Source organism: Haliotis rufescens, unplaced genomic scaffold (genome assembly GCF_023055435.1).
Source record: "Haliotis rufescens isolate VD_foot unplaced genomic scaffold, xgHalRufe1.0.p SCAF_6, whole genome shotgun sequence".
In the NCBI taxonomy this organism is placed as follows: domain Eukaryota; kingdom Metazoa; phylum Mollusca; class Gastropoda; order Lepetellida; family Haliotidae; genus Haliotis; species Haliotis rufescens.
Window position 1 is genome coordinate 44829503 of NW_025964334.1, and position 72089 is coordinate 44901591.

At 40.2% G+C, this 72089-nt stretch overlaps 1 long non-coding RNA gene across 1 annotated transcript; it reads right to left on the reverse strand.

The window, feature by feature from the left end:
* Window positions 1-15256: 15256 nt before the first annotated feature.
* LOC124142986 lies at window positions 15257-34247 on the reverse strand. Its single transcript, XR_006862233.2, has 3 exons — window positions 34113-34247; window positions 33034-33528; window positions 15257-16052 (listed from the first exon to the last, which is right to left on the reverse strand). It is a non-coding gene; the product is annotated as an uncharacterized LOC124142986 (long non-coding RNA).
* Between the last annotated feature and the right edge of the window lie 37842 nt (window positions 34248-72089).

Genomic DNA, 72089 nt, shown 5'->3' on the forward strand with positions numbered 1-72089 from the left:
TGTCAGGATGGCAGTATGGGGCCTAGCATTGTCATGCTGAAACACTAGGCGGGTTCCACCATGCTGTCGTAAGAGAGGAAGAAGAACTGGCTGTAGAACAGTATCCACGTAACGTCGTGCCGTCAAGTTACCTTGCACAATAACAAGCTGTGATTTAAGCACAGCATTTATGGCTCCCCAAACTATTACTCCTCCACCACCAAACCGATCTCGTTCAATAACACAAGGTCGCAGATAACGTTCACCTTGACGTCGGTACACACGGAGCTGTCCATCTGGGAAAGAGACGTTAAAGCGAGACTCATCAGAGAAAACAACATTCCTCCAACCCACGTTGCCCAGAAAACCACCTGCTGCAGCCCATCTCTGTCGTTGTGATTATGCGTTAAGATCTGACCTTGGTACGGTCGACGTGACCGTATCCCTGCTGCAGCAAGACGTCGACGCACAGTTCGACTGCTGATGGATGTTCCTCTGCTTCCGATAGTGTTGTTAGCAGTCAGTACAGCTGTCTGAAATCGACGTCGGAGGTGTTGCATGACAATATAGCGATCCTGACGTCCTGTTGTCACCCGTTGAACGCCTGGGCGTGGCCGATCCTCCACCCTGCCTGTGACTTGGTAGCGCCTTCTGAGACGACTGACAGTTGATGGATGGACATTAAAGTGTTGTGCAACGTCAGTCTGTGGAGTGCCAGCTCGCAGCATTCCAATGGCCTGGTGTCGCTGATCTTGGGTTAACTGTGGCATGGTGCATATGGACACCAGTTTCAAATCATGATGTGATTTTATAGGGGAGCAATTTGTACTGTTTGCATGCAATTCAAAATTCATGTCGTGCACGTGCATTTCGGACTGCAAGCTGAAGATGTGTTTTGGCGTTTTGTTCAGGATGGTGTGCACACAACCAATCATGTCTGTACACACGACGACAGAAGACAATTATCACGCTAAGTAACATTTTTCAATTACTAATCACTTTGTTTTCTCCTCTGTTACTATTCTATGATAAAAAATGCTGATTGCGTTTTCATTGCCTCTCAGTATAGTTTAAACGTTTTCTGTTAAGATAAACTGTGATATATACTGAACCGCAAAAGAAACGTCACCAAAAGTAACATTGCATGAAAAGTTTGTATTAAAATATCATTTTATTTTTTGTCAAAGTTTCTAAACTTTAACATTACCTTGTACGGAAAAATGAAATTTGATGATAAAAAAACAAAGCAGATGACAATAAAACCGATCGCCCAATTGCATCACGGCAACGGCCATGGCAACCCGATGCACGTGAGTTCCTTGCAAATTGAAATGCACATGCGTTCCCCCATTTCTTGCCCTATAAAAATCCACCCAGATCGGATAACATTCATTCGTTATTGAATTGCTACCACATGCCAAGATTGACAAGAAATCAGCGACACCAAGCCTTTGGACGATTGTAAGCTTGACAAACTGCCCGGCAAGTAGCCAATGCATTTCAAGTCCACGTAAGGAACATAAACAGGCTCCAGCAACGGTGCCAGACCACCAACACTACAGATGACCGACCACGTAGTGAAGACCAAGGGTCACCACCCGACGTCAGGATCGGCAGATTGTCCGACAGCATCTTCAAGGTCGCTTTGTTACTGCTGCGGAAACTGAGAGAGAGAGAGAGAGAGAGAGAGAGAGAGAGAGAGAGAGAGAGAGAAAGAGAGAGAGAGTCTGGCGACGCCGTGGGGAACGTTTTTCGGATGCTTGTGTTATTGAGAGAGACTCGTGGGGTGGTCCGAGCATTATGCTGTGGAGTGGAATTGGTCTTGCACAGAGGGTCGGCCCTGTGGTCTTCCAGAACATCGGTCCAGGGACAGGCAATGGTGTCACAGCAACTTGGTACATTGACCAAGTCTTGAGACCACACGCCATAACTCATTTGGCACGTCGCCGCAACCACGAGTTTCTGCATGATAACGCCCGTGCCCACACTGCGAGAGCAACAAGAGACGTCCTCCGGCAGAATGGCATCAGAACTATGCAGTGGCCTGCCCTCAGTCCCGATTTAAATCCCATTGAGCACTAGTGGGACGAGATTCAAAGACGGCTGAATGACGTCCGACCAAGGCCGACAACTGCAGCTGAACTGCGTCAGGCGTTCCTCAGAGTGTGGGCTCAAGTGCCTATGGCCTTCATCAACCGCCTCATCCATTCCATGTATCGACGTTGCACGGCAGTAATTAATACACATGGCGACCACACGAGATACTGACTTGTGATGCCATTTTCTCAGAGACTAGTGTTGTGTTTCACTTTAAGAACATTTGACACTTTAATTTCAACCTTGATGATCAGTTTTGCCAAGTTTCATCTGTTTAATATTTCTCAAAGTATGTTTGCAGTGTTTGGACAAATAAGGTTTTGTCATATATCTATCCATAGTGACGTTTCTTTTGCGGCTCAGTATAGTATCAGTCTTGGAAATATCCGTCCTCCCATGTTCAGTCACAAATTGGTAATGCTACTTTCTCCTGTGATTCGTCACCAACAGGATCCCAACAGGATCCCAACAGGATCCCATAGGAACATGGCCTGGATGATGCAGCATAACGGCATACTCTAAAATGGTCATCTAGTGCATAGCAGTATATTCTACAATGTTCACTTTGTTGATGCATCGTGTTCACTTTGTTGATACATCATAGCAGTATATACTACAATGTCCACTTAGTTGATACACCATTGCAGTATATTCATCAATGTCCACTTAGTTGATACACCATTGCAGTATATTCATCAATGTTCACTTTGTTGATACATCATAGCAGTATATTCTACAATGTCCACTTAGTTGATACACCATTGCAGTATATTAATCAATGTTCACTTTGTTAATACATCATAGCAGTATATTCTACAATGTCCACTTAGTTGATACACCATTGCAGTATATTAATCAATGTTCACTTTGTTGATACATCATAGCAGTATATTCTACAATGTCCACTTAGTTGATACATCATTGCAGTATATTCATCAATGTTCACTTTGTTGATACATCATAGCAGTATATTCTACAATGTCCACTAAGTTGATACACCCCTGCAGTATATTCATCAATGTTCACTTTGTTTATACATCATAGCAGTATATTCTACAATGTCCACTTAGTTGATACACCATTGCAGTATATTCATCAATGTTCACATTGCTGATACATCATTGCAGTATATTCTACAATGTCCACTTAGTTGATACACCATTGCAGTATATTCATCAATGTTCACTTTGTTGATACATCATAGCAGTATATTCTACAAGGTCCACTTAGTTGATACACCATTGCAGTATAGTCATCAATGTTCACTTTTGTTGATACATCATAGCAGTATATCCATGAATACCCTCACAAAGTTGATACATCATAGCAGTATATTCTACAATGTCCACTTAGTTGATACAACATTGCAGTATATAATACAATGTCCATTTAGTTGATACACCATAGCAGTATATAATACAATGTCCACTTAGTTAATACAACACTGCAGTATATTCATCAGTGTTCACTTTGTTGGTACATCATAGCAGTATATAATACAATGTCCATTTATTTGATACATCAAAGCAGTATATAATACAATGTCCATTTAGTTGATACATCATAGCAGTATATAATACAATGTCCATTTAGTTGATACACAATAGCAGTATATTTTACAATGTCCACTTAGTTGATACACCATAGCAGTATATAATACAATGTCCATTTAGTTGATACACCATAGCAGTATATAATACAATGTCCATTTAGTTGATACACCATAGCAGTATATTTTACAATGTCCACTTGGTTGATACACCATAGCAGTATATAATACAATGTCCATTTAGTTGATACACCATAGCAGTATATAATTACAATGTCTATTTAGTTGATACACCATAGAAGTATATAATACAATGTCTATTTAGTTAATACACCATAGTAGTATATACCACAATGTCCATTTAGTTGATACACCATAGCAGTATATAATACAATGTCCATTTAGTTGATACACCCTAGCAGTATATACCACAATGTCCACAGAGTTGATGAGCCAGTTCAGTTCATATACTACTATGTCCAGCTAATTCACCATTGTGTAAAGTACACAACATCGTTTACCATTCAGAACAGTTGGACATGACTGTGGAAATGGAGAAAATGTTCACGATTAAGTGAGTGATTGGCTATTTCCGATTGATATGCACATATTCATGTATGCCTAGAGCGCCATCCTTGTCTGTCATTAGGATGTCACTTCAAGGAGAATGTCCTTGTCATATCGACAGTCAGTGACGGAGAATTGAGACATACTGAATTCAAACCTTCTTTACAGAAAGAACAAAGTTTTAATATTAACAATAACTCTCTGGATTTCTAAATCTCTTATTTAATTCATTCAATTTTTGATAAAGCTGAAATCAATTGTAATTTCCACAATGACAGGAAGAAAGTTAAACTGAGCAGGTAATGATGAGCGGATATCGGCGGGCATGGCGAGAATACTGAGTGATCAGTTAGTGATGTGTCCCGCCTCACTGACCCCATATAACGGCCTGATTGATGGCTAGCTGGGAGATATACCGCACTACAGATGGGGCGTGGGAGGGCTTCCCCCAAGGGCTTCACCTACAATTGTGTGGTTTCATCATAAAGGAAAACGAGGTTTTATTAATTATTGTATCAAACTGATTTTGTATTATTGGAGTAAGAAGGTCCAAATGAATAAATATTGAACTTTTCAACGAATATCGATAGTTTTTCAGCAGCACATTTTGACTTATTGATGCAGTTGCTTCCAACATGCGACCATTTTGACAAACACACAATTAGTTCCTTTAACTAAAACAGATGGCGTTCAATCCATATTTAGCTCACCTGTCGTCCTTCCCTCGTGAACTTTTACGTCTTCGAAATCTCTTTTATTTGAAATTGTAAGTGGTGCTCAACCTTTGCATGGATGATCTCAGAGATAGTGTCTCAATAGTGTCTCACAAAGTTCTAATTATTAAGTATGTGATTTGCAGAATAATATCTGTACATTCGGCGTATTCAGCTTTTGACCCTGGCATATCCCTGTGTATCAAGAATCACTGCATTTTCGAAATCTGGGTTACAGTCCGACGTTTATATGTATATCATCTCAACAAACGCATGTAGCAAAACTCCAAGGCAAAACTCCATTGACACCATGGCAGATGTACTCCAATGTCCATTTCGCCCATTATTCAGTCGTAGTCTTGCATGTATCGTTATGGAATTTGACATGTAATAACAATATCGTATGTGGTGACGTATTTTGATTTTTTGCACCCTGATTTTGAATTATTCATGATAAAATATCCATGTTGTTTTGTTGCATGGAAACTTCTGCATTTATATTTGCATATTCTTGTTTACCCTTTTGATATAAGGGACCGCTTCCGTAGGTAACTGTGGAGTACTAAGCAATGTGTGTTTCCAGTGATGTGTGGCTGTGTAGTACATAGCAGGAAGGCGCCTTCGTGGATAGAGCGTCTGCCCGAAGAACGGAAGTTTAGTTGTTGATCCTTGGCCGCGTCTTACCAAAGACGTTAAAAAATAATACTTGTTGTTACCCTGCCTGGCGCTCGGCATTTAGGGCTAAAATAACCACTGGTTTGCTCGGGGTCAGTATACTGTGTCTGAGAGGGATATGCAATCTCAGTGGGCGAGCACTTACAAAACCGGCATAAGTCTGGAACTAGAACAAGCAGTCACATACACAAGTACTTGGGCATCACTATATAAGTGCAGTAATTTTGGACGCGGCGCTAAACCCCATCTCACAACTAATGTACTTAATGCTGCAACAAATGTTTCAACAAATTTTCAGTGAGCTACAAGGCAAAGTGACTCCGAGTGTCCGAGTATTCATTAGCCCCTGAATTTCTGTTGTATGTTTGTATGTCTGGAATGTTGCTGAGCATGTTGTGTGTAGGTGAGTGTGTACAAGAATGGGAAATACAACTTCGTATGTGGATTCAATGAAACTGAAGAGTTTTGAATCACAAAGAGATTGCATCTGGTCTACACATGTACGTTGTCTTTCACTCTCCTGCAACATTCGTCCACGTCAACTGGCCACCGTTCAGGCAGCTACACTCGGTGGTACTGCGTGATTAAACCAGCGTCTTTGCAAATAATCATGAGATCCAACACTGAAGTTAGCTAACGATCTCTGAAATTTGGTGAAGGTACGTAGAAAGTGAAAGTAGACAGCAAAACGATACGATAAGTGCCATAGAGTTGCACACAGACTCACGGTGTCGTCATTGATGGCGTTTAATCCTCTTAAGCCGTATGGAAATAGACGTCTATTACGGGACGTGTTAAATTTAAATGGAGAGGTGTTAAGGAGAACTTTTGGCTGCTCTGAAGTTCGGCGATCAAAGCATGAGAGAGAGATCAAGGCACGCGCATAGACAATGCAAACCCGGCGTTACAAGGGCTCTACAAGGGGAATGAGTTGTAACGATGTGTGTATGTGTGTAAAGGGGGGGGTCAATTCAATGAATACGTGGTGTTACAAGGACTCTGCTGGGGTGCGGGGAGGACGTTGTGGACATGTGTGTGTGTGTGTGTTGGGGTGGGGGGGGGGAGGGGGGGGGGGGGATGGGATTCAGTGCAAACCTGGCATTACATGGACTCTGCATGGGGCCGGGGGAGGGGGTTGTACGGGTAGGTTGGTATTCAATGCACACCTGGCGTTACGTGGACTCTGCATGGAGACGGGGGATGGGTTTTTTAAGGGGGGAGTCAATGCAAACCTGGCGTTACGTGGACTCTGCATGGAGGCGGGGGAGGGGGTTTTAAGGGGGGCGTCAATGCACACCTGGCGTTACATGGACTCTGCAAGGAGGCGGGGGAGGATGTTTTAAGGGGGGCGTCAATGCAAACCTGGCGTTACATGGACTCTGCAAGGAGGCGGGGGAGGATGTTTTAAGGGGGGCGTCAATGCAAACCTGGCGTTACATGGACTCTGCATGGAGGCGGGGGAGGATGTTTTAAGGGGGGCGTCAATGCAAACCTGGCGTTACATGGACTCTGCAAGGAGGCGGGGGAGGATGTTTTAAGGGGGGCGTCAATGCAAACCTGGCGTTACATGGACTCTGCATGGAGGCGGGGGAGGATGTTTTAAGGGGGGCGTCAATGCAAACCTGCCGTTACGTGGACTCTGCATGGAGGCGGGGGAGGGGGTTTTAAGGGGGGCGTCAATGCAAACCTGGCGTTACATGGACTCTGCAAGGAGGCGGGGGAGGATGTTTTAAGGGGGGCGTCAATGCAAACCTGGCGTTACATGGACTCTGCATGGAGGCGAGGAAGGGGGGTTTTTCACGGGGGAGTCAATGCAAACCTGGCGTTACGTGGACTCTGCATGGAGGCGGGGGAGGGGGTTTTAAGGGGGGCGTCAATGCAAACCTGGCGTTACATGGACTCTGCAAGGAGGCGGGGGAGGATGTTTTAAGGGGGGCGTCAATGCAAACCTGGCGTTACATGGACTCTGCATGGAGGCGAGGAAGGGGGGTTTTTCACGGGGGAGTCAATGCAAACCTGGCGTTACATTGACTCTGCATGGAGGCGGGGGAGGATGTTTTATGGGGGGAGTCAATGCAAATTCGGCGTTACAAGGACTCTGCAAGGGAACGAGAATGATGTTGTATCGGGTAGCGGGTGGTACTGTACCGGGTAGGTGGTGAGAAGTGATGTTCAAACATCTATTGGGGAGAAGTGATTTTCATACATCTATTTGGGAGAAGTGATGTTCATACATCTATTGGGGAGAAGTGATGTTCAGACATCTCTTGGGGAGAAGTGATGTTCATACACCTATTGGGGAGAAGTGATGTTCAGACATCTCTTGGGGAGAAGTGATGTTCATACATCTTTTGGGGAGAGTTGATTTTCATACATCTATTGGTGAGAAGTGATGTTAATACATCTATTGGGGAGAGGTGATGTTCATACATCTATTAGGGAGAAGTGTTGTTCATGCATCTAATAGGGGGAAATAATGTTCATACACCTATCGGGGAGAACTGATGTTCATACATCTATTCATCTATTGGGGAGATGTGATGTTCATACATCTATTTGGGAGAAGTGTTGTTCATACATCTTTTGGGGAGAGGTGATGTTCATACATCTATTGGGGAGAAGCGATGTTCATACATCTATTAGGGAGAAGTGTTGTTCATACATCTGTTGGGGAGAAGTGATGTTCATACATCTATTAGGGAGAAGTGTTGTTCATACATCTGTTGGGGAGAAGTGATGTTCATACACCTATTGGGGAGAAGTGATGTTCATGCATCTGTTGGGGAGAAGTGATGTTCATGCATCTGTTGGGGAGAGGTGATGTTCAGACATCTATTGGGGAGAAGTGATGTTCATACATCTATTTGGGAGAAGTGATGTTCATACATCTATTTGGAAGAGATGATGTTCATAGATCTATTCGGGAGAGGTGATGTTCATACATCTATTGGGGAGAAGTGATGTTCATAACCTTTCGGGGAGAGGTATTGTTCATACACCTATTGGGGAGAAGTGATGTTCATACATCTATTGAGGAGAAGTGATGTTCATACATCTATTGGGGATAAGTGATGTTCATACATCTATTGGGGAGAAGTGATGTTCATACATCTATTTGGGAGAGGTGATGTTCAGAAATCTCTTGAGGAGAAGTGATGTTCATACATCTATTAGGGAGAAGTGTTGTTCATACATCTTTTGGGGAGAGGTGATGTTCATACATCTATTGGGGAGAAGTGATGTTCATACATCTATTATGGAGAAATGTTGTTCATACATCTGTTGGGGAGAAGTGATGTTCATACATCTATTGGGGAGAAGTGTTGTTCATACATCTGTTGGGGAGAAGTGATGTTCATACACCTATTGGGGAGAAGTGATGTTCATGCATCTGTTGGGGAGAAGTGATGTTCATGCATCTGTTGGGGAGAAGTGATGTTCATAAATCTATTTGGGAGAGGTGATGTTCAGACATCTCTTGGGGAGAAGTGATGTTCATACATCTGTTGGGGAGAAGTGATGTTCATACACCTATTGGGGAGAAGTGATGTTCATGCATCTGTTGGGGAGAAGTGATGTTCATGCATCTGTTGGGGAGAAGTGATGTTCAAACATCTATTTGGGAGAAGTGATGTTCATACATCTATTTGGAAGAGATGATGTTCATAGATCTATTGGGGAGAGGTGATGTTCATACATCTATTGGGGAGAAGTGATGTTCATAACCTTTCGGGGAGAGGTATTGTTCATACACCTATTGGGGAGAAGTGATGTTCATACATCTATTGAGGAGAAGTGATGTTCATACATCTATTGGGGAGAAGTGATGTTCATACATCTATTGGTGAGAGGTGATGTTCAGAAATCTCTTGAGGAGAAGTGATGTTCATACATCTGTTGGGGAGAAGTGATGTTCATACATGTATTTTGGAGAGGTGATGTTCAAAGATCTATTCGGGAGAGGTGATGTTCATACATCTATTGGGGAGAAGTGATGTTCATAACCTTTCGGGGAGAGGTATTGTTCATACACCTATTGGGGAGAAGTGATGTTCATACATCTATTGAGGAGAAGTGATGTTCATACATCTATTTGGGATAAGTAATGTTCACACATCTATTGGGGAGAAGTGATGTTCATAAATCTATTTGGGAGAGGTGATGTTCAGAAATCTCTTGAGGAGAAGTGATGTTCATACATCTATTAGGGAGAAGTGTTGTTCATACATCATTTGGGGATAGGTGATGTTCATACATCTATTGGGGAGAAGTGATGTTCATACATCTATTGGGGAGAAGTGTTGTTCATACATCTGTTGGGGAGAAGTGATGTTCATACACCTATTGGGGAGAAGTGATGTTCATGCATCTGTTGGGGAGAAGTGATGTTCATGCATCTGTTGGGGAGAAGTGATGTTCATACATCTATTTGGGAGAGGTGATGTTCAGACATCTTTTGGGGAGAAGTGATGTTCATACATATATTGGGGAGAAGTGATGTTCATACATCTATTTGGAAGAGATGATGTTCATAGATCTATTGGGGAGAGGTGATGTTCATACATCTATTGGGGAGAAGTGATGTTCATAACCTTTCGGGGAGAGGTATTGTTCATACACCTATTGGGGAGAAGTGATGTTCATACATCTATTGAGGAGAAGTGATGTTCATACATCTATTGGGGAGAAGTGATGTTCATACATCTATTGGGGAGAGGTGATATTCATACATCTATTGGGGAGAGGTGATGTTCAGACATCTCTTGGGGAGAAGTGATGTTCATACATCTATTGGGGAAAGGTGATGTTCATAACCTTTCGGGGAGAGGTATTGTTCATACACCTATTGGGGAGAAGTGATGTTCATACATCTATTTGGGAGAGGTGATGTTCATACATCTATTGCGGATAAGTGATGTTCATACATCTATTGGGGAGAAGTGATGTTCATACATCTATTTGGAAGAGATGATGTTCATAGATCTATTGGGGAGAGGTGATGTTCATACATCTATTGGGGAGAAGTGATGTTCATAACCTTTCGGGGAGAGGTATTGTTCATACACCTATTGGGGAGAAGTGATGTTCATACATCTATTTGGGAGAGGTGATGTTCATACATCTATTGCGGATAAGTGATGTTCATACATCTATTGGGGAGAAGTGATGTTCATACATCTATTTGGAAGAGATGATGTTCATAGATCTATTGGGGAGAGGTGATGTTCATACATCTATTGGGGAGAAGTGATGTTCATAACCTTTCGGGGAGAGGTATTGTTCATACACCTATTGGGGAGAAGTGATGTTCATACATCTATTGAGGAGAAGTGATGTTCATACATCTATTGGGGAGAAGTGATGTTCATACATCTATTGGGGAGAGGTGATATTCATACATCTATTGGGGAGAGGTGATGTTCAGACATCTCTTGGGGAGAAGTGATTTTCATACATCTATTGGGGAAAGGTGATGTTCAAAGATCTATTCGGGAGAGGTGATGTTCATACATCTATTGGGGAGAAGTGATGTTCATAACCTTTTGGGGAGAGGTATTGTTCATACACCTATTGGGGAGAAGTGATGTTCATACATCTATTTGGGAGAAGTGATGTTCATACATCTATTGGGGAGAGGTGATGTTCAGAAATCTCTTGAGGAGAAGTGATGTTCATACATCTATTGGGGAGAAGTTATGTTCATACATGTATTTTGGAGAGGTGATGTTTAAAGATCTATTCGGGAGAGGTGATGTTTATACATCTATTGGGGAGAAGTGATGTTCATAACCTTTCGGGGAGAGGTATTGTTCATACACCTATTGGGGAGAAGTGATGTTCATACATCTATTGAGGAGAAGTGATGTTCATACATCTATTGGGGATAAGTGATGTTCATACATCTAGTGGGGAGAGGTGATGTTTAGAAATATCTTGGGGAGAAGTGATGTTCATACATCTAGTGGGGAGAGGTGACGTCATACATCTATTTGGGAGAGGTGATGTTCAAAGATCTATTCGGGAGAGGTGATGTTCATACATCTATTTGGGAGAAGTTATTTTCATACACGTGTTTGCGAGAAGCGATGTTCATACACCTATTGGGGAGAAGTGATGTTCATACATCTGTTGGGGAGAGGTTATGTTCAGACATCTTTTGTGGAGAAGTGATGTTAATACATCTATTGGGGAGAGGTGATGTTCATACATCTATTGGGGAGAGGTGATGTTCATACATCTATTCGGGAGAGGTGATGTTCATACATCTATTGGGGAGAAGTGATGTTCATAACCTTTCGGGGAGAGGTATTGTTCAAACACCTATTGGGGAGAGGTGATGTTCAGACATCTTTTGGAGAGGAGTGATGTTCATACATCTATTTGGGAGAAGTGATGTTCATACATCTATTCGGGAGAGGTGATATTCATACATCTATTGGGGAGAGGTGATGTTCAGACATCTCTTGGGGAGAAGTGATTTTCATACATCTATTGGGGAAAGGTGATGTTCAGACATCTCTTGGGGAGAAGTGATGTTCAGACATCTTCGGGGGAAAAGTTACGTTTATACGTCCATAGGGAGAAGTGATGTTTCATTTTTATATGGAAAAGTGTTGTTAATAGATGATTGTGAAAATCAATGAAATATGTTTTGATATTCGTGGAGTTGTTGATAATGTTAAAGAAGCCCAAAGGTCTGATGGCGTCCAATAGAAACATGGTTTGAACGGAACGTGTCTCATGTTTCAACTGATAGACAAAATACGTTCATTTCAGAACGCAATTAAATGTGATATCAACTTCTTGCTTGTTGCAAATCTTAACCCTTTCATTTAATTTAGCCTCGCTTAAGAGTCCCACTACTCTCATTTTTTCACATCTCCGAGAGTATGAATAGACAAGCGGGAGGCGCTAAATTGATCTGGCTACATGAAACACCGGTTGACACTGCTACGCTTGATTTTATTTCCTCTGCTTTATTCTATTAGCAACATAGACGGGGTAGTGTCCACGAGCGTAAACACACCACTAATATGTTTATTATGACTTTATAGTTGTTACCAGTGGAGGAGGCCCATGTGGTGTGGGTGCGTGTGTCTCATACGGTGTGTGTTGGTGGTTATTTCTTCACAAACATCTATGGACACGTTTCTGAACATCAGTATTACAGATCAATCGCTTCCATAGGGATCACCAAACGTAATAGTGAATTGCTACATACAATACGTGAACGTAGTAGTTGTTAGCAGCCAGCGCACTTCGTGAATATATCAGTTGTTAGCTGTCAGAGTTGAATGTATTGTTAGCAGCCAGCGCACTTCGTGAATATATCAGTTGTTAGCTGTCAGAGTTGAATGTATTGTTAGCAGCCAGCGCACTTCGTGAATATATCAGTTGTTAGCTGTCAGAGTTGAATGTATTGTTAGCAGCCAGCGCACTTCGTGAATATATCAGTTGTTAGCTGTCAGAGTTGAATGTATTGTTAGCAGCCAGCGCACTTCGTGAATATATCAGTTGTTAGCTGTCAGAGTTGAATGTATTGTTAGCAGCCAGCGCACTTCGTGAATATATCAGTTGTTACCTGTCAGAGTTGAATGTATTGATAGCTGTCAGCGCACTTCGTGAATATATCAGTTGTTAGCTGTCAGTGTTGAATGTATTGTTAGCAGCCAGCGCACTTCGTGAATATATCAGTTGTTACCTTTCAGAGTTGAATGTATTGATAGCTGTCAGTGCACTTCGTGAATATATCAGTTGTTAGCTGTCAGTGTTGAATGTATTGATAGCTGTCAGCGCACTTCGTGAATGTAGCAGTTGTTAGCAGCTATCTGCGCACTTCGTACATTAGCAATTGTTCGTAAATATATCAGTTGTTAGCTGTCAGTGTTGAATGTATTGTTAGCTGAACATATCAGTTGTGAGCTATTTGCGTACTACGTGAATATAAATGTCCGTGAATATATCAGTTATGAGCTGTCCGAGTTGAATGTATGCTAGCTATCAGCGCACTTCGTGAATGTAGCAGCTGTATAGTAATAGTTGATGTTGGCTGTTACATTCACGAAGTCCGATGAGACGATTCCCTCACCGTGCGGTCCGTGTCTCTGCTATTTCCTTTGAACGATGTTGATATTAACGTGTTGCTCCGTATTGTCACTACGTATTGTCACATATTGTTTTCACACTGATATTTACTGGTATTGTCATGAAAGTTCGCCATCATCATCAAGTCAGTCACCATCAACACTTGTCGGCCTCGTGCAGCTGATGTTCGTGAAGTCTATGAATGAATGTAGGCATGCCACACTACAAATGGCCCGTGCATATGTCTGGCATCCTTCCTAAACAATAACCACTTTTAATCGATGGTGAATTTTGATGGACGTGCCCATCACCACATGCTTTATTGCATCTTCAGTGTACTCATTACTCAGATTTCATTATTATAATGCAGCCACGAAAGAAGCTATTTCACTTTTCTTCTTGGGGAGATGTAATGAACGTTGCATCCACCAAGATGCGTGGGTGTTCTGTTTATCATTGTATCCAACACAACGTGACCATCACGACAGCGCCGCGACCAGCACCGCTCCCACTCTTCAACGTTAGTTGGACTTACGACAGTTCCCTCAGTGAAATGAAACCCTGCTACATTTAGTTGCCCGAACTGAAGTTCTCACAACCTAATATGTTATCCTTGTGAACAGGCGTTATTATTTGCCATCGTCTTGTGCTTTACTTGACAGTGAGTACTGGCGCGTTCCTTATAACAGTTATTATTATATATTACTGGTAACAGACATATCAAGATGAGCCGGGAGCATTAAGATTCAGATTAAAGCAGCCACGTCTTTGAAAGGAGATGCACTTGAACGATACCTGAGACGAGGAGCTGTTAAATATAACTGACAGCTTGTCAACGGTTTCCCTTTGACTCCTAAATCAGTTTGGATAGGCTTGAGTGTCAGATAAAGAACAGTTAAAGTGAACAAAAAATGTGAGGGCAATATGACATTATTTAGAAAGGGCTTTTAGACGATGAAACAGCACATAGTAAATCAATGCCTCCAACAAACGCTAGCTGGAGCGCGGTCAGAACCGCCATGACGTTCACCAAAGCGACGCCCTAAACGCTAAGCCTATTGGAAATGTGAAAGGATGTGTCGCGTCTTATAATTAAGTTAGGGGAATTCTGTGATTAGACATCGATGACTGTTGAAGATCTGCTTGATTAAATGCACAGTTTAGCCAGTGTCTCGATACAATGTGGTCGAGACACTCGATTAAGCAGCTTATTGAGGCGAGGCCACTGTGCATAGGCGTCTGAAGCTGGAGGGGGATATAGACCGTCACCCCGGGATTTGCATCACACACGTACGTTAATGGCCACGACATCTTACGTTGCAAGAGAATAAAAACATTGTTCCCGACTCACACAAATTCTTGCGAGATGGATTAAAAAGAACAACATCCATTTATGTATTAATTTCGATTACGTTTTACTGATAATGTTCTGACATTTCATCAGATTAGAATCTGCAAAGATTGAATTTGGTGGCCGTGAGTCGGAACGATTACCGATTTTTCAGAACGTAATCCCATGCAGATGTTTACATCAACACTTGTCTTTGTCCGTCGTGAACTTGTAAGACAAACCAACTAGGAACAAGCTTCCTATGAATAAAATGATTTTATTTGGATTGATATCTATGAGTATGACAGGAAGTTTAGTCTAGTTTTATGAAAGATTGAGTATTGAGAAACCTTACACCAAAGACTTCACATGATGTGGCGCAGCGACACTTTGTCCTGCTCACATTATGTCAAGCAAACGGTTACACCTTGACGGGTGCAGATACGTATTCCAATGACTTCAGGCTTCGTTAGAGGAACTATTCTTAGAAAGATTTATCTGATGAATCCAGAAGAATTGAATCACAAACAATTGATTCTGCCCTGAAGATTGCCACTCGAAGTCTTAACATCTGTCAACTCTGCGACTCTCAACATGAGCAACTCATGACACTCCGTATCAGCACCTGCACGGATCTGCTGTATCACTAACACGGGGCTATCACCTTCATGCGTGGCACACAATTTCAAAGACTGGAATAAATGTACTACTAAATAAACACAGCATTGAAGAACGAATCCGCTCAATGTGACGGTGAAGCTGTCAGTCACAGTTATTTCAGTTGCTGCATGTTCGCAGTCTGGCATACCCTTCTCTGATACGTTCCTAACAGTTGTCAGCTTTCAGTAAAGTCCCTTAATACAAATCTTCTTTGTCTTGAACTAGCATGCATCAATATTCCGATAACATGAGAAAACGAGTTAATGAATATAAGATCAGATCTGCAAAAACACTGGTCGTCGCGATGTCTTGGTTCTCCAGATAGGGACAAACACGGACTGTGTGGTACGACGACGTTTCATTCATGTTCAGCGCGTTGGCGAAATGCACGGCAAACCTGAAAATAGTAAAGAAGAACGACTTTAGTAATAAGATTTTACAGGCTCTTCTATAGCTAGGCAACTGACCAGGTGTAATAAAGCTGATTGGTTGGTTGATTGCATCGCCGCCGGCCCAGGTCTCCTCGTCATTTTGTCATTTTAACCTCTTACGGGATATTCAGCCAAATGTGATAACCCAGTAAGGGTTAAACATAATGGATATTAAACGATATTAAACGAGCTTCCCATTTTATATCACGTTTATGTCCCAAGTGTATGGAATGCCATATGACACTCGCGCGTTCTCGCGTTTCAGCATTCTCACGATCTCGACCTTTCGAAACAAGCTAAATATGCGAGAATGCATACCAGATTATCCATAGGAACTAAACAGAGACAGCTGAATTATTTGAAAAATCAAAGCTGATGGCAATTTTTTTCTATACAAAATCGCCTTCGTTTCCTTTGTGTGGTATATATATTACAGTCCTAAGCAATTTTCAAAATGCCTAAATATTGCAGCCTTTTTACAAATTTCCGTCATCTTACAAATTGAATGAAAAATCTGTCCAATTATCTGTCAGATTGACTAAAACATAATGAGAAGTTCAAAGGGCTTAAAGCCCCACGCTGACTATAAAAAGCCCGCAAGGTGGCGGTGTTTCAGTTTCGAACAGTGACTGACAATGTAAACACAACCGAGTGTCGGGAGAAGCTTTTTGAAAACCGTACGCAAACAAGATCACCATTGACCGTCAAACTTCGTATCAACTTGAATGACAAACCCTGGATACAACAAATGGCTCCATATCTATATATAAGTAAATAAATTTTCTGTTGTTTTAGCATAAAAAATAGAAACGGTCGTGTTTAGCGTCTGCATCAATCACAGTGGCCGTAGCTTATTTACGGTTGCGCTATAAATAGCATAGCACATAGCACATGTGTACATGTGACACAATGCATTTAAGGTCAAAGTGTATTGTTTTAGTATATTTTTACGGCAGAACAGCAGCAGAACAACAGTTTCGGTTAATGTAACACTAACGATATATAAATACGTAATTGACGACAAGATTCTTTCAGTTCAATCCGAAAATTACAGATATTTGTTTAGTTTTGGTCATTTGCATTCAAAAGTTAGATTCTAAAGTACTGTCGGAATACGGCTTTTTGCCTGTTAAAAAAGGATAAAAAAATTCATAGACTGTTGTTATTGAAAGATCGAGTAACTACCGATCGACCTACCAGTTGTTTGAAGTTTTTCAGTCACTAGAAGTCCTATCGACAAGTTTACATGAGACAAATACGAACGAAAACAGGAAGTTTACATTATTTCTAAGTCCAACGATGGCAGCCTGAAACGGACTATAGAAATATGCGCACGTGACTCCGTTATAATGATAATCATGTAGTCTTCATAAAACATCTAATCCACACACAAAAATCATTTTGAGAAAATTCTAGATGGGCAGCTTCTAAAACGACAAGATGACGCTGCCTATATTTTGTTAACATTGCTCCCATGATGCATGTTACATTACACTTGCATAGCCATACCCATGGTATACGATATGGAGTCTGTACAGGGAAATGTATACAAGTTCTTAACACTTCAGAGAGGGAAAACATTTATTAATTTAGATAGGGTGAGTTACCGAACTGCCCAAGCTATGGGGATTTCAGTTCATACCATCAAGTCTACGGTGTGATAAATAAAACAAAACAGGTATAGGGTGGTCTCAAAAACAAAACTGGGACGTAAAAGGATATTAGACAGCTTTGGTACAGGGTGATTAGGCGTGTAGTGTACACTTTTATTAGCAGAAGGTAACCCTGACTTGCAGAATTTGGGAGGGAATATAGATACAATTAATGTTTACTGCACTAACTATTGCCCTCTAAGAGATGGGATTTCGATACACTGCTCGTGGCGATGACCGAGCACTTTTCAGGGGAAAAATTTCATCCAGTCTATGAGGTCACACTTTCTCCGAACCATTCATAACTATCACAGTCAGGGCGTCCAGATAATTTACCTTGATGAATCATTCCACTGACTACAGTGGCTATCGGCAGATGGACCAAAATCTCCCATTGACCATCAGGTAAAGGTAATCGTGTCATTATTTGCACGCTGCAACCCATGATATGGGGCTTATTGATGGATGTGTGCTAGTTTTCGAGGCGAAAAAGAAAACTTTTGATTTTCATAAGGAGATTATAGGACGTGATGTGTTCATAGACTGGTTGGAACTTCAGTTATTGCCCATTTTAAACAACGTCAGTGTTATTGTCATGGACAGTTAATATAACGTCCGGGAATCAGATACTGTCGCCTAAACCATGAGTTGTCTGAAGGCGACCATTCAGTAATATGTGACATTGTCGACTTCAGACCATATGAAACGAAAGTTCAACTCATGGAGAAAATTCGGCTGAATAAGAACCCTGTAAAGTACAGGACATATGTGCTGGCGGCACCAAACGGTTACGTTGTCTTACGTACGGCAGTCAGACATTGTGTGCTCAACCCTGTTGTTCCCATCTGGCTCAGTATTAAGGGTTCGTGGCAAGACATAACACAACATTCAAAAGTACATATGCATATACGTCATCAGCGGAGATAAATGCTCCTTCAAGATATCATCTGTAGAACAACAAATACTTCTAGATTCCAAAACTGTAACCTTCCAATAATCATCCCGTTTCATAGCTCTTAACTATTCCATCATGTTTCCAAGCAAATATTATGCAGTACAGATCCTTAATTGCTACCCCATCAACACACATGTCAATTAAGTACAACAACAGCAATATTTTGAGACCACCCCCAACTCGGTGACATTTGCACCTGTGAGAATGCACGGGACGGTGTGAGGTCATCACCTCGGGACAGGTTTCAGGTATATTACCTGAGTTAAAGGCCATTTCGTACATGACAACACACGAATATTTTCTAAGTTGATCATCATTTTAACTGTAAAAGTATATTTTAAGGGTAATTACAGTATCAGTTTAGGATAATTTGCTATATTTTGATATAAGTTCTTTTTACAGTCCTATGACTCGTATTTATTAGGGGCGGTGGGGTAGCCTGGTGGTTGAAGCGTTTGCTCGTCACGCCGAAGACCCGGGTTCGATTCCCCACATGGGTACAATGTGTGAAGCCCATTTTCCGGTGTCCCCCGCCGTGATATTGCTGGAATACTGCTAAAAGCGGCGTAAAACCATACTCACTCATTGACTCACGTATTTATTAAATGAAGCCAGAAAAGCAGTTTTCTAGCATTTCCGACAGTACTTTTGATCTACACCACACAATAGTCAGATTATATCTATAAAATTTAAATTATTACACATAATTTTCAACTAGTGTTCAGGAAGGGGCCTAATTTGAAGCATCAGTAGTTGCGCCAATATTTCTTAGCTTGACTACAAAATATGAATATGTCACGTGCATCAACATAACATTGCACAGAAGCAACTGATAAATATGTAACGAAACATACTTGATGTTTTGACCTACATTGGGCGTATCTAGATAATATTGTACTTACGATAAACGAAAACTCCAATACACACATATTGCAAGACAACTGAGTTTGATCATTAGATCCACACTTGTCCCATGTATTTTTATTTTTTTTATACACATCGCGCACAAGTTTTAAAATATAATCTGGGATCCCTTTCCCGTAATGTCCACACCAATCGTTCATCTGCTGCAACGTTTAATATCCGTTCCTTCAAGTCAAGTATCTACTTTCGTGATTCTACCTCAGTCCAGAAGTTTTGGCAACTCTGTTTTCGAAACGACGAATTTCAGCAACATGGTGGCCGCACCATTCCCCAACTGCGATTGCCTGTGCTGTGTCACGCATGGTTAACAAAAGAAGTGTGAACATACATATCCGGCTTCATTTGCTTCCACAATGAATTATCACTAATCCCAAGAATCGGCACAGAATTTGTCAAAGTTTCTGTTGCACTTGCAAGGGCGGCAAGAGAGGCGCTATCTTGTCGATTCGAGTTGACGATCGGAATTATGTCCACGGTAAAGTCACCAATGTCATAATTGAAATGACCAAAGGCTCCCTGATCATCTCGAACAACTCTCCGTCAAATGAAGCGTTACATGAAAATGTTTTTGCCCACATTGAAGAAAAGCGAACTCGCAAAGTTCTTGACAGTTGTAAGCAGCAATCAACTTGGATGCGCTCATGGGGCGTGGTTGCGTGGTCAGAAAGGTGGAAAACAAAATGTTTTAGAAAGTCATAAAAGAAATCCGCAGTGCAATCCAAAGTACCATATACAGGATGTTTTTTAATAATAGCATTCACGAAAACATTTCTTTTCTAAAAATGCAATTTTGTTTTAATTCATCCCAAGGTCGTAACACTGATCATGTGGTGGGTATTTGGAAGGAATCTTGTGATGACGCTGTTAATGAGGCTATGTGTATTACATTGTTGAAATCAACTGACCAGGAAGATTTTTCGAGGGATGGATGGAGACAAAAATACATCTGAGAGAAACATTGTTGCTTTGAGCTTCGAGACCAAACATGTGTTCTTGCCGAAGTAGTTTACAAGAGAGGATGATGTGTGGCCAGCGACCTGAATAAGCTTGATGAAAATAATGTTGAAATCCATGTTCACGCACATGACAGAATTAATGTGAACAAATATTTATCACCGTTTCGAAGTATGTGAGGCTCTCCGTATTTTATCTCCATTCCGACGTGAAATAAAATAAAAATGAATTGTGTGTCTCATTGAGTGAGTGAGTGAGTGTGGTTTTACGCCGCTTTTAGCAATATTCCAGCAATATCACGGCGGGGGACACCGGAAATGGGCTTCACACATTGTACCCATGTCGGGAATCGAACCCGGGTATTCGGCGTGACGAGCGAACGCTTTAACCACTAGGCTACGCGACCGCCCCTATTGTGTGTCTCAAATTTACCTGCCGCTGTGGAAAAATGAGCACCGATCTAGTAAAAAGAAATACTACTAGATCTACCATTGCACTATCATAAAGAACCAGGTCAACATTATCTTTCTCCAGTTGTTTATTAAAAATTCGTTTCCGAAGCAAAGCGTCTCGATCTACATCATAAGTTAATTCATAAACTAGATTCTAGTACCAATTGTCATAAAATAACTTACACAATTATTGAAAGACATTGTTAATAAGTAATATATTTTATTTCGTCCGCCCGCTCTCTTGTTAGTTGAGGCTTGAGGAGAGAAACACGTACAAAAAATATGGATGGCCTTATGTATATGACACTTGGCATGCCAATCAAAAGGGAATCTGGGTCACAGCATGGGACCCGCCAAGTTTCACGGATCGAGTGACTTCGAATTCGGCATGAGGAGCTTTCGGACAAGTGTGACTTCGCCAAAACACGTACATTGCTACTGGGCAATGAATACATGTGACGGAAACGACAAAAAACTACTTTCATTACTTGAAAATATTTGTTAGCATTTCCAGGATTTTTTACACGATCGTTGTCATTCAGATGCCAGATGAAAGCAAGACGAACACAACGGGAAAAAAACACTGCAGATATACCGTACACTACAGGATAACGATTGGTGCCGTGATATATATTATGTTTTTTTTGTTCAATTACACTGCTCTTATTCATCACGACACGCGTATTTCGTTCTCGTCCAGAGAAGAGGGAAGAACTATAATTTGTCTTGGACTGTGTTGAATAAATCGTGGACATTCCACAGTATCATTTTATGAAGATGTGAAGACGACATGGCAGGTAGGTTTTGAAACACAAGACCTACGCGTTTGTTGAAAAGTCTTGGGATCGTTTGATGGCTATTTACTACCATTAAACTTACTTACTTGTTGTCAAACGGCCCACGTGGGTGGGTGTTTACAGGACGTCGCCCCTTTACGCATTAACCAATGAAATTTGTGTGTTATCATGTCATATCACTTGTATAGCTACAAATGTCCACCTGTCTGACAAGACTTTCAACAAGATAAACCATATGTAATTTCGTTATCAACATCAGTAAGTTACCTGAAGTTGTTGTGACTTTGTGAAATTAGTTGTGACTTTCAAAGGGAGTGTCAGTTAATTTTGCTATCCGAGATCCTTCCTAGTTAAATCTCGTCACGCTTTTCTCATCTGTTCTAACCAAAGTACAGTAGATCAGTGTTCGTCTGTAGTGATGATACATTCATGGAGTATATAAGGTCTCTTTTCCCAAGTAAATCAGACAGCAGCCGAGTTTCAACATAAACACTCTACGCTTATACCATTAACCTTCCTATACTCATTGTCCATAAAAATCGTATTTGCGCGAGTGCAAATGAAGATTCCGGGGTAGAATAGGTCTTCAGCAACCCGAAAAGGCGACTAACGGGATCGGGTGGTCAGGCTCGCTGACTTAGTTTTTGCTTGTCATCGATCCCAATTGCGTGGATCAATGCTCATGATATCAACAACTGGATTGTCTGGTCCAGACTCGATTATTTACAGACCGCCGTCATATAGCTGGAATATTGCTGAGTGCAGCGTTAAACAACAAACCAACCAACCAATCAACTTTACGTGCACAAGTCTATTATTTGACGGCATTGTTGACGTCCTTCGAACAGTATTGACGGAATTACGTCACAATAGAAACCACGTCATAGCTGAAGATGGTTGACGTCATTCGACCATTGCGGTGCTCGTGATCAGTACATTTTTCTTAAGGGAAGCTCAGAAATATTAACAAATAATGGGTAATACAGACATTATTAAACTCGCATATGTGTCTTAGTGATTTTACGAAACTCGTGTACGAATTCATGCATTATCCTAAAACTCTCCCGGGAAATTCAAGAATTCGGACACTCGTTTCGTAAAATCAGAATGACTGCTAGGATAATATTCTGCCTATATAAAATGTGTATGTAATTGATGCCACGTTTGTGTATATATGCCAATGCATCACGTATACAATTTTGTTTCAATAAATAACCCAACATAATAAGATATCCATTTTGATTACGTTTGTAAACGAACTTATGAATGAGAATAAATTGAAAGTAGTACCAGGTCAACGTTTGCTATCAGACAATCAAATTCCATGCAAGTGTTGTAGCACACGTGTTTCATAAACATTTTGTTGTGATACTTGTTGGGCAATAACGATATATACAATCAGACACTGATGCAGTGACATCTAATATTCCCCGTCAAAGCATGTCATACGAAGAACGTGTGAACAATGGGAGGCGAGGGCTGGTGTGAAGTACAGAGAATGTTTGTTGTATGCTCGTTTGATACGGTCGTGTACGGTTCCGTTTGGTTAGCTAGGTTTGTATTGTGGTTTCTTCTGGTTTAGATTTGAACTATGTTTCGAAGAATATAACTATGCAGAAGCCAACATCGTAAATATATATTATTCAACCGTACCTTTTAAGAAAGTAATACACCAATTCAGTTAATGAATTGCAAAATAAACCTGTTTATTTCATACGTACCGTGAAGAAGACACTGTATACCATGCACCATACATATGGTTATGAAGACAAATAATTACAAAGCTCTTAGGGACTGGTCATTCATTATACGGATGGGGGATTATGGACAGTACTCAGACCAATGTCACCAACGCCTCCGTCCCCCAATATGTACGACCCTTAAACTGATTTGGGTGTAACAGATATATATGACCCTTACACTGACTTGGATATAACAGATATATATGACCCTTACACAGACTTGGATATAACAGATATATATGACCCTTACACTGACTTGGATATAACAGATATATATGACCCTTACACTGACTGGGATATAACAGATATATTCGACCCTTACACTGACAGGGATATAACAGGATCATATACATCTGTTGTACCCCCAGTCAATGTAAGGGTCATATATTTCTGTTGAACCCCCTGACTGACTGACTGACTAGGGGTACAACAGATATATATGTCCTAAGAGGCGGTCCAGTGGATTGTGTAGTCAGGCTCGGTAACTTGTTTTATTTCCTGATTCCGAATGCGTAAAACGTTGCTTATGATATCCGTCACTGGTTTGTCTGGTCCAGGCTCGATCATTTAAGCCCGCCGATATATAGCGTACAACGTTAAACAACAAACACACAAACTGTGTATATCAGTTAACATGTAGTTTGTATATCAGTTAGCATGTAGTTTGTATATCAGTTATCGTGTAGTTTGTATATCAGTTATCATGTAGTTTGTATATCAGTTATCATGTAGTTTGTATATCAGTTATCATGTAGTTTGTATATCAGTTATCGTGTAGTTTGTATATCAGTTAGCATGTAGTTTGTATATCAGTTAGCATGTAGTTTGTATATCAGTTATCGTGTAGTTTGTATATCAGTTATCATGCTTGTAGTTTGTATATCAGTTATCATGCATGTAGTTTGTATATCAGTTATAGTGTAGTTTGTATATCAATTATCATGTAGTTTGTATATCAGTTATCATGTAATTTGTATATCAATTATCATGCATGTAGTTTGTATATCAGTTATCGTGTAGTTTGTATATCAGTTATCATGTAGTTTGTATATCAGTTATCATGTAGTTTGTAAATCAGTTATCAAGTAGTTTGTATATCAGTTATAATGTAGTTTGTATATCAGTTATCGTGTAGTTTGTATATCAGTTAGCATGTAGTTTGTATATCAGTTAGCATGTAGTTTGTATATCAGTTATCGTGTAGTTTGTATATCAGTTATCATGCATGTAGTTTGTATATCAGTTATCGTGTAGTTTGTATATCAATTATCATGTAGTTTGTATATCAGTTATCATGTAGTTTGTATATCAATTATCATGCATGTAGTTTGTATATCAGTTATCGTGTAGTTTGTATATCAGTTATCATGTAGTTTGTATATCAGTTATCATGTAGTTTGTAAATCAGTTATCAAGTAGTTTGTATATCAGTTATAATGTAGTTTGTATATCAGTTATCATGTAGTTTGTATATCAGTTATCATGCATGTAGTTTGTATATCAGTTATCGAGTAGTTTGTATATCAGTTATCATGTAGTTTGTATATCAGTTATCATGTAGTTTGTATATCAGTTATCATGCATGTAGTTTGTATATCAGTTATCATGCATGTAGTTTGTATATCAGTTATCATGCATGTAGTTTGTATATCAGTTATCATGCATGTAGTTTGTATATCAGTTATCGTGTAGTTTGTATATCAGTTATCATGTAGTTTGTATATCAGTTATCATGTAGTTTGTATATCAGTTATCATGCATGTAGTTTGTATATCAGTTATCATGCATGTAGTTTGTATATCAGTTATAGTGTAGTTTGTATATCAATTATCATGTAGTTTGTATATCAGTTATCATGTAATTTGTATATCAATTATCATGCATGTAGTTTGTATATCAGTTATCATGTAGTTTGTATATCAGTTATCATGCATGTAGTTTGTATATCAGTTATCATGCATGTAGTTTGTATATCAGTTATCATGCATGTAGTTTGTATATCAGTTATCATGCATGTAGTTTGTATATCAGTTATCGTGTAGTTTGTATATCAGTTATCGTGTAACTTGTATATCAGTTATCATGTAGTTTGTATATAAGTTATCATGTAGTTGCTATATCAGTTATCATGTAGTTTGTATATCAGTTATCATGCATGTAGTTTGTATATCAGTTATCGAGTAGTTTGTATATCAGTTATCGTGTAGTTTGTATATCAGTTATCATGTAGTTTGTATATCAGTTATCATGTAGTTGCTATATCAGTTATGATGTAGTTTGTATATCAGTTATCATGCATGTAGTTTGTATATCAGTTATCGAGTAGTTTGTATATCAGTTATCATGTAGTTTGTATATCAGTTATCATGTTATTTGTATATCAGTTATCATGTAGTTTGTATATCAGTTATCATGCATGTAGTTTGTATATCAGTTATCATGCATGTAGTTTGTATATCAGTTATCATGCATGTAGTTTGTATATCAGTTATCATGTAGTTTGTATATCAGTTATCATGTAGTTGCTATATCAGTTATGATGTAGTTTGTATATCAGTTATCATGCATGTAGTTTGTATATCAGTTATCGAGTAGTTTGTATATCAGTTATCATGTAGTTTGTATATCAGTTATCGTGTAGTTTGTATATCAGTTATCATGCATGTAGTTTGTATATCAGTTATCGTGTAGTTTGTATATCAATTATCATGTAGTTTGTATATCAGTTATCATGTAGTTTGTATATCAATTATCATGCATGTAGTTTGTATATCAGTTATCGTGTAGTTTGTATATCAGTTATCATGTAGTTTGTATATCAGTTATCATGTAGTTTGTAAATCAGTTATCAAGTAGTTTGTATATCAGTTATAATGTAGTTTGTATATCAGTTATCATGTAGTTTGTATATCAGTTATCATGCATGTAGTTTGTATATCAGTTATCGAGTAGTTTGTATATCAGTTATCGTGTAGTTTGTATATCAATTATCATGTAGTTTGTATATCAGTTATCATGTAGTTTGTATATCAATTATCATGCATGTAGTTTGTATATCAGTTATCGTGTAGTTTGTATATCAGTTATCATGTAGTTTGTATATCAGTTATCATGTAGTTTGTAAATCAGTTATCAAGTAGTTTGTATATCAGTTATAATGTAGTTTGTATATCAGTTATCATGTAGTTTGTATATCAGTTATCATGCATGTAGTTTGTATATCAGTTATCGAGTAGTTTGTATATCAGTTATCATGTAGTTTGTATATCAGTTATCATGTAGTTTGTATATCAGTTATCATGCATGTAGTTTGTATATCAGTTATCATGCATGTAGTTTGTATATCAGTTATCATGCATGTAGTTTGTATATCAGTTATCATGCATGTAGTTTGTATATCAGTTATCGTGTAGTTTGTATATCAGTTATCATGTAGTTTGTATATCAGTTATCATGTAGTTTGTATATCAGTTATCATGCATGTAGTTTGTATATCAGTTATCATGCATGTAGTTTGTATATCAGTTATAGTGTAGTTTGTATATCAATTATCATGTAGTTTGTATATCAGTTATCATGTAATTTGTATATCAATTATCATGCATGTAGTTTGTATATCAGTTATCATGTAGTTTGTATATCAGTTATCATGCATGTAGTTTGTATATCAGTTATCATGCATGTAGTTTGTATATCAGTTATCATGCATGTAGTTTGTATATCAGTTATCATGCATGTAGTTTGTATATCAGTTATCGTGTAGTTTGTATATCAGTTATCGTGTAACTTGTATATCAGTTATCATGTAGTTTGTATATAAGTTATCATGTAGTTGCTATATCAGTTATCATGTAGTTTGTATATCAGTTATCATGCATGTAGTTTGTATATCAGTTATCGAGTAGTTTGTATATCAGTTATCGTGTAGTTTGTATATCAGTTATCATGTAGTTTGTATATCAGTTATCATGTAGTTGCTATATCAGTTATGATGTAGTTTGTATATCAGTTATCATGCATGTAGTTTGTATATCAGTTATCGAGTAGTTTGTATATCAGTTATCATGTAGTTTGTATATCAGTTATCATGTTATTTGTATATCAGTTATCATGTAGTTTGTATATCAGTTATCATGCATGTAGTTTGTATATCAGTTATCATGCATGTAGTTTGTATATCAGTTATCATGCATGTAGTTTGTATATCAGTTATCATGTAGTTTGTATATCAGTTATCATGTAGTTGCTATATCAGTTATGATGTAGTTTGTATATCAGTTATCATGCATGTAGTTTGTATATCAGTTATCGAGTAGTTTGTATATCAGTTATCATGTAGTTTGTATATCAGTTATCATGTTGTTTGTATATCAGTTATCATGTAGTTTGTATATCAGTTATCATGCATGTAGTTTGTATATCAGTTATCATGCATGTAGTTTGTATATCAGTTATCATGCATGTAGTTTGTATATCAGTTATCGTGTAGTTTGTTTATCAGTTATCATGCATGTCGTTTGTATATCAGTTATCGTTTAGTTTGCATATCAGTTATCGAGTAGTTTGTATATCAGTTATTATCTTTTCTCATCTCGAGGGAGAGAATGCACATAATAACAAATCATTAATTGAATGAAGGAACCACCTGGGAAAACGATGCCATCTTGTATTCAGTGGAGTTGAGCAAACTACCGAAAGCCGAGGACGAGCAACAAATACCAACCCACTGGATCCAGCTGTCTGATCGATGAACAAAAGCAAAGCTGTAACTATCTGCAATAACATCCAATCGGTTTTGCAAACAGATCATGCTTAATATTTCATTGTCATATTTGGACGTAAGGCACTTATTGGAACGGAGGTCTTTCGAGGATACTTGACAAGTACTTGGCAAGAAAAAACAGTGGTTAATAGCACGAGAGAGTGAGTTGGGTTAAACGCTTTGAACAGTATTCCAGTTAATCAGGGCGCGACAATGTCTTGTATGATGACAAAGCACGGTCACTTTCAAACAGAGCCCCACTTTAGTCGACACCTGATACAACTGGTTTTAACTGCACTGTTAGTGCCATGTTACATGTGAGGCAAGGTAACATACATACTCGCGCTTCTCAAAACTATTAATGTGGCAAACGCAATCTTCGAGATAAAGGTACAATATTCTACAGCTAAGTCAAAGTTGCGACCGAGTCAAAGGTTCGTGATATGGCTACGCATTTTTTTCTCGATTTCGAGATAAGCGGGGAAATTATTTTTAAATGAGGCAGTCGGGACCGGAGATTAGGTTCCCGATATCGGTACATTCGTTATCACGGGATACGAGATAACGAGGTTCGAGTGTATGGGCAAAGTGTAAGAGGAAAAGAAGAGGGGAGGATCGGACTCTGGTCTTCTTATAAAAAATTAGGTACGATATTCTTTTATCTGTTTCGGGGTAACAGTTATTGAGTATGGTTTTTCGCCGCTTTTAGCAATATTCCAGCAATATCACGACGGGGGGACAGCAGAAATGGGTTTCACACACTGAACCCATGGTGAGAAAAGAACCCTTGGCTTCAGCGTGACGAACCAACGCTTCAACAAATAGGCTACTCCACCGCCCCGTCTCGCCGTTACAGAACGTTGGAGCTAATGTGTATGATGAATTAATCACCGCATCAAAGTATACTCTTTAAAAAAGTCAGGGTTACTCGGAAATAACTTCCAAAATTATAAGAGATGTTAGTTTCAAGTACTAGTTCTCTGATAACAAATGAATGAATTGGGAACACATTACAACTGGTAGTAAAGTATGACTGTAGATGTTACGACCGCCAAAGATCTTGAAGATCGATAGGGGTAAGATGGGAAATTTCAAAGTTGACGTTTTTGGACCACGTAGGGTATAATACCACAACGATTTGTCCAACATTCATTCACTCGACGAGACATGCTGCGCATGAGTCTCCCAATGGCGATTTTCAGCGCCTTGCCAAAGTTCAGCCAACGTGGTCAGCGGCCTATGACGTTGACACACACGTCTCCCTATCGATTGACGATTCGTGCACGGTGAACACGTGCGTTGTCTTCCTGAAAGACAAAACGTCGACCGACTCGCCTTGCATGCGTAAAGGCTGTCAGTATGTTGTCCCGATAGTAATGTTCGGTGACCCTTCCTTGCACAATATGGAGTGGGGTTCATGGTAATGCCACAAAATAACCGATTCACCGCCAAGTTTCAGGCTGACATTGACTTGACGTTCATTTCGACGTCTCAAGACACGACCACTACTACCAAGGAAGTGCTAAGTAAACCGGGAATCATCTGAATGCATGACACGTGACCAGCGACGATTACACCAGTTTCGAGGTTATGTACACCATTGATGTCTGTTGTCGATATGACGATTTGCAAAGGGCGGCACAACACGTGGCCGCACGTCGAGCATGGAGATGAGCTGTATGTAGACAATCGTCTGACCCGAAACTCGTACTCCAGTAGCCTGATGAAGGTTTGAAGTAATTTGAAAACCATTTGACCTCGTTTTTGAAGGAAGGACACCTGAAAGTGGTCGACCAACATGTTGGGTTTGTTGGTATCTGTTCCACAGACAAACTGACAGATGACAGACTGTTAAACATTGAACGTATTGGCCACCGCATGTTGACTTCAGCCAGTTTCCAGAATGCTACGGCCGGAGACGCTCCGAGCGTTGCGGACCAGCATCGCTAGTTCATACACAAACAATGAATGGAATCAAGTAAAACCACAACTGTATGATAAGGAGAATCAGTAAGACAGAGGACAATGATCCACGGAGAGGAATCGACCTTCCTTGAACATGCCAAAGTCAGGAATGACAACCTACGCACGTGTGTGACGCTACTGCGGACAGCACGTGCACACTACAGGATGTGTTTTGGTGTATACGTTTAACGGACACAAACGTTCTTGTATAGGATGATTGCCGTCAACACTGTTCTAATACTTGGTATTAACATTTATATTTCATGATCCCCCACCTTTCTTAAAGAATATATAGATATAAATCTGTACAGTAGAATTTGTCACGAAACGCTTTTCGTAAACGATTATAGTTACGTTACATTTTTGACACACCAACAATAGCGGGTGACTGTTCATTGTATCAGCTCAAACTACTATATCCTGGGGACAGCTAGAGCAGCCGACAGAACCGCGTATATGTATCTGGAAATAGCCTGCGACATTTGACTCCCAATGGAAGGCTGCTATTCCTTAGGTCAATTACAGATTAGGCATGGATGCATTCAACATCACTAAATGATGAACCGAATTCATATGACAATTGTAGAGGTTTGGAAAGTACAGTTGTCAAACAGTCTGCACACTTGTTACATACTGTATCTATAACGGTTATTTCATATCTCTTGCTAAAAGGCAGTTGTAGAGTATATGTAGAGTATGTGTAGAGTATGTGTAGAGTACGTGTAGAGTACGTGTAGAGTATATGTAGAGTACGTGTAGAGTACGTGTAGAGTACGTGTAGAGTATATGTAGAGTATGTGTAGAGTACGTGTAGAGTATCTGTAGAGTACGTGTAGAGTATCTGTAGAGTACGTGTAGAGTATCTGTAGAGTACGTGTAGAGTATCTGTAGAGTACGTGTAGAGTACGTGTAATGTACGTGTAGAGTACGTGTAGAGTACGTGTAGAGTACGTGTAATGTACGTGTAATGACAGACATTCTTTATTTCCTCCAATAATTGAAGAGTACGTATGACAGTAAGTTAGGTCAAATCATAGATGATTTGTAGTGAACAAAACGCAGATAACAAAAAAAAATGAATACAGTGTCCTTCTAGGTAGGAGCTTGTGAACAGTAACGGTTATAACATGCTTTGTTTGTTGTGTAACCTGCAAATATGTACAAACTTTGAGACAACCAACACAAATCGTATCCAAGTGCTAAAATCAACACGACATAAGGTGTTGTGATCTCCTCCAAGCAAACAGTTCAACATTGCATTGTCATCCTGGTCACAAACGTTAATAAAATCGTTTATATGCAGCAGTGAAGAGTATCTGTAGAGTATATGTAGAGTACGTGTAGAGTATCTGTAGAGTACGTGTAGAGTATCTGTAGAGTACGTGTAGAGTACGTGTAGAGTACGTGTAGAGTATCTGTAGAGTACGTGTAGAGTACGTGTAGTGTATCTGTAGAGTACGTGTAGAGTATCTGTAGAGTACGTGTAGAGTATCTGTAAAGTACGTGTAGAGTATCTGTAGAGTACGTGTAGAGTATCTGTAGAGTACGTGTAGAGTACGTGTAGTGTATCTGTAGAGTACGTGTAGAGTATCTGTAGAGTACGTGTAGAGTATCTGTAGAGTACGTGTAGAGTACGTGTAGAGTATCTGTAGAGTATCTGTAGAGTACGTGTAGAGTATCTGTAGAGTACGTGTAGAGTATCTGTAGAGTACGTGTAGAGTATCTGTAGAGTACGTGTAGAGTATCTGTAGAGTATCTGTAGAGTACGTGTAGAGTATCTGTAGAGTACGTGTAGAGTATCTGTAGAGTACGTGTAGAGTATCTGTAGAGTACGTGTAGAGTACGTGTAGAGTACGTGTAGTGTACGTGTAGAGTATCTGTAGTGTACGTGTAGAGTACGTGTAGAGTACGTGTAGAGGCTGTGTGCATCTTCTAATTCTTTAATGCGCTGATTAAGGACATCGCTATGGTACACGTGCAGCATGACACTAGAAACTATCTTTCCTCAACAGAAATTACACCCGCCCTGAGAAATTATCGTGTACGAATATGCCCCCAGCAATCTAAGGCCTCATGGTCGGACTCGGTGACGTGCTGGTTGCGTGGCATCATAATCAGGAGGCATGGCACGTCGCTCATAATATCACTTATTGATGTGTCTGGTCCAGACTCTCAACAGGCCGATGTCACATTGCTGAGTGCATTGTAAAACAAGAAACACACAAGACGGTAACCATCAGTAAGCTACCACATCACTAGTCGACCCCTACTACATCACTAGTCGACCCACACCACATCACTAGTCGACCTCTACTACATCACTAGTCGACCCACACCACATCACTAGTCGACCTCTACCACATCACTAGTCGACCCCTACTACATCACCAGTCGCCCCCTACTACATGGCGCCGCCTAACCACTAACTCACGGCAGAAAGCTGTAGCTAGCAATTGTTCCCGTAGGGTTTAGTGCTGAATGAGTCTCGCAAATAAGAAACGGTTGCAAAGACTTACTCTCCACAGTACGATGTCATTAAGTATTATTGTCACAATCACACCTTGGGAAAGATTTAAACGCGATCCGTTTTGCCATCTCGTGACTTCGACTCACTTCACTTGATAAGATGTAAGGTACGAGTGTTTCGTGCCAAAGGTCATCTAAGTGATACCAAACCCAAACCTTTAAATTTTGGAACATGCGTTTCATACGCTATTTCTAATATCTGTAGTAACTTGACTTACCTCATCCTGCCCTCTACCCCACCCTGATAGGGGTGTTTGTGTTGAGACGACGGAGAGTGTCGACCACGGCATCTTGTCTCGCACTTCCCCGGAGCCTCATGAAGGCGGACGATGGTATCTTTCCTATCCTTATGTAATTCCTCTTCTCTGCGCCCAGAGAATAGTGCTGGCCAGAACTACGACCTATCCTTAGAAAGCGGCTGTACGGGCGCCCCTTCTTCTCGGGCATAAGGTCCTTCTGGGTGGGCGCGGGGGGTGGTGCCCTGTACAACCTGTGTACTATGTCCCTTGACAACCTGTCATTGTCGGGGTTAGTGAAAACCGTGCGTAGGAAAAACATAATTTTGTAGAGGACGTTATCAGCTTGGTCTTGGTGTATTAACATGTCCTCTAGACACTGGGGTCCTCTACAGGGAACGGCATGCGCGGTCGTCAGCACCATGGTAATTAGAATACACGCATCACGGGAAGACACTGGCAGATGCATACTTCTTCCTGAAAACATCACACGGCAAATAACAGGTATAACATCGCCACAATATCCTTCGTTGTTATTACATATCATGACATGAAATGGACTACTACTACTACTACTACTACTACTACTACTACTACTTAGACCCCTGAAGATCCGGGGTGGAATAGGTCTTCAGCAACCCATGCTTGCCGTAAAAGGCGACTGTGCTTGTCGTAAGAGGCGACTAACGGGATCGGGTGGTCAGGCTCGCTGACTTGGTTGATGCATGTCATCGTATCCCAATTGTGTGGATCGATGCTCATGATGTCTGGTTCAGACTCGATTATTAATTTTACAGACCGCCGTCATATAACTGGAATATTGCTGAGTGCGGCGTTAAACAACAAACAAACTACTACTACTAGTAGTACTACTACTACTACTACTACTACTACTAGTAATAATAATAACAATAGTGTAATATTTATGTATGTACATGAATATGTATGGTAACATGTCCTTTTTAACTATTTAAATGATTTAGCAACTGTCATTCGGCACAACCCAAAGTCAAATTGCCAAGGTGCAAGTACCTCACCGAGATACGCCAGATACGCCTTACCTGTTTAGGTCCTGATGTAATCCTTACTGGCAGTGTTTGGGAGGCTTTACAAGCGGACCGGGCTTATATAGAAGTCACAGCAAGACAGGGTATGACAAACACATATCTCATGCGCTGTGTCGTCAGTGCGTGGTTTGCAGATAGCTGTAGCCACGTCGTATGTCATCCTTAGGTAGACAGCCAGCAAATATGAGCCAAACATACACCCGGGAGCTAAATAGTAATGAAATTTAGCAGACATTCTCCTCTTTCATACATAATGTGTGCGTCCGATTGACTTTCATACAGTCTAACACATCGAGCCTCCAGAAAGATCCAGTATTTTAGACATTTTCATTTACATAATCAACAATTCCTCTTAACATGCACTTAATTCTTTTTGCATATTAATAATTTGTCAGCAATTCCATATGGATTGAGACTCCTAACGATACTGTAGTTTGTTCTTTTATCTGTAACACAATACAATATAAGATACCGTTGGACAGCTTTAACTCACTCACTCATGTGCGTTAATGTAACTCAGTGCAACGACGTACATCTGTGTCCTTGTGCAACATGATGACGTCTGACGCACGGCTGACGTATACACCTGCCTACCTGTGTCACATCAGCGTAGGCAACGGTTCATCATTTACCTGGAAGATGACAGGTTATGTTCCCGAAATAGAATACTGCATTTGACAAACCATTAACTCCCCTTATTACACCCGCACGCTTTATAATAGTAGAACATTAGAACATGCGACAGGATTGATACAAGTGCACGTACACATTGTATTATTATCATTTGAATACAACTATATACATGTTCAAATAGGTGTGAAATACTATTGGTAATATATATATATATATATATATATATATATATATATATATATACTGAACCAAATTAAAAACTTCACAATCCTAAAATTTTAACATTTTGACCAGTTACCATTGTGGGCCCTTATTGTGTATTTAAACAGTAATGGCCACGTATTGTCTTCAGATAATAGCCGTTTTAGTGCAGGTGAATCGATCAAAATCATGTGCACAGCACATAGTGGCAAAAGTGGTTTTTCACGTGCAACTGGTCACGTGGCCATAATACCGCACGTGCTTTCAGCCATACTTGTTAGCAGTCATTAACAAAAAAAGAAAAACACAAGAAAACAAAAGTCTTTACGGCCATTTATCATGCCACGCCTTTCAAATGTACAACGTGAACGTGCCATCGGCATGTTGCCGACGGGAACGTCCGTAGCTGAAGTCGCAAGGACGATGGGTTGTAGTCGACGGACTGTTTATGATTTACAGACGCGTCTATAGCAAACGGGTACCACCGCTGATCGCCCTCGGCCAGGTCGACCACGTGTGACGTCACATGCAGAGGATCGTCAGATTGTCTTACGTCACCTCCGTAACCGATTTTTGACGGCTACATCAACCAGAAATGAACTGTTTAGGGGTAGACTGAGTGCGCAAACTGTTCGAAACCGTCTGAGAACTGCTTACCTTCAAGCACGACGGCCATACTGCGGGCCGATTCTGACTCAGTTACACAGACGTCAACGTCAATTTTGGGCACACCGACACTTACGATGGACTCAGAGGAATTGGAATCAAGTCGTCTTCAGTGATGAATCCCGATTTAATCTTCGATTCGCTGATGGTAGGGCCATGGTGTGGAGGCGCCGTCATGAACGTTACGCCCAGTGTTGTGTACAGGAAGTTGACAGATTTCGAGGCGGAAGTGTCATGGTGTTGGGTGCTTTCTGTGGCAATGCACGTTCCAGGCTTCTTGTCATCCGTGGCAACCTCAACGCTGCTGCTTACCGCGACCAGGTACTGGCACCAGAACTTCTGATTTTTATGGCAGCACATGGACCCGGTTTGATCTTCCGGAATTTCCTTCAGAATGCGGGAGTCAACGTCATGGACTGGCCGTCAATCCCATCGAACTCGTCTGGGATGCTCTTGGCAGAAGTCTGCGCACTTTCCAGAACCAACCACAGAATTTGCAAGATCTTGGCACCATTTGCAGCAACAATGGCGTCGTCTTCCCAATCATGTGTTCACAAGCATCACAAGGTCCATGCGGAGGCGTTGTGTGGCAGTTGTCAACGCACATGGTGGCCATACACGCTACTGAACTTGTGTGCCATCAGATTCTCGTGCTTGGGACTTATGATTTAAACTGTTGATGTTATTACCGAATACCGTAGGTGCTTGGAACAAATTATGGTTACCCCGGATCAAAATGATCACAACAAGGACATGCAAACCATTAGTCGCGAAACACGTACGATTCGGAAAAAAACGCACTCAGTGCATTAACAAAAGGGCCACATAGCTGCACGTACTGCACGTGCAGCAGCAATATTGAAGGAATTAAAGTGCAGGGTTTTTTAATGTCTGGCATTAACAGAAGTTCACAGAAACAAAGTCATAGGCCGCTGGCAGGCAGGGGAATCCCGATCAGCTGAAGCAAGGGATTTCAATGTTGCGCCCAGCACCATCACAAGGCTATGGGATCGGTTTTAAACAGCATGGGTCAACACGTGATCGGCCTAGGTCGGGACGACCAAGAGTAACCACCCCGGCCCAAGATCGCTACATCCGACTGCACCACCTACGTGAAAGGACGAACATAGCCGCCTCAACCGCATCCCAAATACCCGTACTGCGCAGAATCTCCGACCAGACCGTACGAAACCGTTTTAAAGCAGTAGATCTACGAGCAAGACGTCCTGTTCGACGCGTCATATTCAGTCGACAACATCGTAAACAAGGACTGCATTGGTGTTGTTAACACAGGGTATGGCCTCAACTGCGATGGACAGATGTGTCGTTCAGCGAAGAATCAGGATTTCTACTCCGTCGAGGGAATCGAAGATCACGGGTCTACAGACGTCGGGGAGAACGTTACGCCGGAAACTGTGTACAGGAAGTGGACAGATTTGGTGGTGGTAGCGTTATGATATGAGCGGATATCTCTCATCATGGCGGGATAGGTTTGGTCCACATCCAGGGCAATTTTACGGCTCAACCATACAGCAACGAAATTCTCCTATCACACGTTCTCCCAATTGCAGCCAATGGCAACGGTGTATTCCAGCGGGACAACGCTCGACCGCATACACACGGATGTGATTCGCATACTCGCCTCTTCCATGGGCAGGAGATGTCATGGTTTCCACTACGGGGATAATACAAAGTGGACATAACCCTTCACATCTTGGAATACGTAACTTTCTTCCTCGTGATATCATGAGATCATTACCTGAACATCGAAACTTCGTGTCAAACTTAGTCTGTAGTCTGAACTACAAAAACTCCAAACTGGTATATCTACAATATGGACAATCAGTTGTATCAAGAGTCTCTTTGCGGGTATATTAACATATAAAGTTTGGTGATATTTGGAAAAGTCAGTGTGTTTTATGTGATAAGATGTTTTCATCAGATTTCAAATTAACCTTCAGAGAAAATCTTCCCAATTCACCCCTTGCCACAATATTAGGAATAGAACGCCTAATGTGTAAAACAAGGCAGATGCATACTTCTTCCTGAAAACATCACACGGCAAATAACAGGTATAACATCGCCACAATATCCTTCGTTGTTATTACATATCATGACATGAAATGGACTACTACTACTAGCAAAAAACATTACTGCAATTACGACGGCAGTATACAAAAGAGTGGTAGTGCCAAATTCAATGGCAGTACAATTACAATGGCAGTGTAAAATACTCAACAACAAAAGTTCCTGTGACACCAATATTTTAGTGTATTTTTCAAACAAGTAAAGTTTGGTTTTCAATATTGTAGTACATGTATGGAATCAAGTGACAAAAACGCAACTGCTACAGAAAAGCATGCATTCCATGCAAAAGTTGACTTTATGCAAGCCCCATGCATATCACTACCCAAGAATGGGTATAAAAACATGTGCGTTACGCATTGTTTAGCATCGTGCTGACAACAACCACTCAGAAAAACCAACAAATTACACAATTATTCAACATTACGAAATGCCACGCCTGTCCGAAAATGAGTGTCTGCGAGCCATCGGTATGCTCGAAGCAGGATCGAGTCAACGTGATGTTGCAAGACAATTTAACGTCCACAGAAACACCATTTGGTGTTTATGGCAACGTTGGCAACAGACGAATGCAGTCATAGCCCATCCTCGGAGTGGCAGGCCACGCGTAACCAATAATCGACAAGACAACTGGATTCGAACAACACACCTACGAAATCGATTTCAGCCAGCAACAGTGACTGCAAGAAGCATCCCTGGCCTTCGACGAATATCTTCACAAACCGTACGTCGTTGCCTCAGATGTGCAGGGATTGTCGCCAGAATACCCACCAGACGTCCCATTTTGACAGGAAACCACCGTCAAGCATGTCTAAAGTGGTGCAGACAGCGTCTACGCTGGACGGCCATGTAGTGGGAACAAGTTCTATTCACTGACGAGTCTCGTTTTCACCTCAGCCACAGCGATGGACGGATTCGAGTGTACCGACGTCGAGGTGAACGTTACGTCAATCATTGTGTCACGGAAGAAGATCGGTACGGGGGCGGGGGCGTTATGGTATGGGGTTGGATTACAGCAAGACAGAGGACCCGTTTGATAGTGGTAGAGGGAAATCTCAATGGACAGCGCTACCACGACGAGATCATCGGCCCTGTTGTTGTACCGTTTTTGCGTCGTCATGGCCCAGGCATTACCTTTCAACGTGACAGCGCCTGGCCTCATATTGCTCGACTTGTTCAGCAACGTGAATGTCATCTCCTGGCCGGCTTGCTCCCCTGATCTCTCACCAATCGAGCACTTGTGGATTGAGATGGATCGGCGCCTTCGACGTCAACCACGTGTTCCACAGACACTCCAGGAAATTTGAAATATGCTCCAGCAGATATGGACGGATATCCCACAGGACTTTGTGCGACGCCTGGTCCATTCCATGAGATGAAGATGTGTTGCTTGCATCGCAACCAGAGGTGACACACACGCTATTTATTTGTAAATTGACATTTTGGCATGTTCATTTTTTTTTTTAATGAAATCACGCATTTTCTGAAGTCAGTATGGCAAATTAAACCATTTGAACACTTACAGGAGACTTTTGTCTGTTTTGACTTTTGTTTTGAAATTGTTTCAGATTTGGTAAAAAAACATAACTTTGCATTAAATCTTATTCAATGTCACAGGAACTTTTGTTGTTCAGTATACAATAGCAGTAGTCAGTGAAAATAATATACACCTGGCAGGAGCAGTGGTCAAGCTTCCAAAGTAGGCCTTGGCTGGATATCCAAGGTATAAACGTGATCTTCACAAAAACCCTTGACTTGATGTAATGTGAGATGTAATAGACATGCTCTTGCCCCACTAATATATCCCATGCTGGATTAGTCTAGTTGGTCTATAACATTCCAGATTACACTCCAAAAGCATCTAAATATAGTAACTTCCACACCACTGCTCACCTTAGATAGTTATTTGACAGGTAATTATTGTCACAACACAATAAATTACCCTGCCTTGTAACATGGCATAAATTGTGTAACATGCGGGCGGTTTCATTGGTCTCTTAAATTTCTTTTTAACAATTATTGAAGATGTCAGCTATACCTGAAGCTAAGGTAAAACTCAATGTTTGGAGAATTACTTTTGATAGCCTCCGCCCGAACATCTGTCGGAAAAGTGTTAACATCGAGTCTTCAGTAAAGAAAGAAGTCTTTTGTTCCATACAAGATTTTGCATTTGCCAGGAATGCACGGGATGTTGGCAACCCTAAAGCATTTATTGATAAATCCACGAAAGAGAGCTTTTAAAACGATATTCTACTTACAAATCGATTCTAACTTTGTTTGTCAGTAGCAGCAAATGATAGAAGTGCAAGTAAAATGTTGGGGAAATTAGGGGATGGGGCGGTGTTAAGAAGGCTGGCTACACTTGTATAAGAGCGAAACAAGGGCGATTCGAGGCCTTTTCGACCTGGCGTGCGTCTTATAGGATCTATTAGAATCACACCTATTTGCCCTTGATTTACATGCTCCCAGCGGCAGGTGACTATAGCTTCAGGCACAAACACGCCCCAGTTGCTTATTGTCACTGTTTGAATACCGCATATGGGTGTTCATTCGAACATTGTTATCATTCACCAAATTGTCTATGTGCCATCTTCTAATCTTAAATATTTAGCTTGTTTTATAAAAGAAACTTGTCTTTTAACTAATGTACAGAAATACGGATTTCAGATACTCTTATTTTTTATGTGAAGAAAGGAATTGTTTCATATTGTATATATTGGTCTTTGTCTGTGTACATTTGTATATGTTTTAACTTGTTTGTAAAATAGCTGTACCTAAGGTTTGGCTAAATAAACTGTCTCTCTCTTTGTCTGCCAAAATTACAACTTACAGCAACAGAATTTTCCATTTCACAGCTAATCCATTGCCACTTCGACTCAATAAATTTCATTTTTTAAATCTTGTCTTTTAAATTCTTTTTCTTGTCTTACATGTTTTGTCTTTACTAAATAATAGATAGACATAACACATTACTGACAAGGTAGACACAATTTTATGGATAACAACTTCTGTAATACTGTAAAAAGCGATGTACGTTATAGATCCTTAATAACATTTATTAAACCGTTTTCAAGCAAGACTGAATGAGTGACATTGTACAGAAAATATATATATAGTAGGTGGAGGATCTATAGCGGGACAACATGGCAGTTGACAGTAATTTCTAAAATCCTGTTATAATTAGCGTCGTCACGATATGGCTGAAATATTGCCGTTGTGACGTCCCTATCAAACTTCCTATTATTAATTCTTACAAAAACAAAACAAAAGTGGGGTGTGGGGGAACATGATAAAAGTTTTAAAATTAATTGATTATTACTTTATCATCTTTAGAGGTAATTACTGACCAGCGCCCCTAATATTCTATGAAATGTTGATTAGCATTAGCCATTGTGAGTAGCCTAAAAATATAGACAAGTGCATTTCCCTGATTGCGATAGTGGATCTCACATGTCCTTGTCTACATTCCTCACCACAAGATTTATAACATATATAGCAGCGTAAATGTCGCCCAAACGATGGAAATGACAGTGAATTTTCAATGAATTTGATAACGATGGCAATTATTTACAATGAATTAAGTATACTATATGGTGCACCAAACTGCAGTGGTTTAGGATTGTATATCTTTCATGATTATGATGATAAGAAGGACGTTCTTCATATCATATTTCAAATTGCATAGATATGATATTTTGTAACTTTAATTTGGCATTGGTCTCTGTGAAAAGCTTGGGCTTCTTTCTTTGTATTTCATTAGTTTCTTGCAGATTCCTTTTTTCCAGTGATTGATGTTGGTGTGGACAAGCTTGATTTGTTGCTATGAAATAACGCGGTCAGGTTGGTCATAGTTGCTGTACATTAACCCAAACCTTATGTAATTATATCAGCATGAATATATATTATCAAATACTAATGAAGGGACCCAGAATCGTAGCTACAAAGAATAAAGTGCTTGTTATCAATAAACAAGTGTCACATTTTCATCATTTGACAGGTTTGGTTTCGTATATACCAACTGGAATTGGAGAGTTGTCCCGCGAGACAACTCTGTTTAATTTATCCTCAGGGGTTTCTGATACAATTCTTGGCTCACGAACAGAGAAGAGCCTCTTTCAATACATTCGACAATGGCACTAACCACTAATTCCAGTGCTTATCACTTACTGCTGCTGCCATCCAGTTTGAGCCATTGGACTGCCTATTGTTATTGTAAACCTATAACTGTGCGTTTAAGTATAATTTGTTGATTCTTCGTTGTTATTTTGTGTTGCATTTGCTGATTTCATAATTAAGTTTTGTGAGAACAGATTTCTGGGTTGACCTCTGCCTTACAATTTGGAAAACACCTCGTAACGGTAACTGGATTATTGTGTAAGCAGTATCTGCAATTTGGAGTTTAAGCGGGAGACATTTGTTTAGGTATCTGAGTGAGGAGAAATTCAGCGTTAGCTAAGTGTTATATTTTTTATGGTAAGTGAAAAAATTTGTTGTGGAATTTATTGGTGGATGAGGAATTTTTGGGAGATTCAGTGTTGGCGTTGCTGACCCAATGAAGAAGAAAAAAGAAAAAGAATGAGAGGACAGATAGAGATTGGATTCAGAGAAAGGGTATTAAAAAAAGCAAAGAGTATGATCAAAATTACAATTATGTGACTAAAAATGTCGGATAAGTTCCCCCTTTTCAGAAAAATGAAAAAATGTTGACAATATTTTTCTTGTTTTTTGAAAAAATGGCATCACATTTGAAATGACCCAAAGAGCTTTGGATGATTTTATTGCAAAGTGTATTAAAAGGCAAAGTTCAAGAAGTTCAGAATTACATTGAACGCCTATGAGTTGATCCCTGGGGCATAAAGGCAAACAGTTAGGCAGTCAAACAAATGGAGTGATGATACTTATGTGGAGTTGGCTAAGGAAAAGCTTAAGGAAACTTTGATTGGGAAATTGTGTTTATTGAAGGATGTTGGTCAGAGTTATATTAAGTTGAGGCTGCTTTTCTTGTTGGAAGATTTCAAGCAGTGTGTGCATATTGGGACTTATTTTGTTGAACAGAAAGTAGATCATTTACACCGTGGCTGCAACCCTTGCAGATTATTACTCGGTTACTCACAAGGGTAATATGTTCAGACAGTATGGTTACTCTCACAGAAATGGTCAGAGTTATTTCAGGCCATGTCAGTCTGGTAATTCAGATCATGTTCAGAGAGGTTCGATCCCAATCACGTTGGGTAGTACTTTCCCTGGGATATCAGAGGCTTCATTTTGTTCGAAACAGGATTCAGGTTTGTCGTCAGGTATTAAATGTAGATATTGCCACAAGCCAGGTGCGAGAGGGCACTCCAGTCGTAGCTGTTAGAGAAGTGTCTTCTGTGAACTCGGATGTTTTATTATAGGGTATTGGTGGAGTTACTGGTGCGCCTCTCCATTTCGTTGATTTGTTGTCAGATTTGGTGTCAGTTTTAGTAAATGTTTGTGTAAAGACTAAGCAGGGTCCAAGGTTTTGGTTGATTAATGTGTTAGCATTGAACCAAGCACTTCAGGAAGAAAATACAAGAAGATCTCCTCCATGTGCTGTAACTCGTTCTATTACTAACAAGATCTCCCACAAGATATCAGATGACTATCGTCTTTCTAATATTTTTACAGATCATTCTCTTCAGGATACCTTTCTTCAAATGAGGCTACTTTTGTTTTGAGCAGTACTGCTCATTTTCCGGAGAATGACCCTGTACTCTCTCAAACACAGCTCATTTCTTCACAGGGTGATGGTCTTTAAGTGCTCACAACATGTGATTGTATTACTTTAGAGCAAAACCTAATCACAAAAGCCTGCCATAAATTAAATTTGAAAAATAAAAAAATAGCGTGTAAGAGGCAATACAAACCGACAGGCAAATTGTCCCCCTAAAAGAAATCCAATATTGGGGTTAAAATGGGTTCCCTGTGTTTGACATACTTCCTGACGCACCCGTTGTGCTGCTAAACGTCACAAGATATGTCATATAGTAGACAGTAGCCGAATCAGGTCTACATAACAGCCACTGAAAACAATTATCACGCACTGCTCCCCTGTCGCACTGATAACTTTAGGTCACGACCTCAAATAGTTTTGGAATCCGATAATGGAGCGTGCGATGTCAGCAATTTCACTATGACACTTAAATACTTTCTACGAATGTTATGATCTTTTTCTCTCTTTGAACTTGGCTTAATGCATCTATAAAAATGATATTCGCAACGAAATCGCAGTCAATTCTTTCACGATACTCGCACTTTAGGTATTTTAAAGAACAATGGCTTCATGATCATTCACATTTGAATATACTAGAATGTCCGTCTACATTCTTAAGTAGATTACTGACTGCTTCTGAAGGGTTACCGCAGGACAAAATGGAAGCCTACTATGACAAAAAATAAAAAAGAATCGGAATTTCAGACATGGTGATAGTTTGTTATTTTTGTATCCCACCTCTCGTCTACCTCAGAGGGCTGAATACCATAGTCCTCATGTGATTGTAAAGCCAGTTTAAATGACTATATTGTTCAGACTTAAGGTCGCTGAAAATAAACATAGTTGTGCCTTTTGAATATGAATCAAGCATATAATGACAGGTCTAAAAAAATCCAATATGTATTGCTACTGTCTTTCCTGCTGAATCTGCATGAAATGAGTGCAGTTCTGAATTTTCCAGTGAGCATGTTAAAGCTTGATGATTTGGGCGCCAAGGCTAGGCTTAAACAATATGAGTCCTTAAACAATCGTGGTGTGAAATAAGCTCATCTTACTCCAGAAGAACAATTCACGAGTTTTGTCCGTCCATGTCCAGAAATACTTGTTCGTACAAACTTAGTCGTGACAAAGATGTAGGTGACGTATTGCCCGTGAAACGGCATCGCTCTGGTATTACCCCACTCAAAGTGGAGCATCAATGAAAAGAAGCATCATACAACCAAGTGACAGTGAATTGAGTGTACCGCGTATCCTGGAACCTTAGCCTGATGACATCTACCGATGCTGAACTGAACTGAACTGAAACAGGTAAACACTTTATCAAAAACTGACTCATTCCCCATATAAAACACGAATACTGCACTGCATATATAGTCGGTCAAGGTCAAGGTACAACAGATCAAAGCAAGTCAGAAGCTATGGTTAATGTCACACTTACGACACACAATAGGGAACTATGGGCGTGTTCTGGGTATGACTGGTTACCACAGAAAATGTTGTCCAAATGTCTCTGATCTAGTTACCGATCGCAATAACTTGTTGTCCAAAATGTTCTATTGGATAACTACTTCCAGGCCAGTCATACTCATGAATTTTTCCGTCTTTGAAAGTCCTTTTTCCTTAGATAACCTTTAAACTTGAAATGATGCTTGCGGTGTATTGTTACACGAAGATGAATATAGCATTTACCACCCTGTTTGCTACTGTTGATAATAGTGATCAGCAACAGAAAAATAACTTCTTTGAGAGGCATTTAAAAGTTGGAGTACTAAGTAAGGACAAGATATATGGCCGAACAACTTCCTTATTACAATTAGGAGCGAAGTGTAGGTTCTAACACTTTGCTTGATAAAGTTGTTAGAACCTACACCAAAACGTCGCTCCTAATTATAGTAGTTCATCCATATATCTTATCCTTACTTAACAGAAAAATACTCTACACATAAGAAAGTAACCATTGCTTTGATTTTGTCATTGCAACATTGTGAGACGTATTTAGGAACAACAATGTATCCCATTCAAGTTTCCACTGATCAAAATCCGCTGATTTTTCTTCACAATGTGAAGAGAAAAATAAGGGATTGATGATGTGGAGTCTTTGCAATATTTTAATCTTGAGACAAGGCATATCAAGGGCAAAGACAATTTTATAGCGGATGCTCTTTCTAGAGTCAGTTGATTGGATCCGTACGGATTTTGCTAATTATGCCGATAAGGTGTATTTTATGTTCTTTTAATAGTCTGTCATGGCAACTTTGTCCTTAACAACTGTCCATTTGAAGGAAAGTTTCACTGTATTCAAACTTTTCTTGTAACTGTTGTAAATTTGTTTGTAGTAACTCTGTTTATTGCCTTATCCTATCGAAAAAATAAATTGTTCCCGAAAATTCTTGAAACAGTAATTGTGCTGCAGACTGTTGAAAAAAGGAAATTGTTATCTACCTTCTTCTCATGATTCATAACAGTGTTATTAGATTCGTTCAATGGATAATCTTCAATTTCAAATTTGCAGAAGTTCTTTTGAAACGGTAGTGGTACTGATCAAGCTGTTGGATAAACTCTGTTGGACCATGGAGCTTCGTTTGACTTTTCTCTTAGTGTCATTAGAATGAGATAAAAGGATAACGTAATGCATCAGTTTGTTTGTGACGCCATTACTTGCTTAGCCAATGCTGTTTTAGTGTCGTAATATAGTCCAACGTGAAGCACATGTAAATGTTCACGGTAGTGGAATGGTGTGGGCTTGACCTAACTAGTTTTCAAATATAATTATGATTTATCTTTTGCTATAAAGACACCATGAATGTTTAACTCTACGTCATAGTGTGATTTAATGCCAACTTTAAATTCATTTACTAATATGCTGGGTTCATTTTGGTGTACCTTCTGGTGGATTATTGTTACATTCTGGTGAAGAAAACTCATGCACTGCCATGCCGAAAACATATGCAAAATGAAAAAATATTACCTCTTTATTCATTCGAAAGTAAATGGCTAATATTATTTACAATAGGCTGAAAACGTGGTACATGATGTGGAAAGAACGGCCAACACATTGATATTAATTTTGCAAATGGTCCTTCGGTTTATTCAACTCTTTGTCCTGACTTTATCAAGGATATACGAATCTACGATACCTATTAATTGAGTATATATATTTGCATCGCCATCTTATTTGAGTAAACGTAGCACAATGGTTTCTCACGATTCAGTGCCACAATATTTCGAGTTACCAATGCCACATCTTTTTACAATAGACTGGGCCCGATTAACGCAGTGGTATTGGATGACATTGTAAACAAGAAACCTTTACTGCTTAAACTAATTAAATAAGACAATAACTTCCGATATATATCTTATTCAATACGAAATGTATCAAGTGTTAATTGAATTTGAATGAAACTTTCACTTACACTCAAACGTCACCATGGAGAGATATATGAGAAACCTTATTTGTCCAAACACTGTAAACATACTTTGAGACATATTAAAAAGATGAAACTTGGCACAACTGATCATCAAGGTTAAAATTAAAATGTCAAATGTTCTTAAAATAAAACACAACACTCGTCTCTGAGAAAATGGCATCACAAGTCAGTATCTCGTGTGTCCGCCATGTGTATTGATGACTGCCGTGCAACGTCGATACATGGAATGGATGAGGCGGTTGATGAAGGCCATAGGCACTTGAGCCCATACTCTGAGGAACGCCTGACGCGGTTAAGATGCAGTTGTCGTCCTTGGTCGGACGTCATTCAGCCGTCTTTGAATCTTGTCCCACATGTGCTCAATGGGATTTAAATCGGGACTAAGTCAGGCCACTGCATGGTTCTGATGCCATTCTGCTGGAGCCAGTTTCTTGTTGCTCTCACAGTGTGGGCACGGGCGTTATCATGCTGAAACTCGTGGTTGCGGCGACGTGCCAAATAAGGTATGGCGTGTGGTCTCAAGATTTGATCAATGTACCGAGCTGCTATGACACCATTGCCTCTCCCTGGCCCGATGTTCTGGAAGACCACAGGGCCGACCCTCTGTGCAAGACCAATTCAACCCCACACCATGATGCTCGGACCACCTCACGAGTCTCTCTCAACAACACAAGCATCCGAAAAACGTTCCCCACGGCGTCGCCAGACTCTCTCTCTCTCTCTTTGCCATCTGCTGTTGAGATACAGTAACAGCTCTCGTCTGAGAAGAGGACTCTTTCCCAATGCTGGTGGCGCCAATGCTGGTGCTGTGTTGCCAACTGAAGCCGGTCCCGGCGATGACGTGGTGTCGGAAGGGTCCTCGGTGTGGCCTGGGACAGTGGAGTTGTCTGCTCGTCAATCGTCGACGCACGGTGTCCGCACTTATGTGTCGCTGGTGTGTCCCCATGGTCTGTCGAGCAAATTCCGCAGCAGTAACAAAGCGAACTGGAAGATGCTGTCACACAATCTGACGATCCTCACGTGACTAAGTGACTAAGAAAAAATTGTTATGGATGAGCAGCTTCTTTATTAATAAAGAAGTTACTCATCCAAAACAATTTTGTCTTAGTTACCATTCCAACTTCTAAATGCCACTCAAAGAAGTTCCACTGAGTGGTAGGTCATCTGTAGTGTTGGTGGCCTGGTACCGTTGCTGGAGCCTGTATATGGTCCTTACGTGGACTTGAAATGCACTGGCTACTTGCCGGGCGGTTTGTCCAGCTTGCAATCGTCCAATGGCTGGGTGTCGCTGATTTCTTGTCAATCTTGGCATGTGGTAGCAATTTTATTTTTAATTGATATTTTCCGAGCTGGGTGGATTTTTATAGGGCAAGAAATGGGGGAACACATATGCATTTCAATTTGCACGGAAATCACGTGCATTGGGTTACCATGGCCGTTGCCGTGATGCGTTTGGGCGATTGGTTTTATTGTCATCTGCTTCGTGTTTTTTTTAATCAAATTTCATTTTTCCGGACAAGGTCATGTTAAATTTGAGAAATTTTGACAAAATATGTAAATGACAACTTTTCTAGCAATGTTACTTGGGTCGACGTTTCTTTTGCGGTTCAGTATATTAGAACGTTTTGCAATATGACTTTCAACTTTCAATGAATTTGTGACATTGTTCAAAGAATGTTCAACATAATCTAACGTGTTATTGACCAGTGAAGCACCGTGTTAGATCAGGTCTTCAGCAACCCGTGTTTGACGTAAGAAACGACCAACGGGATTGGGTGGTCAGGCTTGCTAACAAGGTTGATGCATGTCATCGTATTCCAAATGTGTAGATTGAGACTCGATTATTACAGTCCGCCGTCATAGCTGGAATAATGCGTCGTTAAACAACAAACACCACTATAGTGTTATTGTTCAAGGAATGTTAAATATCAGTCTGTAGTGATATTGTGACGGCACGAATGTTCACCGCACCACTTACATGGCATTGTGACGTCATGAATACTTTTCTTCTTGTTCAGTCTAAGATGTAAAAAAGTGAATGACATCAATGATTTAATATCAATTAAATATACTAGTTTGAGCAATACGTATCAATACAACTTCAACTTCTGGACAGTCGATTTGTTGTGGAAGTATGGCATCATAAGCTGTATGATGAGGTCATTCAAATACGTCACTCCTGCCTCTCAGCTGTTTTGGAATGTAATGGGAAACTTATGTCAGCTGCTGAAGATAGGATTATTACAATATTTTTCATTTTCCCGACTGAAAACGTTTTCCGAAAATTCATTTCTATGTTTATAACGTTTGTTATTTATCTACAAACTTGCTGTCTTCGTCTTATTATGTCTCGATAATAGCCTCAAACACTGAATTTCCTGACACAGGTAGATAGTACATACACTGTTTCCTCACGCCGCCCCTAACACAGTTACATTCCATACACAATATGGCTCCACGCCATTCCTAATCCGGCTACATAATGTACATAGTAATGTTCCACGCTGTCATGTTGAAACAACTCAATTTGTCGGTTGATAATCGGAAGACGGTGACGTTGAAGAATTTGGTTGATGTACCGATTTGCTGTCAGATTCCCCTGAACCACCACCGAGTCAGAAGCCTGTGTGCACACCACCACACTTCCAAGCTATTGTGTCGACCTGTCGAACGCAGTTCGGTGCATAACGTTCTTTTCGACGTCGGTAGACAGATTGTCTTCCATCTAGGCGTTGGAGGGGAAATCATTATTTATCACTGAACCAGACTCGCCGCCAGTTTCTCAGTCCATGCATGTACGGTGTTGCTCCATCGCATACGTTGTCGTCGATGCAAACGTCTCAATACCGGGACAAATACCGGTCTTCTGGATCTAATTCCCACCTCTTACACCTCTCAAACCTCTCACGGACGATCTAGGATTGAATTGAGGCGGGTATACCGATCCAAAAACGAGGTATGGTGGTCTGGTGTACATTGAATCGACGTGCAACTGCAGACTGAGACTCTCCAGCTTCAAGGCGTCCTATGGCGATGTTGCGATCGGCGGCATTCAGTATCGGCACTTTCCAACGTCCAATAAGCCGACAAGGGTATGACAAAATGTTGACTGACGTTTGACCTTTAATAGTCATTGTTACTGCACGTGGTTGTCAAAACTTGCACGGGCATTCTTCAATTTATTGTTTTCCTTGACAACTTCATGCAATTACTGTAAAAAAACTACAAGTTTTAAACCGTTGCGTTTGTGCACTGCACCAATTACGAACATGTTGCTAACTATTCAATAAAACATACTATATTTGTATTGAATGTTTCATGAATAAACAAAATTCAAAATGCGTTCTCTTTTGGAAGAGTGTACTCCTGAGACGTCATGTCCACTACAAAAGATTACACTTTGACGCAATTCTTTCCAGGTGATGCTCAGAACTTATCAGCCAACCCTGGTACAATACTGATACAATCACGCAGTGAACACGCATCATAACAAATTGCATTTAGTTATAATTTGCATAATTTTATTTCTCAAGACAAGCCAGTGGCACTTATTACACTCTTTGATTGGTCAAAACGACACTAAACACACATACCTATGAATTTATGAATTATAAAAAAATTAATATATTAACTGATTATTAAATCATGAATGGTTAAAATTAAAATATGAACCTATTAAATGTATATAACATTACTGTGACAATAATGATTATCAATGGGGGTAGGCCGGCCGGGGTTGTCAAGCTGAGCACACAGCTTCACGTCCAGTTAATACTTACATGTACATGAATAAAACGTATCAACGAGCATTGAGATATTTCAGAAGTCTCTTGAGTTAAAACCATGTTTTTGATATATGATATTATATGTTCATATACCGTTTTACCTCGATTGAAAGTCGGTGAACACAGTATTATGATCATCGCGATGGAAGTTTTCCTGGCCGACATGATGAATATCAACAGGATATTTGAGAAATTGGGAATTTTATAAGCGTGCGGAGCACGCGCAATAAAAATGTAATTTTATGAGTAAACTGAAATAAGGTCTAACTGTGATTATCCCTGGCTTCGGGCGGAAGTCACAAGCCTTTCAAAGTCACGTGAGAAAAAACGAGTTCTCGTCCTTGATTCTCTGAGCGAAGAAGAACAGACAAGTATATTAAGTGCGATAACAGTTTACTCAACAAAATAACAAATACTGGTACAGTACATGTCGTGTCAGCAACAAAATCGAACGTCTTGGAATATCTGTGACAGCGGCCCAAGTATCAGATCCTGCACCAGAGTTCGAAGACAACAAAGTAAACTTGTAAACCATGGTAAACCAGTCTTGAACACATCTGTGGTCCAGTCCACCAATACGCACACGTACCATGATCCCACTTCATAGAACCTAAGCGAACTAGAACAGCAACAAACACACGAAGTGGATCCTCCTTCCTCCACAGTCTGCAAACTCTTCTAACTGCAAACAAAAAACATTCATCAGTTTATGGTTTCACTAAATAAACACTTTCACATATACAATGAGAACTCCACCATTAATCATTTAATAATATGATCCAGAACAAAAAATCTTTCACTAAGATATAAGTTGAATCCATTCAAGCACATTATGTGTTACCATAAGGGTGGAGAGGGAGGGATTTAGACCTTATTTCAGTTTACTTGTAAAATTACAATTTCAATTACAAATTCCAAATTTTATTTTGTAAACTGAAATAAGGTCAAAATGTGATTGTTTAAAGTTCTGATCCTTGATGACTCTGTATCCGAACAGTTTGCCTTGCAATATCATCCGATTCATTTAGTTTCGAACAATGTTTGCACATTTCTCATCGGTGGAGTAACTCGGAGGCCGATTTAGAAATGCATTCTAGGTGGTTACAACTCCCGAGATTCTCCAGGCTGCAAGGGTAAGAGACCCTTGTTCCATCAGGGGGTGGGTGTCCCCTGCTGGAGAGGACAACATCTGTGGGTCTGGAGGAAGGAGGATTGGCTCCTCTGTTAACAAGCTCATCAGAATAGGGAACCACGGCTGGCTTTGCCATGTGGGAGCTATTAGTATGAGCTCTGATTTTTCCTTTTTTACCTTCATTAGGCATTGGCCTATTAATCTGAATGGGGGAAATGCATACGGTTTTATGTCCTTCCATTCCATTAGGAAGGCATCCGTTTGCCATGCTGTCGCATCTGGCCGCCAGCTGACATACCTGTCCACCTGTCTGTTCAGTCTGTTGGCAAACAGATCCACATTTATTGGTACCCAAATTTTGTTTATTTGATTGAAATAAACTGTTTTCAGTTTCCAGTTGCTGGAGTCTGAGTGGTGTCTCGACTCCCAATCTGCCTCCACATTGTCCTTCCGGGAAAGGTATTCGGCCGATATTATGTTCTTTTTCTCGCGAAGCAGTAATCCCAGATCATTTGGACTTCGTTCCCCCTTTCTTGTTGAGGTATGCCACTGCTGATCGGTTGTCCATCCTTAGATGGATGTGCACATCTGTTCTGCTCTTGGCAAATGTCTGAATGGATAACCAAGCAGCCATAAGCTCCAGAACATTGATATGCTGTTTTCTCTTGGAGAGACTCCACACTCCACCTGTCCGAACTTTCCCATACACTGCTCCCCACCCCAATGTTGAGGCATCTGTAGTTATGACTACGTCTGGCCCTGTCGAGAGGAAAGATTTGCCGTTCCAATCGGCGAGATGATGTATGCACCATCTCAGTTCCTGTTTGCATTCTACTGTCAATGTCACTTTCGTCTCGTAGTTTTGTTTGGGTAGGAGAGCCTTCGTTCTCAACATTTGTAAATGTCGATAGTGTAGCGGTGCTGGTAGCACCACCATCATTGAGGCAGTAAGTTTGCCAATCAATGTTGCTAGCTGTCGTACAGTTGTGTGGGAACAAGTCAACATCATTTCACATTGTCGAAGAATGCCAGTCACTCTGTACCCCTGAACAATGTTTAGAATGTAATGATCCTTTGTCAACTTTTGCCAATTTTTATGAAGTGTTTTAATCTCCCCCCTAGTTTGGGATCTGCCTGAATGACCTGAAAGTCTAGGTCCTGTCACTGACTGTGCAGTGTGTTTCCCTTTTGATATTGTGAAACATACATACCTTCCTCTGGAAAACTCACTGCCTCTGCAACCACCGTCTCGCTTTCTAGTCAAGTTGGTGAATCGCACTTTCTTGAATGAGTTGGTACTGTAACGGCCCCCAGTGTACGTGTAAAGTTCTCTTTGTACGGTAGTCTCCCAATTGTCAGACATACCATTTGTCAGACAGCTTATACCAGGATTAGTCAAAGATGGTTACCTGTTCACCTTTCATTAAATTGGAACAGACCAAGTTGTTAGAAAACAGACATTTTGAGAATTTTATTATGCACTTTTAATCATGAAATCCTACAAGAAATCATCTATTTTGAAGTATTCACCAGAAATATCATATTTTGAATTATTTACGGGATATATTTATTTAACTTTATTGTGGAACATATTACACTATTACCACTCATGTAGCAGACGGAAATGTTATCATTTTACATAAGAATTGACATTATTACATTATTAGAAAGACACTATTAATGCAATATACACTGAAACGTGTGATATCACATATTTTGTATTAGTGTGAATAAAAGATAACACGATGCTTCAGTGGCAAAATACGGGCGCAGCTTTATTACGTACAATACAGGCGGAAGTCGCGACAAGTAGTGTTACACAGTACACAGAAATGCAGTTACATTGTTTGCGTCCGAGGTCTAGATGCGTACACATCTTGATGCAATGGAGTAACTACCAAATCATGACCAAATGGGCCGGAATATACACATCATGACCAAACGGGCCAGAATATACACATCATGACCAAATGGGCCGGAATATACACATGACCAAATGGGACGGAATATACACATCATGACCAAATGGGCCGGAATATACACATGACCAAATGGGACGGAATATACACATCATGACCAAATGGGCCGGAATATACACATGACCAAATGGGCCGGAATATACACATCATGACCAAATGGGACGGAATATACACATGACCAAATGGGCCGGTTCAGTTTATCCGCTGTGGCTGAAGACAACCTGAGACCTGAGCTGCACTTCATCCTGTGTCATTACATACACTGTCATCCTCTGTGGTTTGGGTACACTACATGAGGTGCAGTTAGCATGTTGAGGCTGAACTTACTAACAGTTAATGAGTTTTAATGAGAAAGTTGAGTTTCCTGCCCCGACCTCCGCCGACTATTGCTGCACCAAGTTATATAGTATGCTGGTGAGAGGCACTGAAACACCAAGAAAATCGGAGCAAGAAACACATTCATATGCATTCATTGGATCATTGATTTATATTGCTAATGAGCAGATATGTATACTCATTATGCGAGAAGTATGATGCAAGAAGTATTGATTTACCAAACTTGGTCCAGATGAAAAACATGTTTACATTACAATACTAATATGCAAACCCATGGAAAAAGAAGGCAAAATTGGGGTGCGAGGGAAGGTATAAATAATATGTTTCCTATGAGATACGCGTTTGGTCGCTCGCTGGTGTACGCAGAAAGAGGCTTGATGCAGTCACGTGCGTCATGTGATCAGTTTACGATTACCAACACACACAAGTGTAAGGGAGGCAAATCCACTGAACTGTGGTAGGGTGCCTAACCTCCCACTTAAATTTGGTCGTTGTTGCTTTAAGTGTTTAAGAGGTCGTCTTCTGCCTTAGCCAATTCGGCTGACTCTGTGGGACTCGTGTGTGAGTAGGGTAAACATATCTATTGCGAGTTTTAGTATTCATAATATTTCTGTTTTTGTGTTGATATGATTTCTATTTGGCTGCTCTGTTTATATATGTACGAGTAGCTGTCCATTGCTCAGAAATAGAGTTAGTTTGGCCTTCGCTATTGCATCTCTTGGCTTTAGGAGATCTACGACAGATAGAGGATCTAACTGCAATTCTTGTTTTAACCGAGCCCAGGCTGGAGCATGGTCTTGACATTCCAGTAACAAGTGAGCAATGTATTCAGGTTGATTGCAAGATGGGCATACCTTGTTATAGTTCTTTTAGTGAATTCCTCAATGTTGTTGTTGTTGTTGTTGCTTTAAGTGTTAAAGAGGTTGCCCTCTGCCTTAGCAATTTCGGCTAACCTGTCCCTCTTTGTACTCATGTGTGTGAGTAGGGTACACATATCTATTGTGAGTTTGGTATTCACATAATTCCTGTTTTTGTATTGATATGATTTGATATTATATTTTCGTATACTGATATAATTTCTTTTTGATCTTTGGCTGCTCTGTTTATATACGTTCGTGTAGCTGTCCATCTCTCAGAAATAGAGTTAGTTTGGCCTTAGCTATTGCATCTTCTGCCTTCAGGAGATCTACGACAGATAGCCTATTCTTGTTTTAACCGAGCCCGGACTAGGACGTGGTCTTGACAATCCATTAACAAGTGAGCAATGGATTCAGCCGAATTGCAAGATGGACAAACCTTGTCATAGTGCTTTTTGTGACTGAGTCTGAGGCGTGTGATGTCAATTTCAACTTTCTTTTCATTTGTGTATAAGTTTGGCTTTTGGTGGATCTTGGGTTGAAATTTTTGTATAGCCATCTGCCGATTTTACTTGCGTCACACTGGGCTTGCCATCTTTGGGCCATGGAGGTTTTTATTTTTATTTTTATCTCTAGTTTACTAAAGGGAATAGGCTGTATCTCCGCTTTGTCTGGAGTGTGTGTGTCTACTTTGTCATTTCCATGAATATCTATGTAAGAGGGGATCCAACAAACTCCACCTGTTGCCCTTGTTTCGATAGTTTTGTATATTCGTATAGAATATTATTGACTGTGTTTGGCCTGGAGTTTGAGTTTCTGCCACTGATGGCTTGAAGTGCACTTAGCGAGTCTGATAGGACGACTGCCTTTGCTTCCGGTAGTTCCGGTATGAGTTTGAATGCATGATGAATTGCCTCCAATTTAGCAGTGAATACTGACTGACCATCAGGCAGGCGAACCGAATGTGCTTGGGGTTTGGAGCTGTGGATATGGATCCCGTAACCAGCACTGTTGTTGATAGGATTCTTGGACCCGTCAGTGTATATATGGACCCAGCTGTCCCAGGTAGTTTGAAACAGCTACTGATTGTAGAAGGGTTGGGTTTTACTTTTGAGTGACTTCTGATGTTAACTTTGGGAAGTCCAGGGAGGGTTTAACCCTTTGCAGTTACATTCTTATAGCTCAATATCACTTCAGGTGAGTTCTCGTACTAATATCCCATATAGTTTAGTGAGGGGTTTTCCAGAAAAACATCTCGGGTGTTTTTGTCTTGCTATACCGTTTTAACCAAAGGGTTTGATGTGCGTCCCCAGAACGATAATATTGCCTGCTCTCTTCTTAGTATCAATGGGAGTTCTCTTGTTTCTACTTGTAGTGCTTCTAGTGAAGTGCCTGCTGCTGCACCCGTGGACATCATTAGGGCTTTGTCTTGTATTCTGTCGAGGCGGTTCTAGACAGTATTTGATGCTGAGTGAAAGGCCTCACAACCATAGTCTATTTTTGATCTGATAAGTGATTTGTAGAGGTCCAGCTGAGTCTCTCTCGATGTGCCCCAAGATGTGCCTGAAATTGCCAGTAATACGTTCAGGTCTTTTTGACATCTGTTTTCCACATATTCTGTATGTTTGCGCCAAGTGAGTTGTTGATCAAGAATCACCCCAAAGAATATTGCGGATTTTTCGAATTTGATTGGTTTGCCTTTGATGGAGACACGGGGTATCATAGCATCTTTCACCTTGCATTTGAATAGAACTCCAACAGTTTACTTCAATTGAAAGGGTAAACCCCGATTTATTGCACCATTGATCTACTCATCCAGGGCTAACTGGAGTTGTTTTCGGATTTGTGAAATAGCTCTGTGGTTTACCCATATTTCTCTGTCATCAGCGAATTTAGAAGGTTGGATAAGAGAGTTGACATGATCAAAAAGATCATTGATCTAGGTATTTTCTGTTCAATTTAGCTTTTTTTATTTCATTTTCCAGAATATAATTTAGACATGAATGTCCCTCCCTGAAGCCGCTTTGATAAGGTTTGATGTTGTTGCCAGTGTCAAGGTGATGCCTGGGCCTTTTTGTAACCATGGCTTCCATATCTTTGCACATGTTTGAGGTGAGTGAGATCAGTCGATAAGAGTTTGGAGTTTAGTAGGGCTTCGTCTTTCCCTCGCTTTAGAAGTGGGGTAATGTTCAAGGCCCTAGTTAACTGTAATATTTGTACAAGTATCACTTGTCCAATGTGTTCAGTAAATGTTAAATGATACAATCATCATTCTTGGTGAAGATATATTTAGCTGATAATAACTGTCTTATACTTATAAGAGGAAGTAAACCAAGAAACAAATTCCAAAATCAAGATTATCATTGAAGATTATTCATTTTATATTCAAGTTAACTTTCACAAGGAAAAATGTTTTCTCTCTCCACCCCTGCCGGAGGTTTGCCAGTTTTGTGGTCTTTTTTTTAAATTGATTTTTCAGCTGTGGCAATAATTGCTGAGGTGAGATATTGACAAAAAAGATGAGGGTTATCCAAGGCAATTTCTGAGGATTTGAATTATATACATTCCTGCCTGAATTTAAGCCAATCAACCTTAGCATAGTCCCACGTGAGTTGAGGATTGGGCTGTTCCTCATATTGTTCCTCCTAAATGTTATATAGTACTGAACTTATAGTACATGTGAGATTACACTCAGGTTAAGGAGAAGTTTAATCTATTTAACATTTTCTTATTCTACCTAACAATGTATTTAATGAAAATAATGCAAAACATACTCAACGATTGATTTTTATTCTTCTTCGCCGAGTTTCCTACATTCTATATCATTGAACAAACTACTTTAAGTCTTTGATAACCCGACACAGATCAAATGCAACTTACAAACACAATCATAATCGGGTTAATCTGTGTCGCTCAACGAGTTGGAGAAGCTTACTCTGCCCACAGTATGGAGCAGCTCAGTAATTCGTAGGTGTGACGACTCAAGATCATCAAACAACGACTGGGACAGAAGACGCGACCGACGTCAGAGTGAGGGCCGCCGAAGATAAATAAAATCCGGTTTTAGGTAAACGGATGGAGTACAAACTGTGAGTCAGATAATCATGTTCTTAGATCATCATGTATCTAGCATTGTGACCTTGACATTGTCGGGATAGCTGAAACTCATCTCAGAGGTGATGATGTTATATGTGTACCTGAGTATGTCTGGGTGGGGCATAATAGACACATTATACACAATCGTGCCAAAACTGGCTCTGGGGAGTCGGTTTCCTACTGAGGGACAATCTTCTTGTCACATACGACCTCTCTGTCTTAGACAGGTCTCATGAAGGTATATTGTGGATTGCTGTCGAAGATAAACTTTCAGATCAGATACATTCCTTTGCAGTGTGCTACCTACCACCCGTACACTCTACAAGAAATGTTGATATATACGATTTTCTTGACTCGCTTTTGTTTGATATCTATAAATATCAGAAGAATGGTAGTGTCACTGTTTGTGGAGATTTTAACAGTAGAATGGGAAACATGAATGATTATATTGAAGGTATTGATTATATATGTGAGAGAAATGTCTTTGATTTTGTAAAAAAATAGGTATGGTGATATTTTATGTGATTTTCTTATTAAAAGCAGTATGGGTGTTTTTTGAATGGTAGAAATTGTGATAATAATGATTTTACTTCTGTCTCAACACGTGGGTCAGCCGTGGTAGACTATTGCATAATACCCAATGAAGATCTCGGATGTTACAACAACTTTAATGTGGAGCGTGCAAGTGAGCTCGTTAACAGAGTGTGTGGATCACAGGGAGTCGACTCTTACTTGGTCCCTGATCACTCGCTGCTAACCTGGTCATTTAATGTGAATGAACACCTGTACGAAAAAGAGGCTAGTAACGTGACATCTAAATATCTCAAGTTCGAGCTGTCTGATGTACCACAACACTTTCTATCTGACCCAGAGACTATGCAGTTAATCAGAGAGAACCAAAGACAAACTTGAAGCAGCCTGTGAATCACAATCATCTGTGGATTCTTCATACCAAGAATTTTGTGACGCAGTAAGGGGTGAAATGAAGAATTAGCTAAATCACAGAAAGATGGTTATATCTGTTTCCAATAGCAACAAGTGACGTAGAATTAAGAAAGAGTGGTGGACAGAGGAGGTAACACTTAAATGGAACGAACTCTGTAGACACGAGAAGAATTGGATAAAACATAAAGGTAAAGACAAAGCACATCTGAGGAGTGTTTTCAAAGCTAAGAGCTAAAGCTGAACGTAGACACGCTAGGAAGATTCAAGAAGAAATAACAAATCTAGTTGATAAGCCTGATCAACAATTCTGGAGGACTATAGGAAAGGTTGGAGTGGGTAATGAGCGACGACGACAGATACCCATGGAAGTGGTCACTGGAGACGGGTCTATTTCAAAGTCGCTCCCTGTTGCCCTTGATCGGTGGAAGAGTGAATATGAGCAGCTTCTCAACACTACCACAGATAATGCAAATATAGGAAGAATCGACAAACAACAAAGTCCCACAGAGGTAATCTTTGACAATCCACTAACTGTAGACGAGATAGCACGAGCTTTCCAATGTATGAAAACGGTAAATCTACTGGCCCTGATGATATCCCTGTTGAGGTTCTGTGCAATGTAACAACTCACACATACCTCCATAAACTCTTCAACGTCTGTTATCCCAGAAGTTTGGAAACAAAGCGTCATTAATCCAATTCCCAAAAATAACATGGCCGACGTGAGAGAACCACTTTCATATCGGGGTATTGCGCTGACATCAGTGATATACAAGCTGTATTGTAACTTATTAAATCAGAGACTTTCGTCATGGGTAGAAGAACAGGATATACTGGTTGAAGAGCAAAATAGATTCCGAAAGGGTAGAAGTTCAATAGACCATCTATCTACTATCACTTATATTGTCGAAACGAGTAAGAAGAAGAAGAAGATGTCGACGTATGCTAGTTTTGTTGATTTCAAAAAGGCCTATGGTTCTATCAATAGAAACATACTGTTGGATCGACTGGACGACGTAGGAGTAAAAGGAAACATGATACATGCGCTGCACGCAATATACTCAAGTGTGTCGAGCTGCGTGCGAGTTAACGGATTTAGAACTGACTGGTTTACTGTTAACTGTGGTGTCAAACAAGGCTGTCTGTTGTCGCCTTTACTGTTTAATCTGTTCATTACAGATCTTGCGCTGAAATTGAAGGGACTGGGTAAAGGTGTTAGGATGGACGATGATATCATTTGTGTTTTACTATATGCTGATGACCTGGTATTGTTAGCGGAAAATGAAGATGACCTCCAATGTCTACTGGACTGTCTCAACATCTGGTGTGTTCAGAACGATATGACCGTGAACTCTGAAAAGTCTAGCATAATACACTTCCGCAACCCGTCTGTGCCTAAAACCAATTTCACATTTTCCTGTGAAGATGTTTCATTCGATGTGGTGGAAAGGTACAACTATTTGGGTCTGGTAATTCACGAAAACCTAGATTTTAGCATAACAGCCAAGTCCGTTGCCAAATCAGCCAGCAGAGCACTAGGACTTGTAATCACATATGGAGCGTCAATCTGGGGTGTTAAAGATTTCAGTGTGGTTAACAAGATCCACAATCGTGCCTGCAGATTTTATCTTGGAGTTGGGAAATACACGCCAAATAATGCTGTTAACAGAGACATGGGTTGGATCCCTATTACTGTTAGCCAGTGGAAAGCCATGCTCGGTCAGTGGAGGAGACTCGTTAAAATGGACGAGACTAGGCTCAATAGACGAGTCTTTGTATGGGGTGAGAAGAAGCAATCACGGAGGTGCAAAAACTGGAACTACTATGTCCATGACTATTTTAAAAAGATGGGAATGTCTGCAAATTGTGACATCAACACATTTATGTCAAATTATGTCATTAATCAGGTGATGAGTCTGCAACTAGAACAGTTCACTAGAACATGGGAAGAAAATGTGAGAAACTATAGTTGCAAACTCCGTACTTATAGATTATTTAAATCCGCCTATTCTACAGAACGTTATGTCACAAAGTTATTACCAAAATCACACCATAGTGCTATGGCCAAGTTTAGATGTGGGGTCGCCCCGATCCGAATAGAGACTGGTTGGTATGAGAACCTCCCTGTAGATCAGCGTATCTGCCCACTGTGTTGTAATGAGACAGAAGATGAGACCCACGTTATACCAACACGTCCTGTATATGATGATCTGAGACATGCCATGGATATGCATATGCATATGCATATGAGATGAATGAAAGTTATTATGATTTCAGTGATGTTGATAAACTATGTTGCTTGTTCTCCTTTATTGATTTAGTAAATGGTGTTGCCAAAACCACTTATGCAATATAGGAACGCAGGCGTCGTCTTTTATATAGCACATAGTAATGGGTGCATCTATTTTTAGCTATTGTATTTTATACCTTTTTATTTTCAGATTAATTATGTTGTATATATTTTAGATTTAGTCTCTCATAATTCCAAAAGGAATGGTGTGTGTATATTTTAAAATGTTTTATCAATGTATTGATGTATGACTGTACACACAGTGAGACGTAAATAAAATATCTGTCTGTCTGTCTGTCTGTCTGTCTGTCTGTGACCAGGCAGTTACACTGGTCACACTTGACTGGTCTGTCTAATGATTGGGTCGTCTGATTAATGGGCTGTCTGATAATTGGGAGTGAACCCTTTGTACAATGTACTTCCTAGATCAACGCTTCTGTATAACCAATTTGATATAGCCGTGTTCTTTCTAACATGTGTAATCTATAGGCACATATTCACATATTATACAGTACTTGTTTCCAGGGGCAGACATAGCTTCACCGATCATCTTTTAGTTATGTGTCTTAACCAGCGAGGTAACATTTGCCCAGGCAGAACATCGACCAACATGGTTGGAAACAGCAACATAATTTGATGGAAATGATCGTTACAAGGTTGCTTCGAATTCCTTTTAAAGAAACTTGAAAGATTTGTGTCGTAACTGTACATGGTATCGATTGGGGTGATGACATTCTGACAATGTACTGAACAACTTGAAATATATTTAACGGATAACATAATGTAAATTTAATATTATTGTTTGTGAAGCGATATCATGTCTAGCCTTCATCATCATATTATTCTACCTAATTTTCACGTATAACATTCATGTATATTTTATTCTGTTCTTTGTCTCGTATACCTCGCACGTTTCAATTATCAGGCATTCATTTTAACTTTCTACTCCTCATCTACTTCATTTTTACCTCACCTTTCACATAATATTTATTCATCTTAATACCCTCCATCAACCTCGTCGACTCATGAAGATCCAAGGTAGAATAGGTCTTCGGCAACCCATGCTTGCCATAAAAGGCGACTATGCTTGTCGTAAGAGGCGACTAACGGGATCGGGTCATCAGACTTACTGACTTGTTTGATGCATGTCATCGTATCCCAATTGCATGGATCGATGCTCATGATATCAATCACTGGATTGTCTTGTCAAGACTCGATTATTTACAGACCACCATCATATAGCTGGAATATTGCTGAGAGCGGTGTTAAACAAACAAATAAAGATCAACCTCGTCACTTGTAATTTGTATCTTATCCAACTTCCGTTTTTCAGTTTCGTATTCTCATACCCATAAATTCAAGCTTAATAATTTATGTCTTTTAATATTACCATTTTCCTCGTACATCTAAAAAAGGTTATTTCCTTGTTTTATGAGCAAAACTTCCTATAATTATAAATATCATTTCCCAGCATCCTTTTGGTTTACATAACTGGTACGTGGTTATCCTTCCTGTAAACCTTCCTGTTTATGCTTTGTCGCCATTTTGAAGCCTTTGTTTAATGCTATCAAAAATCTTTATTTATCTGCGTCCCAGTACACCATCGGTGCGTTTCTTTCGACGAATGTGATCTTCTAGCGCTCAAGATGGCATCATGTAATTCTAATCGAATCAAAGCTCGCAAAACAAGTATAAATTCCGTCAACTGAAAAGTCGCACCAAATGACCTACAATCGTCAGTAAAAAGGGAATTTGACAAACTCATCGATCTGCACGCCAGAACACAGAACCATATTTAACAACCTCACGATCCAAACTCACTGTATGGGGCGTGTCAGTACCAGCGTCCTGGACACAACGTACGATTCTTCAATTGTATCAGGAAAACCAAAAACTCTGAAGCCAGCCAACAGCAACGACAATCACAGCGAGAGAGAGGTCAGTCGCCATCCTAGGCAGGGGTCATCTTTGGATGCAGTAGCCAGCTCCAGTAACCAGACGATGTTGAAGATTTGCAGCTAATTAACAGACCACAGCCTAAGGTCTGGAATCATGTGTCATCTCAAGAAACCAGATTAGATCTTTCGCCACTGATGTCATCACAACAACCTAGAGTTGCCCACCTGCAAAACGAACTACAGAAATTGCACCAATACCTCAGAGACAGAGGCAGTACTTCCATTCAAGACACATAAACCACACAGTCCTGCAGAATGTCCCAACTTCTTCTTGGACATCTGTCCCTCAACCCACATGCAAACAAGAGAGTGGTCCCATCTGATCCGCTCCCTTTTATTCATACAGTTTCACCAGCCCTCAAAACGAAAATTCAGGAAGGTAATTATGATAACTTGGCATTACTGTTACTACCCAATCAAGAATTTGTAGGGCCACGTACTGCCGAAATCAATGGTCAAGTTATCCATCTCAAAGAAGACATTTAACATTGGGGGAATTTCTGGAGGCATTTGACATTTATCGTGACATTTTCTGTGGCAGAGATGCCGAATTGCACAGGCATTTAGATGGACATCAGAGAAATGTGATTCAGTTGGCTAAATTGTTCGAGGGCCCAGCTTTCTACAATTACCATGTATTGTTCACTCAATGAGTAGCAGCATACGTTGAGATTGATGAACCTATTAATTGGAGCCTGCGAGATCAAAACATTTGGACAATTTGTATAGCTGGATTAAAGGCAAAGCCTGTGGTGTATGTAACAGTCTTACTCATCAAACAGAAATGTGTCCTAACATTGCTGAGCACTCGAGAAGCACAGTGCAACGTTCCGTTACACAGCAACCATGGCAACCCATGCCTAAAAAGCGGTGATTACACTCGAGGTCGCCTTTGAAGGACCTGAACTGTGTAATCATTTCAATTACTACGGCTGTGATCGTGTGAACTGTTCATATTCCCGCCTATGCCTCCATTGTTTTGCAAGTCACAGTCTTTGGCAGTGCAAGGAAGCCCATTCATTCAGCACCTGACTATCCAGTATAGTGCCCGACGGTTTTGTGTTAACACGAGTGAAGGTCGACATGTTGTCTACAGAATAAGTCAATCATCCGGATACCAACTTTGTTAACTTCATTATACAAGGTTTTACCTATGGATTCGACCCTATGGTCTATCCCCTACCTGACACTGTTAACGGACGTGGTAACAATCTCAGTGAAAGAAAAGATCCAGTTATTGCTCTACAGTTGGTCCACACGGACGTGGAGAAAAGGTACGTTATTGGTCCCTTTACCAAGCCACCATCCCCGATTGATCGAGTCAGCCCACTTGGTATTGCTATTGGCAAATACAACCACAAGAAGTGGCTGATACTGGATTTATCATCTCCCCATGACAATGCTAATGTCCAAAGTATCAATGAACTTATTGATAAGGAGACCATGCTATCGCCAAAGTCAAATCTTCAGGTATCGGCGCTTGGATGTGTAAAGTAGACATTTCTGATGCCTTTAAGCAAGTTCCTCTCAATCCGGACTGTTGGCAGTTCTTCAGATTCAAGTGGGCAGAGAAGTACTACTTTTATATTCGTCTCGCCTTCTGGATGATTTCCTCACAATCGACTCTCCATTGTCCAATGCCCCATCGACCAAACAAACTCTTCTCAGCGTTTTTCAAGTTTTGGGTATTCTTTTAGCTTCCCATAAGACCGTGGGACCCATTACAAACATAGAGTACCTGGGTATCATTTTGAACTCAGCAACAATGACAGCACAACTCCAGAAGACAAACTATGCCGTTTAGACAACCTAATCAGTATTCTCAAATGCAAGAAATCCTGAACGAAGAGAGAACTTTTGTCTTTGCTCGGCCATCTCAACTACGCCTGCAGAGTTAACATCCCCTGCAGATCTTTCATATCCTATCTCATCGAACTGTCCAAACCAGCTAAGAAACTTCACCATCATGTCACACTGTCACAAGCCTGTGGACAAGATTTAGCCATGTTGGAACTGTTCATTCGCCATTGGAATGGAATCTCATTCTTCCATGATGACTTCACCACTTCTGCAGATTCTGTCAAGTTATACACCGATGCTTCGACTTCAGTGGAATTCGGCGGCTACAATGGTGCATGGTTAGCAGAAAAATGGACAGATAATCTAACTGATGGCAAAAACAACAAAGTGACCATAGAGCTCTATCCTATAGTCCGTGCAGCTGTGCTGTGGAAGTCTTGGCCATTCTTGGTCCAAGAAGAGAATTTTGTTTCACTGCGACAATCTTGCCTCTTTCCACATTATCAATAAGGGCAGATGAAAGCGTTTACAAATAATGTCGCTTATGCATATGCTAACTTGGAAAGCTGCTTCTAATAACTTTATTGTGACTGCTACTCATGTGCCTGGTGCACAAAACGTTATAGCCGATGCTCTATCTCGTATACAGATCGCCAAGTTCCACACTTTAATGCGCCTCTGGCCGACCTACGCCCGACACCTTGCCCCCAAAACTCGAAATTGATGTGGCCGTGAATTCTCATCTCCAGCAGCTATGGTCAGCATCCATCAGCCATCAGACACGGACAACCTACAATACAGGACTACAAGCTTACGTCAACTTTCTTGTGCATTTTAACGTCATCACATCCATGTGTTACAGCTTGGGTCTCTGCCAGTGAATGAAACACTACTCGAATATTTTGTTGCATACAGCTTTGGAACACACAAACTACAATATTCAACTATCTAATGTTACCTAGCCGGTATTAAGTTTGGATTGTAAGTGGCAGGAGTTTAGCCTTTGACTGGACACCCGCAGCCTTACCACGTCTACAAACTATCCTTCGGGGATATATAAAGAGGCAAAATCTACTATCAACAACCAAGCGCCTACCAATTACCTACATGTACCATGTTTTGTGCAAGCTTGTTTCAACACTCAGGAGTGGTCCCTTCGGACCTTATGTGGATATGTTGATCGAAACTATGGTTACCTTGGCTTTTTTCGCCTTTTTAAAATGTGGAGAGTTCACATGCTCTCAAACCCAGAAGTGAACTTGTGCTTGAGCACTATAAGTATGGACACTACTCGTACGTGTTTTACATTGCGAATGAAAGCCTCAAAAACAGATCCATTTCGGAAAGGAGTTGACATTATACTCTTTGCTACACAAGCTTATGTGTGTCATGTCCTCTGTACGCAATGGCTTATCAGGATCAGGCGCGTACATGGCGCTAGTTTAACAGACCCATTATTTGTTGACTTGAAGTCGGTACCAGTTAATAAGCGAAAAGATTTATCCTGGCTTGCCATTACCTTGCGTCGCTCCAGGCTTAATTCTCAAGGCTTTACGTAGCATTCATTGCGTATAGGAGCTGCAACTTCAGCGGCCAGTGCCCATGTGGAAGACCATCTCATCACGACCTTAGGGCGCTGGTCTTCTGACTGTTTCAATAGGTACATTCGTACATAAGGCTATGCCCTCAAGCAAGCACAGCTAGCAATGTGTAATATGCCCTGGTATTCCTTTGTAGGACTTACAGCAATCTACTAGTCATTTGCAACCTAATACAGTTTAGTTATTACCTTGTTGTATTTACTACAATTTCAGTTTTAGCATCATTGCCCCAAGTATTCTACCATACCAACTATTTTCAGTACCATCCAGTATAAGCTCACATATGTATTAGCTATCTTGCCTTTTGTTTCACCAATTTCAATATTACATTCACCATTATTTGTTTTTGCATTACTATGCCTTATCAACCTTTACTCTAGGCTTCATCGTGACATTACTCACCTACATGGTTTTATATTATACTGTATATATTTCATCTGCCATGTTTTTCTCCAGCATATCTTATTCCATGGGGGCTCTGAGTTGCTCGTTCTGACAAACTCCCAACCTTTTTTTGGCATCATGGGAGTCAGAAGATGGTTTGAACGTTATTAAATTTGCTGTAATTACCGTTAAGCAGCGCCAATAGCAGAGCACCAACATTAGCAACAGTACTCTCATTTGCAACAGGAACTTCAAAGTCGTAAGAGGACGCGGCAATGAATGTTGTGATAATGCTTCGTCACAATGTGGTATTTGGAAGCAGAAGCTCTGTACCTTATAATGTCATGCTGCTTGCATAGGTCGACTACGACGCAAACGTTTGTTATCGTGTGCTCTGCAGACAATTGCGAATAATCCCCGGATTTTCTAAGAATTATTAATTTATTGTAATGTTTTATGCCGCCAACGCGTATTAGGGTTATATACGTACGTGACAATGATGTAACCACGGTTGATGTATGTACTTGGGTAAACCAGTCATGGGAAGAGACATCTTATTAGCTAGACAACACAGTTGATAACACCACTCAGTACATTACTCCCACAAAGCGGAGAATACTAAACTGACGTCCAAAAGAAACTTTACCAACTGAAAATATAAATTTCAGACAAAGTATAAATTCTTTTTCGATGTAGTCTATGTAAAACACATAACCTAAATACAACAATAGTGTATGCAGAAAATGTTAATCGTCTGTTGCATGTTTGCGAGATAACACGCGAAGAAGTGAAAACAATATGCACCACGGACAACTGCAAATGCACGTGCGGGTAAGGGTATAAAACGATTGCAACGGCAAGTCAGACATCCTCAGTGATAAAAAAACACACAAAAGGAATGCCACGACCCACAGTCGAACAACGTGAACGAGCCTTGGGTATGGTACAGATGGGAGCCACCCACGCCCATATTGCACGAACCTTCGGTTGCTCCCGTGTTGCCGTTACCAACTTGATGCAACGTTACAGACAGACAGGGCGGACCGCTGACAGGCCAAGAACAGGCAGACCCAGGGTTACCACGCCCGATGATGACCGGTACTTGCGTACCTTGCACCTCCGAAATCGCTTCCTGACAGTGACGTCATCGGTGACAAATGCCTTAGGTCACAGGGTTAGTAGAGAATCAGGGCTCATGGAATCAGGGCTTTTACACCATACAGAGGACAGCTATTGACAGCGCAACATCGTCGTCTGCGATTGAGATGGGCCCGGACTGTACGACGTTGGCAACGACTTGACTGGCAGAGGGTTGTCTTCACTGACGAAAGTCGATTCTGTATGTTTAGGGCTGATGGAAGACAACGTGTTTACCGCCGAAGGGGTGAACGAACGGCGGCGGTTTGCGTGCAGGAGGTCTTTCCATATGGTGGAGGGAGTGTCATGGTGTGGGGAGGGATCTGTGAGCAGGAGAGGACACCGCTGGTCATCGTTGACGGAAACTTGACAGCTCAGCGGTACATGGATAACATTCTTCGTCCAGTTGTCCTACCATTTCTCCAACAGCAGCCACGTGGTGTCATTTATCAGCATGACAACGCTAGAGCCCATACAGCCAGAATTGTCACTAACTTCCTCGCAGCCAACAACGTATACGGCCTGCCGTGGCCTGCACGCTTACCCGACATGTCCCCCATAGAAAACCTCTGGGACTTGATGGATCGTCGTGTTCGACAACGACCACACTCTCAAACCAACCGGCAAGAACTGATCTTTGCCCTCCAAGACGAATGGCGTCAAATCCCACGTGACCTCATCAGACGACTGACTTTTTCTGTGCGTCGAAGAGTTTTTGCGTGTATTGAGGCATTTGGTGGTCACACACGCTACTAATGACTTGTTATTGAATGTGAGCGATTGTTTATGTACTCTGCCTTTAGTCCATGAATCTGAAAGCTTTTGTACCACACCCAACTTTGGGGGGCTCTGACGTCCTTCTCGGTCGCGGTATGGTTGTCATTTTCAGTGTTGATGATGTTGATATATTGATCTTCTCAATACACTTTACTTCATGCATGTATGTTTTGTTGTTTTTGAGCAAGAGTTATTTCAAACTCTTTTAAAGTTTCTTTTGGACGTCAGTTTATATGCATTTGCATTAGACCCTAATACTTCAATTTCTATGTTTTTTTAAATTGTTTTTATTCATTCCAGAGGGTACATAGTCATCGTATCATAAGAGGCATCAAATTATATGTTAATTATTATGAGAAAAATGTACAGGAAGTGATATGACAGTAGGTTCACCTTTTCTACTTTGTAATAATTGTAAGAGATATAGATTAAAGGGGAAGTGTACACACAAAAATCACTTTCTATCTTTTCCTAAACAAAACGCAATTTTAGAATTAGTTAGTATCTGTGTTTGAAAATATACACTCATTTTTTTCACAGTGAAAGTAGGAAGCTCACAATAGTGTGAAAATGATATGCCGTTATGAGGCCTTCGGTTTTTCGAGCTAAACAGGCCTGAGTTATCCCCCTTAGATTATGACGTAATTGGTGCCAATTCAACTGGGTCCCTGTCTATTCTCAACGCAAAAGATATCAAGTACCAGTTTGTGGTAAAACAACATGGCCTACGACACACTCCGGCGCAGTGGTGACTCAGCATAACACGATCCTGGCTGGCATCTGAGACGCTATGAAAGCATTAAATTCGTCCCAGAATTCTTTAACACAAGAACATTCTAAATATACATGAGCGATATTTTCACTGTCTGAATTGCAAAATGAATCAAAAGTTGTTGTCAACCAAGTTCATCATTAACAATTCCTTTTTGGTGTATATAATTTTGTGTAGAAATTGGAATTGGAATTCTAATAATTTTTTTTATCATTTGTAGTTTTTAAATATTGTAAAAATACATATTTTCAATTAATTTGATTGTTAAATTCTTGTTCCCACTTTCTGGAAAGTTAGATGATGAAATGAAGTTGTCATAAAATATCCTAGAACCTTTGCTTGTCTTAAGTAAATCAAGCCATGGAGAAGAAATGTTAAGTTGCATTGTGTTTAGATTATTTGAATCATGCACAAGATCTTTCCGTGGCTTCGGGGTGTTTAAGAGCAAACGGTTATAGTCCAATAAAGTACCTTTTATACCATACATTATTTTCAGCTCAGGGAATGGAATAAAGCCGTTCGAGCCACATAAATCCTTTATATGGCAAATACCCCTTGTATCCCAATTTCTAATAATGAAATCCGGAAATTTACATTTATGATTGTACCCAGTGGTTGCATTAAAATTTCATTAACATCGTTTTCGTTTATTTTGTGCGTTTTTATGTAGTTGTTCCAAGCGTCTAATGTGTCTTTCCAAAATGGGTTTGTGATATTGAAGTGTTTTTGAATATTAGCGCCCAAAACGGAAGATGTCTTGTAAGGGAAAGCCTGAAAGAGGGTACATGTAGCTGTTTGGTTTGGAAATATATCGTTTGATAAACGATACCTTAAGTGAGTAAATAAACATTGTAATATCAACCATTCTAAGGCCACCATCTTCATATTTTCGGACTAGGTTTACTCTTTTTATTTTGTCTTTCTTTCCATTCCATATGGAATTGAAACAAATGCTGTTTAATTCTTTTATATATTCTTTTGGGGGATTTGGTAAAGCAGTTAATATATGAACTATAGTTAACAAAGCCAAGGTTTTTATTACGGATATTTTCCCTATTAATGTCAAGTTGCGTTTCCACCAGTTTGAAAGATTTCTTCTTATTGTTTCCAGTCTTTTTCTAGTGTTGATAACTCAAAGGTTTATCAAATCAGCGTTTAGTTTAATTCCAAGTACATCGAAATCTGCGTTGTGCCAGTCCAATGTCAAATCAGGACATAATGTGAGTGAACTCCCTGCCATTGAGCCTATCCATACAGCTTTAGTTTTGTCTGTGTTTTTTTGTAAGCCAGACATTCTATAGAACTTACTCAGTGTATTTACTGCTTCATTTAGAGACGTTGCTGAGCCATCTAAAAATAGTTCGGTGTCATCGGCATATTGACCTATTAGGTGCTCTCTTTCTCCAAGGACTATACCTTGTATATTTGTATTATTTCTTATCATTATGCCTAGTATTTCTGCGACGAAAAGAAACAAGTATGGGGAAATCGGATCTCTTTGTCTACATCCTCTCTCGTTCCTGAAAAATGAAGACAAGTGACCGTTTTGTATGACACAAGAAGTAGAGTTTGAGATCAGGATATATACCCATGTTTGCATATAAGTTCCAAAGCCAAATTTATCTAAAACCTTCACAATGAATCGCTTAGAAACTGTTTCAAAGGCTTTTTCGAAATCAATTAATATTAATAGGCCTTTCTTCTTTAATCTTTTTGTTTCGAAGATGTTTCGAAGATGATGTCATATAGGAGTCCTACACCAACCTGTTATAAATCCTGTCTGTTTTTCGTTGATAAGGAGATCCAGTGTCTTTTTTATCCTATTTGTTATAAAGTGCTAATAATCTTATATAAAGCATTTAAAAGAGAAATTGGCCTCCAATTTTTTAAGAAACGTCTATCTTTATTTGGTTTTGGAATGCATGTTATAACTCCTCTATTCATTGTTAAACTCAAACAGTTGTTTTTGAAAGTGTCCTTGATATAGCGATAAATCCAAATGTTGATATCTTTTCAAAAATATATGAAAAATTCGATAGGAAAACCATCAAGTCCCGGGCTCTTATTATTTTTCATTGACTTAATAGCAGCAGCTATCTCGTTAATTTTTATTATACCCCCGTTTACGAAGTAAATCGGGGATATATAGCGTTCTGTTTGTCCGTCCTTCCGTCCTTCATTCCGTCCTTCCGTCCGAGCTTTTGTACTGCCCATAACTTTTTAACCATACACCCTAGCTTCACCAAACGTGCTACACCCATTAACCACAATGAGTACTTGTGCCTTTTGCTAGTTTGAAGATTCTGAATTTTTTAATTATTGCCGTTTCCATGGACACATTAAGAAACTTAAACTTTTAGGGCGGGTGTTTTGTA